The sequence below is a fragment of the Mauremys reevesii genome, linkage group 13 (genome assembly GCF_016161935.1).
Source record: "Mauremys reevesii isolate NIE-2019 linkage group 13, ASM1616193v1, whole genome shotgun sequence".
NCBI classification, from domain to species: domain Eukaryota; kingdom Metazoa; phylum Chordata; order Testudines; family Geoemydidae; genus Mauremys; species Mauremys reevesii.
Genome location: NC_052635.1, coordinates 5,338,033 through 5,408,307, shown reverse-complemented (window position 1 = coordinate 5,408,307; position 70,275 = coordinate 5,338,033). Strand labels below are relative to the sequence as shown.

Genomic DNA, 70,275 nt, shown 5'->3' with positions numbered 1-70,275 from the left:
CCAGGCACACAAGGGAATAGTGGAACCAGTGTACCCTGTCTGATCCCATTCCCCACCCCCCTAAGCCAGCCAGTCCCTCTGTGGTGGGAATGGAGCCAGCGCCCCCTAGAGTGAAAGGCCTCCTGCCCCCCTGAGCCAATCAGCCACTGTCTCCACCCTGGGGCTGAACTGGAACTTGAAGTCTGCCCGATGGGACCCACCTGGATGGACAGCTGGGGCATGTGTGTGGGTTGGGTCCCTCCTTACCTGCAGGTGACACCAGCCGCGGAAGGATCTGGAGAGAAGCTGAAGGAGAGAAGAAGAGAGATGGGCAGTGAGAGCTCCAGGGACGGCACAGGAGGGAAGGTGGCTGGGGAACAGGGAATGTAATTTAGGGAGATGTGAGCCCAGGTGGATGAGGCTCAACATCTATTTCCCCAGGGGAGAGCAACAGGCAGTAGGTGGAAGGAAACGACCATCAGCGAAAGACCAGGAGCTCGATACTCGAGTAAAGCCCTAGGAAAGCAGCCACCTGGTGACTGTGAGTCTATTTGCAGAAGCCCGAGGCTCAGGGTTCATGCTCCCTGCACAGAAAGGCCCCATGAACAAACCCTGCGTGGCTGGGAAATGCCAGACGCCCCCTAGACTGTCACTGAATGGAGGCTGGAGATGGAGTCTGGGGGATGAGAGGGCCCGAGGAGCTGGAGGTGGAAGGAGATGGTGAGACACATGCAGGGAAGGGGGGAAGGAGACACAGGCTGAAGAAGGAGTTCAGGGTCACTCACCCAGGAGATGCAGGAGCTCCATGCTGGGGGTAACAGGATGCTGCTGCCAGGTGAATCTGCTCTTTCAATGGCAATGGGCTACCTTAATAGCAAGTAAGCTCTTATGAATATCTGTGGCCGTCTCATCGAACCTGTGGTGAAAGCCACTTCCCCAAAGTCTGCGCGTCTGAGAGAGGAACCAGTTCCTGGGATGGGCCAGCCGGTGTCTGAAAGGAGCAGGGATGGGGGGTAAAGATGCAGCCTCAAAACCTGCTGACCGCTGGGGAACTCTGGCGTCTGGGATGGAGAAACCTGAAAGATTAACGTGGCCGAGAGAATGAAGGGAAAGGGGGACTGAGACAGAGGCAAATGGAAGAATGAAGAGACAGGCTGCTTCGCAAATAGAAGAAGTAAAAGAATGGGAGTGAACAGATGAGTGACACGGAGCACGAGTGAGAAAAGGAAAGGGTGAATGAGACACTGACCAAAGGATAAGTGAAGAGGGAGACTAAAAGTGCCTGAAGAAGACGAGAGATGCAGATGTAGAGGGTAAAAGAGAAAGACAGAGCAGGAGGAGTGCAGAAGGAGGATGCTAACCAAGGAGGATAGAAACAGAAAGAAGGGTTGAACTAGAGACAGCCAGAAGGCAGAGTGGAGAAGCCGATCATGAGAGAAGGAGGCACAGAGAGAGGGGAATGAAAGTCAGTGAGGAAGAGACAGAAGTAGGAGTGGGGAGGATGAAGAGGAGGGAGGCAGGGAAAGGGGGAGACTGAGGGAAGGCGTGAATGAGGCAGACATGGAAGGAGGGGTGCAGAGGGAGTTGTTCACCTGGTGCAAGCAGGCAGATGTTTAAGCTCCGTGGTTGGGGGGCCAGGCTGAGTCCGGAAGGTGCATCCCCAGCCCCTGTCTCCTTCGAGCAGCCTGCTCCTCTCTGATCACAGCCAGAGGAAGTGCTGTCTAAGCGATACAGACTCCTCCCCACCTCACTGCAGAGGCACCATGTCCTGTGGGTTGACCATGGCCAGGACTGGGGGTTCCCAGCATGCCTTGCAGCTCCCAGCTGCTCTGCAGGGCCTGGGCTGACAATGGCAGAGGAGATCAGTGAAGGAGCCCTGGCGATACAGGGTAACCAGGTAACAGCTCCTCACTCCATCCATTACCTTGGCCAGGTACCAGGACACCAGCGCTGCACAAGGGGTGCTGCCCCAGTACTCAACCCGTGGTCCTTGCTCTGCAGGGGTATGGGGCCAGCACTGGGGCATGGTCATCAGCACTGACTGGGAGGGGAGAGCAACCCCTACTGAAGCCCCACCGTGATTCCTGCAGCACAGTGCCCCATAGCATTGCACTGGGACATGGGGGTCAGCAATGACCAGGAGGGGAGAACACCCCCTGCTGGGCCCCCAACACAGTCCCTGCAGCACAGCGTCCCCTGGCGTCACACCAAGGTCCCAGGGTCAGCCCCAACTCAGAACACGTAGCGGCAGAGAGACAGAATTAGACTTGGACTTCCCACCCCAGCCCTGTGGTCGCCGCTCTCAGTGTAGGCAGGGGTGGCGGACGTGTCTCAGCCGGCAACATCACACAGGAGCTGAGCTGTAGGGTCCATCATACTGGGGGCGTTTCATCCTCACACAGCCCAGTGGGGAAGTGGCTGTTACTTTTTCAAGGAATGGAGACAGTGGCTGAACCTCAAGGTCGCTTCACGGCTGTTTCTGGGGAACTCCTCCCTAGCACGGGGCCAGGCTGGAGAAAGCACAAAAGGCCTTCGCTGAAAATGTCACGTGGGCCATGCAGCTTGGCATCGTGGGCAGATGCGACTCACTGGGCTAGAGGCAGGGTCGGGGCCTGTAACGTTAAGGCAGCCGGGCAAGCAGGGAAACAGAAGAGAAACAGGGATGGAGAGAAAGTTAAGAGGGTTTAAATGGAGCTGGAAAATTTCCCTCCTGAGCCGTCCCTGAGCACATATGCCAGAGAGAAAGGACAGCCGTGGTGTCAAAGGTCTCACCCCCACTTGGAACTGTTGGGCTCCAATGTGGGGACCTGACTTGGCTTCCCTCTAAACTAAAATTTTAGTTTAGATCTAGTAAGCTGCCACCACTCAATCAGGAAATGTGGATTGAGACACAGTCCTTCCCCAAAATCCTAGGGGATTCCAAGAGCCCCAAATCCATGGAGTTCTTGCACCCAGGAGAAACAAACCATTCCCCCTGCTTCCTCCCCCCTTCCTTTTCCTAGGAGAGACACCGGGATCTAACTACAGAGGGATACCTCCCCCTCATCTTCCCCTGAGAATCCACCCAAGGAAAGACCAAACAAGTCCTTAATAGAAAAGAATTTATTAAAGACTAAAAAGGAAATACAGAATCTCTATGAGCCCAAGCTGGACACTCATAGGGAATAACCTTATCAATCTCTGGAGAGAATCCCCCCTCCCCCTTTCTCAGTAAAAAGCAATATCAGCAAACAGGAATAAAGCATTTCCTTTAGCAAACACACAATTGCAAATATAGAAATCAAATCATAAGACTAATTCGCCTTTCTAATTAATACTCACTATTAATTAGTAGAAACTACTCCAGAAGAACTTGGAGACATGACTGTCTCTGTTAGATTCAAAAAGAGAACTGACAAAGAACACAGACAAAGGCTTCCCTCCACAGAGATTTGAAATTATCTCGTCTCTGATTGGTCCTTTGGTCAGGTGGTCACCAGGTACTGCATGTTAACCCTTTACAGGTAAAACAGACTTTAACCCTTAACTATCTGTTTATGACACGTGGAAAGGCCCCAATTTCCCTGGGTGAGCTCTGATGCTGCTGCCGAGAAGTTAATAGAGTTTTCTTCCATTACAGAGCCACAAGTTGGGTGAGGAAATATCTTGTAGTGAAGCAACTTCTGTTGGTGAAAGACGCTGGGCCAATACAAGCTATCACTGCACCTACCTTGAGAGGGGCAGGGGCAGAGACAGAGGAGTTCTATGGGGTGTTTCTCCCCCCCTTTTCATCCCCCTCTTGAAAAGTGTTTCCAGCTGAGAACCAGGAGCCAAAGAGTCTCTGTGGAAGGATGTTCCCTGATGGTTTTTTCACCTGTTTGAACTTCCATTTTCCTCCCTTCCTGCCTCATGACTGTTTACAGCTTAAATCAAACTAAGCAAACACATGCTCCTTGTTCAAGACAAACCTGTTATTGGACTTCTGTCTCAGCAGGGTGTGGGGTTTCGAACATGTGGAACCTCATACGGGGAAATGTTATAACTTTCCACACAATGTTGCCAGATATTTTATGCAGACAATATTGACCAGCAAATTATGAGAAAACTGGCAGCTATACTGTAAAATGGGCAGTGGGGAAGAGGGCTATACTGTATAATGGGCACTAGGGGGCAGCAGAGGGTGGGGGTGGGGAAGGGCGGCTATACTGTATAATGGGCACTAGGGGCAGCAGAGGGTGGGGTGGGGAAGGGAGGATGTACTGTATAATGGGCACTAGGGGTAGCAGAGGGTGGGGTGGGGAAGGGGCGGCTGTACTGTATAATGGGCACTAGGGGTAGCAGAGGGTGGGGTGGGGAAGGGGCAGCTGTACTGTATAATGGGCATTAGGGGGCAGCAGAGGGCGGGGATGGGGGAGGGGCGGCTGTACTGTATAATGGGCACTAGGGGTAGCAGAGGGTGGGGGTGGGGAAGGGCAGCTGTACTGTATAATGGGCATTAGGGGCAGCAGAGGGCGGGGATGGGGAGGGCGGCTGTACTGTATAATGGGCAGTTGGGGGCAGCAGTGGGTGGTGGTGGGGACGGGGCTGCTTTACTGTATAATGGGCACTAGGGGGCAGCAGAGGGTGGGGATGGGGGAGGGGCGGCTGTACTGTATAATGGGCACTAGGGGGCAGCAGAGGGTAGGGGTGAGGAAGGGGCCGCTGGACGGTATAATGGGCCCTAGGGGGCAGCAGAGGGTGGGGGTGGGGAAGGGGCGGCTGTACTGTATAATGGGCACTGGGGTAGCAGAGGGTGGGGGTGGTGAAGTGGCAGCTGTACTGTATAATGGGCACTAGGGGGCAGCAGAGGGTGGGGGTGGGGAAGGGGCGGCTGTACTGTATAATGGGCATTAGGGGGCAGCAGAGGGTAGGGGTGAGGAAGGGGCAGCTGTACTGTATAATGGGCACTAGGGGGCAGCAGAGGGTAGGGGTGGGGAAGAGGCGGCTGTACTGTATAATGGGCACTAGGGGGCAGCAAAGGGTGGGGGTGGGGAAGGGGTGACGATGAAATGAAGAGGCAGCAGGTTTAGTACAAACAAGAAGTACTTGTTTGTATTAAATGGGGCATGGGGATCAATGCTGACTCGTAGGGGACAGCGCCTCCTACTGAGCCTCCTAACCACTCTCTGCAGCACAGCGCCCCCTAGCACTGAATGAGGACATGGGGGCCAGGACTGGGTGTGAGGGGAGAGCGCCCCCTACAGAGCTACACTCTGCCCTCTGCAACCCAATACCCTCTAGTGTTGCAGTGGGACATTGGAGCCACATTGAGACCCCTCCCCCAGTTTAAGCTAAGATCGTCACTCCAGTCTTGTGGCTTCAGGTCTCAGCCGTATGTCGCATTTGCAGGGCATGCTATTTCGTGCCCTGCTGTGTCTCAGCGGGGAGCTGTAACCAGGAGTAGGTGTCTGCGGTCCCTGGGGCTGGGATCATTTCAACCCCACGTGGCTCGAGGGGGAAGCAGCTGTTGTTTTCTATGAGAGCAGAGACCGGACAGGCGGCTGAGCGGAAAAAACAAGCTCAAACCACAGGTTATTCAAGGCACCGTGGTGACTGAACGTGTTCTCATTGTTCTGGGTCAGTGGCTGACTCTCTGTTTATCCCCCTGCCTCTCTCTCTCTTTCCTGTCCCTGGAGTTCTCATCTCTTCTCACTTCTGGCCTCTCTCCACTGTCACCCCGCGCAAGAAGGATCCTGATTTATTTGACTCCTTCGAGTTCAGTGAGATCCACAGCCACTAACTAGGGTTCTCCTAGAATTGAGGAGCAAAAGTCCAAACCTGAGATGTGCTATGAAGTAAGTGATTTTTAGTGACACCCCTTTGTTGTCATTTCTGAATTTGGCAATTCCCCCCGAGGGGTGGATCTATATGGATTTTAAATCCCCAGTCCCCCTCCAAAATATTTTTATTGATCTTTCCAAACTCTTGCACTTCCCTACTCCTTGCCTCCATTTCCCCCTGCTAGGAATTGAACCCACCTCTAGAGCCAGTGGGAAAGGGTTGTCTTGGCCTGGGAAATGTTTTGAAATTTCAAATATTTTTCTTTGCCGCATGCAGATGAAACAATTGGGGCACAGTTTTGAATTCCCCCACCCCCACCCCCCGCATGTGTGTAACAGGGGAGAGAGTGAGGCCCAAGTGAACATGATGTACAAGGCCCTCAAATTTCTCTTCACAGACCTGCTCTGGGATGTGGAGAACCCAGTTTCAGGTCTCTGGTCTGTGTCGAGCAGTTGACTCTTGGTCTTCTCCATCCTAGATGAGTTCCATAGCCATGGGGCTGATCATAATGGCCCCTTCTGGCTTCATAATCGGTGACCATCCCGTCTGAGCCCCTGCGTAACACCTCCCTAAAACAATCCCTAGAGCAGAACTACTAGGAAACCCCCCAACTCCTGTTTTAAAACTTGCCAGTGACGGAGAATCCACCACGACTGTTGGTGATGCCCTCAGTCAGGGCCTGCTAAGGACACTTCTGCTGCCCTTTGCTGTACAGTTAAATACACAACGTTTCATTACCCCGGTGTTCAATCCTAAAGGGAGTTTCATCCTGGAACGGCCCCAACTGATCACTGGCAAAGCAGCCCTGGCTACTGAACACCCAGGTAGAGTAGCTGTATTGATGCAAATAGACGCACTGCCCCCGAAGACTGCCCCCCCTCCCCAGTTCATCGCTAGGTGGCAAGGGGGAGCTCATTCAGACACTGGCTTCCACTAGGCACAAGACCCCCCCCCCATGACTCTGGGGGTTCTTTAGCCAGTCTGGGGTCCGGGAAGAGGCCATGACAAGGTAATCAGCCAGCCAGTGGCTTGTGGCACATGCGTCCCTCCCCGTGGGTGTAATATTGAGAAACTGGCCAGACGCAGATATCACAGCCCTGCTGGGACACCAAAGGGCTTGTTTGAAAATTTGAAAGAACTTTAAGAGGCTTTGATTGGAGCTGGGGAATTTGGGGCACGTCAGGGTCTCCAGGGGTGCCAGGGCTAATGAGCCCAGAGGGGGTGTTTAGGGGAGCAGTTTGTCAGCAGGATCTCAGCAGCAGCATCAGAGCTAACCCCAGGAAGCCAGAGCCTTTCCTTGGCTGTTCTGTCTCTCTGGCACAGGTTCTCGGGGCCGCTCAGGAGGGAAATTTCCCAGTCCCAATGAAACCCTCTTAGTTTTCTCCCTGGTTTCTGTTTTCCTTCAGTTTTCTCTTCGTTACTGGCCCCAACCCTGCCTCTAGCCCAGCGAGTTGCATCTGCCCGCGATGACAACCCGCATGGCACACATGTGAAATTTTCAGACAAGTCTCTAGACGTTACTGACATAACCTGTGACAGTATAGATCACTGATACAGCCACTGTTATATATTTGCATGAAATATTGTACAAAGGTTGTCGTGTAAGGTGTCTATGGAAAGGTTATGATTTGCTCATTATAATTATGCTATCTGTATCTGTGTATCGTTTGTGTAGTTGACGTTAGGAATATTGGCTCTGTACTTGTATCGCAATGCATTTAATTCTAAATAGCATTAGTGAAGCATTTGGTCAGCTTCTTGAGAAAGGAATTTGTAAATTAAATGCCCAGTCAAGAAACACTTAACTGACAATGGACCTTGGAAGACTCCAATCCACATATGAAGTCTTCCTGGGAACTTTCAAGATAGCACTTGAGTAATGGTTGCTGCCTTTAAAGAAGTGACTCATGCATAGACATGTGACTTGCTCATGTGACTCCAGACTTCATCTTGCTACTGTGATTTTCCACAGTAAGAACAAAGAGGTGTCCTCTGTGACAGAGTGTGGGGGAGTCCGACTCTGCACCCCTCTTCCTGGGACTCAGAGTGACTCTCAGCCAGCCAGTAAAACAGAAGGTTTATTGGACAACAGGAATGAAGGATACCACAGAGCTTGGAAATACAGCCAGGACCCCTTAAACCGGTCTGTCTGGGGGTGCAGGGAGCTTAGTTCCCAGCTTGGGATTCCCTGCACTGCACCCCCCAGCCCCAAACCGAAACTGACCCAACTCCCTACAGCCGGCTCTCTGCCTTTGTCTAGCTTTCCAGGCAAAGGTGTTGACCTCCTCTTCCCTCTGCCTAGCTTAGGTTACAGGCTCAGGTATTGTCCATCACCTAAAGTCCTCCCCGGCTCTCCCATCCCCCACACAGACAGCCCCTACTCCATCACATCTCTTCCCCCTTCGAGACTGAACTGAGCGGGGTCACTTTGCCCAGTGACCTGGGGAAGTTCAGGGCCCCCTCTCCGGGACAACGCGTCCGCTATCTGGTTGGCGCTTCCCTTCACGTGGACCACGTCTGTGTCATAGTCCTGCAGGAGCAGGCTCCACCTCAGGAGCTTGGCGTTGGCTCCTTTCATCTGGTGCAGCCAGGTCAGGGGAGAGTGGTCGGTGTACACGGTGAAGTGGCGCCCAAAGAGATACGGCTTTAGTTTTTTAAGGGCCCACACCATGGCCAGGCATTCCTTCTCGATGGCCACGTAGTTCTGCTCCCGGAGTAGCAAATTCTTGCTCAGGTACACGATGAGGTGTACCTGACAACCCAATACCTGTCTCTTCAGCTTGATCGTAAGTTACGTAACGGGCCTGAATAATCTCAGCTTATCAGGCCCGAATGGGGGAACTGTGAAAGCTATTTGGGGTAGCCCCCACCCCCTTATTAATAGTTTTTGCAAATGGTCAGTAGGTGGAGGCAAAAGCCTCCAAAAGGCCTCACGTACACAGTACCTTGAACTTTGTAACTAATCTTTTTTGCTTGCCAGAGGCAGAAAAAGATCCTGCTTTAAGCCAGTTTTTCCTTACCAGATAACGGTGTTACGGGGTTTAGTAACCACCAATGAAGTGTTAACACGGCATGGTCTTTGTCTGAAAGTGTATAAAAAGCTTGTGAAACTTGTGTGCAGTAGAGTTTTCTGTATCTACTACAGAGCTCTCCTTTCTTCTGCAAAATAAAGCATTTTTTCCTTATCCCTGTCAGGCTGTTATTGGCTCTCAGCTAGGCAGACCCAATATTTCGGTAACATTTCCCCCTTTTCATTCTCCTGCATTAACACCGCCCCCAGTTCCATGTCTGAGGCATCGGTGAACACCATAAAGGGCTTGTTAAAATTTGGGTTTGCCAGAACTGGGCCACTAACCAGAGCCTCCTTCAGCACCCAAAGAGCCTGCTGGCACTGCTCGGTCCAGACCACCTTGTCTGGCTTCCCCTTCTTGCACAGCTTAGTGATGGGAGTGGCTATGGCGCTAAAGTGGGGCACAAACCTTCGATAGTGCCCCGCCATCCCAATAAAGGCTTGGACCTGCTTTTTGGTTTGGGGAGCGGGCCAGTCTCTGATCACCTCCACCTTGGCTGGTTCCGGCTTTAGGCAGCTGCTCCCCACCCGATGGCCAGGTAAGATACTTCAGCCATCCCCACCTTGCACTTCTCAGCCTTTACGGTTAACGCAGCCTCTCGGAGTCGGTCCAGCACTCGTCTAACCTGGGACACATGGTTCTCCCAGGTCTGGCTGAAGACGCAGATGTCGTCAATATACACCACGGCAAAACTCTCCATCCCCCTCAGTAGCTGATCCACCAGGCGCTGGAAGGTGGCCGGTGCTCCCTTGAGGCCGAAGGGCAGGGTCAGAAACTCATAGAGCCCCAGAGGGGTGATGAAGGCCGATTTCAGCCTGGCATCCATGTCCAGCGGCATTTGCCAGTAGCCCTTTGTAAGATCCATGGTAGTGAGGTACCAAGCGCCTCCCAGCCTGTCTAGGAGATTGTCAGGCCTGAGCATGGGGTAGGCACCAGATACGGTGATGTCATTGAGCTTTCGATAGTCCACACAGAACCGGATCGACCCGTCCTTCTTGGGGACCAGCGCCACCGGCGAGGCCCAAGGGCTGGAAGACGGCTGGATCACCCCCAAGGCCAGCATGTCCCTGACCTCTCTTTCTAGGTCCTGGGCAGGTTTACTGGTTACCCGAAAAGGGGAGCATCTTATAGGGGGGTATGACCCGGTCTCCACCCGGTGGACAGTTAAATTAGTGCGCCCAGGCTGGTTGGAAAACAGCTGTCAGTACAGATGCAGCACCGCTCTGATCTCAGCGTGCTGGGCCGGGGTCAGCTGATCAGAGAGGGGAATTGCCTCCAGGGGGAACCAGCTTTTGTCCCCAGGAATAGATCCACTAAAGGGTCCTCTCCCTGCTCCTCCCAGTGTCCACACACGGCCAGCTCCACATTCCCCCTGTCATAGTATGGCTTCATCATATTCACATGGTACACCCGGCGGTGGTGTGCCCAGTTTGACAGCTCCACCACATAGTTTACCTCATTTAGTTGCTTGATAACCTTGAAGGGCCCTTCCCAGGCGGCCTGGAGTTTGTTCTTTCTCACGGGGATGAGAACCATCACCTGATCCCCGGTGGCAAAGGCGCAGGCCCGCGCCGTGCAGTCATACCAGACATTCTGCTTCCTCTGGGCTCGGGCCAGATTCTCCCTGGCCAGGCCCATGAGCTCGGCAAGTCTTTCCCGGAAGGTCAGGACATACTCCACCACTGACTCTCCATCGGGAGCGGCCTTCCCCTCCCATTCGTCTCTCATCAGGTCCAGGGGCCCCCTTACCTGCCTTCCATATAATAGTTCAAAAGGCGAAAACCCAGTAGACTCCTGGGACACTTCCCTGTACGCGAACAGCAGGTGAGGTAAGTACTTGTCCCAGTCCTGCAGGTGCTGGTTCATAAATGTTTTTAGCATCATCTTTAGTGTCCCACTGAACCTTTCCACCAGCCCATTGGACTGGGGGTGATAGGCTGAGGCCCAGTTGTGCCGGACCCCACATTTTTCCCACAAGCACCGGAGCAGGGTCGACATGAAGTTGGACCCCTGGTCCGTTAAGACTTCCCCATCCAGCTGAAAATGGTCAGCAGCGCATCTGCCATGGTGTCTGCTTTAATAGAGGACAAGGCCACCGCCTCGGGGTAGCGAGTGGTGAAATCTGCCACCACCAGAATGTATTTCTTCCCTGACCGAGTTGTCTTGCTGAGAGGTCCCACTATGTCCATGGCCACCTTCTGGAAAGGTTCTTCTATGATGGGTAAAGGCCTCAAAGCTGCTTTCCCCTTGTCCCGGGCCTTCCCCACCCTCTGGCAGGGGTCACAGGATCAGCAGTACTGTCGGACATGGGTAAAGACCCCAGGCCAGTAAAAGTTCTGTAGCAGCCTCTGCCTGGTGCGCCAGATTCCCTGGTGCCCTGCGAGGGGGATGTCATGGGCCAGGTACAGTAGCTTGTGATGAAACTTCTGGGGAACCACCAGCTGCCTCCTGATCCCCCATGACTCCACTTCCCCGGGGGGAGCCCATTCTCAGTACAAGAACCCCTTCTCCCACAGGAACCTCTCCTTGCAACCTCTCCTCATGGTCTGTACCGCACTGAGGTCGGCCAGGTCCCTTGGCCTCCGCAAGGAGGGATCTTTCTGCAACTCGGCCTGGAACTTAGCAGCTGGGACAGAGATGGGGACCTGCTCTCTCTCACCGACTGGGTCTGAGGCCGCAGCCTTTCTAAGCCATGTCTCTGGGTGTTCCCTTCCCATCAGGTTAGGGTCCTGTGCCTTGGGCAAAGTACCTTCCTTGTTGTCAGGGCGCAGTGCCCTGCGCCGACTCTGACTACGGGTCACAACCAGGGCATCCCGGGCGTTGCTTGGCCAGTCCTCGAGGTCCCCCCCCATTAACACCTCCATGGGCAAATGTGGGTGTACCCCCACGTTCTTGGGGCCTTCCTTGGCCCCCTACTTCAGGTGCACCCTCACCACAGGCACCTTGAATGGGGTCCCACTCACACCCATCCGGGTCAGGTAGGTGTCGGGCACCATCTGATCTGAGGCCACCACCCTGGGCCGGGCCAGCGTCACCTCTGCGCCCATGTCCCAGTACCCAGTGACCTTCCTCCCATCTACCTCCAGGGGAACAAGGCACTGTCTCCAGAGGGGCAGCCCCGTGCCCACCCTGTAAACCAAAAACCCAGAGTCTGGAGCATCCAGCCCCCCAGAGGAGCTGACCTGGGGCCCTCCTCCCTCCTTCCCAGGTAGTATGCTGCCAGCCCCCTTTTCCTGGGAATGTTGCCCCTCATCCGACTGGGTCTTTACCCAGTCAACCCTCTGCGGGTTGGGTCTTCTTGGTCTGTCTCTGAGCTTGGGGCACTGGGCCCGTATGTGGCCTCGTTGGCCACATTGATAGCAGCCCATGTCTAGTGGGTCCCCTCGAGTGGGTCGGATGGACCTGACACTGGATGTTCCCCTTTGGTGGGGGTTCTCCATAGGCCCCCGCTAGGAGGTCCCATGGTGACTTTCTCTCTGCGTTGAGGCAGGCCTGCTCCTTTGAGACTTCTCCCTGTTATCCCCTGCCCGACTGTCCACAAATTGGTCAGCCAGCCGGCCTGCGTGCTGCAGGTTCTCCGGCTTCTGGTCCATCAACCAGAGCCTCAGGTTGGGTGGGCACTGCGCATACAGGTGCTCCAGTATGAATAGGTCAAGCAGGTCCTCTTTAGTTTGGGCCCCAGCTGTCCATTTGCAGGCATACCCCTTCGCCCAGTTGACTAGTTGTAGGTATGTGACATCACGGGTTTTATGCTGACTCCAGAACCTCTTCCGGTACAGACAGTCCCTACTCCATCACATCCTCCCACAGGCAGAGAATATAAAAAGGCCCTGAAAACTCCTCCATCTTGTCTTCAGTCCTGCTTCTGACCTCTGGAGGGACTTTGCTACAAACTGAAGCTCTCAACAAAGGACTGAATGACCCATCCCAGCTGGGGATGTTGCAGAGACTTGATTTGAACCTGCAGTTTATTCCATCACTGCTACAAGCCTGAACAAAGAACTTTGTCATTACTGTATGGAATTGATTTCATTTAAGCAATTCTAGCTCTCATCTCTATCTTTTCCCCTTTATGAATAAACCTTTAGATTTTAGATTCTAAAGGATAGGCAACAGCATGATTTGTGGGTAAGATCTGATGTGTATATTGACCTGGGGCTGAGGCTTGATTCTTTGGGATCAAGAGAACCTTTTTCTTTTATTGGTGTGTTGGTTTTCATAACCATTCGTTCCCAGGATGAGTGGCACTGGTGGTGATGCTGGGAAACTGGAGTGTCTAAGGGAATTGCTTGTGTGACTTGTGGTTAGCCAGTGGGGTAAAACTGAAGTCTTCTCTATTTGGCTGGTTTGGTTTGCCTTGGTCTGCGAAGGAACCCCAGCCTTGGGCTGTAACTGCCCTGCTCTAAGCAATTTGTCCTGAGTTGGTACTCTCAGTTGGGTCCCACCAAACCCAGCATCGTTACAGTCCCTTTGTGCTTTCTCCAATCTGCCCCCATGCTTGGGAAGAGCTCCCCAGAAACAGCTGCAAAGCCACTTCAGCCTTCACCGTCACACCCCAAATTAGCCATAATACCACTGGAAACAGGAGAACAGTTGGAAAGTGGGATGGGGACCCAGGAGGGTGACGGGAGGAAGTGGGAGGGCATATGGGGCAGAGGACTCAGGAGGAGAGAGACCTCGTCTGTTGTACTACAAAGGAAGGAAGAGGCTGAGGGACAGGACACAGAGAGACAGAGGGATAAAAAAAGAGGCACCAAACTTAGGCCAAACTCCACCTCCGCATCAGCTTGAACAGTCTCTGGCGTGTGGTTGTTCCTGCAGCTCAGCCACCAGCCCCGTCTCCGTTCCTGTAAAAAGTTACATGACTCAGCTGCTGGGGGACGCTGACGGCTGAGACACGTCCGTGACCCCTGCCCACGCGGCGTTCGCCTGAGAGCGGCGACCGGAGAGCTGGGCGAGAAGTGCAGGTCTAATTCAGTTCTGTCCAGTTACATGTTCTGAGTCAGTGCTGACCCCGTGTCCCAGGGCAGTGCTAGGAGGCGCCGTGCTGCAGGGATCACGGAGGGGCTCACTAGGGGGCGCTCTCCCCTCCCAGTTAGTGCTGACCCCGTGTCCCAGGGCAGTGCTAGGAGGTGCTGTGCTGCAGGGATCATGGTGGGGCTCACTAGGGGGCGCTCTCCCCTCCTAGTCAGTGCTGACCCCCGTGTCCCAGGGCAGTGCTAGGAGGCGCCGTGCTGCAGGGATCACGGAGGGGCTCACTAGGGGGCGGTCTCCCCCCCAGTCAGTGCTGACCCCCATGTCCCAGTGCTGGCCCCATGGCCCTTCGCAGCCAGGAGTGCGGGTTTGGTGCTGGGCCAGTGCCCCCTGCTGTACCTGGCCAGGGTAATGGATGGAGTGAGGAGCCGTTACCTGGTTACCCTGTAGCTGACCCCTCTGCTATTGTCAGACCAGGCCCTGCAGCGTGGCTGGGAGCTGGGAGCCCCCCGACCTGGCTGTGGTCAGCCCACAGCGTGTGGTGCCTCGATGGTGGGGCAGGGAGGTGGCTGCGTCCCTTAGGCAGCACTTCCTCCAGCTGTGATCAGAGGGGAGCAGGCGGCTCGCAGGAGATGGAGGTTGGGGGTGCAGCTTACAGGCTCAGACTGGTCCCCCCAGAATGGAGCTAAACATGTCTCCCTGTGCCAGGTGAATGACTCACCCTGCACCCCTCCTTACGTGCCTGCCTCATTCACGCCTTCCCTCCGTCTCCCCCTTTCTCTGCCTCACTCTGCCACCCTCTCCTTCATCCTCCCCACTCCTCCATCTCTCTCCCTCATTCACAGATTCACTCCGTGTGTCTGACTTTCATTCCCCCTCTCCCTCCCCTCCTTCTCTCACAGTCGCCCTCTCCACTCCTCCTTCTCGCTGTCTCTCATTCAATCTTTCTGTTTCTGACTGTCCGCCTTGTTCTCAGTCAGAGACCTCCTTCTGCACTTCTCCTGCTGTCTCTTTCTCTTTCACTCTCTCCATCTGCATCACTCCTCTTCTTCAGACACTGTCTCTTCTTCTCCCTCTTCACTCATCCTTTTGTCAGTGTCTCATTCACCCTTTCCTTTTCTCACTCTTGCTCCATGTCACTGATCAGTTCACTCCTGCTCTCTTTCACTTCCTCTATTTGCAAAGCAGCCTGTCTCTTCATCTCTTTGCCTCTGTCTAGTTCCCCATTTTGCTCTCTCACTCTTTCATTCCATCTCCCCCATTAATCTGTCAGGTTTCTCCATCCCGGACACCAGTGTTCTCCAGTGATCAGCAGGTCTTGAGGCTGCATCATCACCACACTTCCGGGCTCCTTTCAGACACCGGCTGGCCCATCCCAGGAGCTGGTTCCTCTCTCGGATGTGCAGACATTGGGGAAGTGTCTCGCCCCATGGGACGGACGGTCACAGATATTTCTAAGAGCTCAGTTGCTATTTAGGTAGCCCATCGCAGGAGCAGATTCACCCAGCAGCAGCATCCTGTTACACCCAGCATGGAGCTCCTCCATCTCCTGGGTGAGCGACCCTGCACTCCTCCTTCAGCCTGTGTCTCCTTCCCCCCCTTCTCTGCATGCGTCTCACCTTCTCCTTCCTCCTCCAGCACCTCGGGGCCTCTTGTCCCCCAGCCTCCATTCAGCGGCAGTTGAGGGGGCGTCCGGCATTTCCCTGCTGTGTGGGGTCGGCTAACGGGGCCTTTCTATGCAGGGACCATGAACCCTGAGCCTCGGGCTTCTGCAAATAGAATCTCAGTCACCAGGTGGCTTCTTTCCTAGGGCTTTACTCGAGTATCGAGCTCCTGGTCTTTCCCCGACAGTCATTTCCTTCCACCTACTGCCTGTCGCTCTGCCCTAGGGAAATAGATGTTGAGCCTCGTCCACCTGGGCTCACGTCTCCCTAAATTACTTTACCTGTTCCCCAGACCTGTTCCTGCTTGTGCCGTTTCCACAGCTCTCAGTCCCCATCTCATCTCTTCTCTCCTTCAGCTTCTCTCCAGATCTTTCCCCGGCTGGTGTCACCTGCAGGTAAGGAGGAACTCAATCCACACACATGTCCCAGCTGTCTGTCCAGGTGGGTCCCCTCCATGTTAGGGGGTCACCCCATGGGGCAGACTTCAAGTTCCAGTCTGGCCCCATGGCAAGGGGTCTGGCTGGTTGGGTCAGAGAATGGGACATGGGGCCTTTCACCTCTAGGGGCTGCCAGCTCTGATCCTGCCCCAGAGGAACTGGCTGGTCAATGGGATGGGGAATGGGACCAGACAGGGGACACTGATTCCAGTATTCGCTTCTCTGCCTGGCTTCTCAGTGTGAGGTTGCAGGCACTGTGTGTAGATACCACCCCCTTCCAGGCATTGTGTGCAGAGACTTTCCCACTCCACCTCTGAATGTGTCTCACTCTCTTTATGCTCCACTCAGCTCCCAGATTCAGGACCTGCCAAGGGCCCCAGGCAAGACTTCCCAAAGTGACTGGAGATTTCTGGGGGGCTCAATTTTCTGAGGTCCCCTGGAGGCCTTATAGGGTCTAGATTCTCTGATGGGGGAGCCACCCCCCTGCTTAGAACCAGACCCCTGTAAGCTGCTTGAAATGGAGCACCCCAGAAACAGACTCTAACCGTGGCCTCAGGGCCAGACGCAGAGTGAAATCTCAGCAGCGCTGGCTGCAAGCCAGGAGGTGGGTTGGGATTTGATCCGGGGGGCTTCTGTGGCGGGACGTCTCTCTCCCTAGCTGCCATCTCCTCTCATCTTCCCACCCCCACTCCCACTTCCCTCGTCCATCCGGTCTCAGCACCCCCACAGTTCTGACTGAGCTGCTCCATGCCCTGCAGAGCCCGTGACGTATGGCGTGGCCAGGTGGGAACCAGAACCCCCCAGAGGTGACGGGGGCTCCTTCCCCTTCCCATGGAGCACATGGGCAGGGGTGAAGCCACGAGAGATGCAGCCAGAGCTTGGGGGCCTGTGGGGTGCAGACACCAGGTGTCTTGTTGTGTGGGAGGAACGGAGAGCTGCGAGGGGCTGCCAGCTACCGCCAAGGGGGACAGAAATAGGGAGGCAGCACTTGGCTGAGGGAGTATAACATCTCCTGAATCTCTCTGCCCTTCCTCAGCCCCCCTGCAAGCCCCCACCATCATCGTGGACCCCCATCACCCTGTGTATTTCCCGGGGGAGCGTCTCACCCTCAGATGCTCAGCCTCTAGCGGGCAGGCGGTGACCAGCTACCAGTTCTACAATCACCGCGGGGATCGGGTCTTCACAGAAACCACCGGCCTGCCTGGGGGGCCCTGGCTGGTCCTGACGGCTGAGACGGGGAAGTCCGGGGCGTACAGCTGTGAGTACTGGGCAGTGAGAGACGGCCGGCCCATCTACTCTGCACGCAGCCAGCTCGTCCCGGTACCAGTGATGGGTGAGTCCCCTTTCTCCTGCTGTCTAATAGGGGATTCCTGTCCCCATCTCCATCACACGTGAGACCCCAACCCCTCATATGTGGGGAGGGTCACCAGCCTGCTCACTTCAACCCCCAGGGTCTCCTACCCTTGATGGATGGTCCCGTTGTCTTCACTCCACCTACCCCAAAAAAAAATGAACCCCCACAAACAAACCAGAACCATTTCACAGATTCTCAAACCAGAAAGGGCCCCTGTGATCCCCTAGTCCCATCTCCATCGGACATCCCCAGAGTAATTCCTGTTTGAACTAGAACAGATCTTCTAGGGAAACACCCACCCTTGTTTTAAAAATGGCCAGTGATGGAGAATCCAGGGAGACTGCGTTCGATTTTAATCGGTAAACACCAATTTCACTGCCCACACACAACACATCAGAGAAATATTTCCAACCTTCATAACTGAAATTTACCACTAGGCAAAGTAAGAACAATGATGACGAGATCAATTTCAGGCTATTTACTTTGATGTTTTGTCCGTGTGGTCTCACTACAAGCACTGCGCCGGCCACGTTGCGTGAGCACAGCCTCTGGAGTGCAAGCCAGGGGCTTCTTCCTTTTCACCTCATCAGGCCCTAAAGGAGCCCGGTTTGAATGAGCATCTCCTAGGACGCTTTCTCACAGCCCCTGGGGGTGCAGGGAGCAGCCAGCCCTCACGCTCTCTCTAGCCCCTAAGCATTCTCTCTATCTCCCCGGGGAGCGTGTTACTCTCCGGTGCTCGGCTCCCAGGAGGGAAATATCACTTCAGCGATAAAATCAGGGTGCAGGGTGCACTCCTTGCCCAGAACAGGGGTGCTCAGCTGGGACTCACAGCTGTGATGGGGATCCCAAAAGCACACACCTGCCTGTCCTGGGGAGCAAAGTCTGGGTGGGAGACCATCTCAGAGCGCAGACATCCCTGCTTGGCCCTAGGGACTGGTGCGTCTGTTTCCTAGGGCTGGCTGAGCTGGGGTCGATGGCATTTCTTCCCCCCCCCGACCCCCCAGGGGCTCAGACACAACCAGCAATCTAGCTGCTGTCAAGGGAATCAGCTCAGTTTCACTACCTGGTTCTCCTTCTACTTGTGTCAGGTTTTCAAGAACTGAAATTCACTCCCCTCTCAGAGCTGAGGATAGAACCCAGGAATCCTAGCTCCCAGCCCATGCCTTGATTTGATCTTTACACCCCACTTCCTCATCACCAATTGCTCTGCTGTTTCCACACTCTCGGTACATTAACACCCCCTCTTCTCTCTGATTGTTGCTCTTCACAGATTTCCCTGTTGCTCCATCCATCTCTGTGATATCTGATCCCCCGGGGAAAAGCCCTGTTACCATCCTATGCTCGGCCCCTTTGGGACACGTGGCTACAAGGTACCAGTTCCTGAGGCAGGGGAATGTCATTGTCTCACAGCCGGGTGCCCGTCTCCAGCTCCATCAGTCTGATTTGGACGCTACCAGCACTTACACCTGCAGCTATGAGATCAGTGTCTCAGGGAGAATGATCCAGTCACTGCCGAGTGCCCCCCTCTCAATCCATCTGACTGGTGAGTCATGTTTCCATCTACACCTCTTGGGTCAGGCGATGGCTGTTCAGACATCTGGCCTGCAGAACGGAGAGGCTGTGGGCTACCAACCGGTACGTCTGTGATGGACTGAGCAATCTGTCTGTAGAGCTGATGAATCCTGTCTGATATTGGGGGGTTGGTATCTGGGCCAGACTGCAGACTCCACTTTGGATGGGGGATTCTTTACCTTCACAGTGGTCAGTTGGTCTCCATCTTCAGCTGAACCTCCGAAGGAAGGTGGGAACAGAATCACACAAGAGAGTGGTTAAAATGCTCAGCCATTGTAATGTGATTGCTCTGGGCAATCAGAGAGCTCCTGTCCAGGAGAGCTGTTTTGTCAAGGGAGGTCGTGTTAGCAACTAAGTCCCTGTGATGCTCTCCTCAGCAAGGGAGAGCTGTGGTGCTGCTGAAATCCCACCTCTTGGCCTTGCCGGCAAATTTCTTGCGATCTGCCAGTCCAAACCTGGCCTTGCAGGTCCAAATCGGTGTCCGTAGAGGCATCTCCCTGCAGTTCCCAGTCCTGCTGCTGGGAGACTCACAGGAATTACTAAATTCATTGTCTCCACAGAGACCGAGCACCGGATGGCCTGTTGGGTTAGCTCTAGGCTCACACCTGCCTGATTCCAGGAGCATCACCTGATGGTCTTTAAAGACCAATCAACCTTCCCTGAAATGGGCAAGAAAATGGAAAAAAATCAGTAAATGAAAAGTGGGTGAACCCAGAACTGATGCTCCTCAAAGAAAACATCACTGGGTGGGGAAGGAACGTTAGTGACCAGGGAGGGAAATATGGTGTGGTAGCAAATGAACTTGAGTGTCATCTACCTTTGGACACATCAGCCATCTCAGGGGGCTGAACAGTCAGGCTTTGGGGAATCTTTCTCCACATGACTCATCCTTACATTTCTGGCCAGGTTTGGCGCTGAGTAATGCTCTGATTTGCTCTTCGCTGTTGGGGCGCAGAGTGTGGCTACCAGGGAATGGGAGGTATGAAGGGATTCTCTGTCAAAGGGTGGAAGTGGGGGTGTAGCTTCTCCAAGGGGTATGTGACAGCTCCCCATTTTATTTACACAATCAGCCAGGGCTCTTCATTCAGAGCCCTTCCATTTCTCTCCTTGTTTTCTGTGCTCTTCATTCTCTCCAGGTGTCCCACTCCCCCCACCAGCCCCCCAAATCATTCTGGACCCCCCAAAACACATCTATTTTCAGGGGGAACATGTCAAGCTCACCTGCTTAGTTCCTGGCAGCGAGCAGGTGAGGGGATACAGATTCTACCATCAAAGAAGGGAGCAGATCTCCGAGCTGGATGAGGGGCCTTGGCTGGAGCGTATAGCTATGACTGGGAATGCTGGGGCGTACTCCTGTGCCTATTGGATAACCCGATCTGGGCAAGCGATCCTGTCAGGGAAGAGTGATTCTGTCTTCATCACCGTGAGTGGTGAGTCCGGCCCTGTCTGCAGTACCCCTTTGGCCTTGGTGTGTGTTCTGGAGAGGCCCTACTCCTTCCATGGGCTCCAGAGTCTTCATGGTCACCTGTTGAATCCCACTGACCACTGTGAGGTGGGAAACTGAGACAGGATCCCACCCAATATTGGCTTAATCTATTTTTTTTTATGTTTATTTATACATTTTCTGATTGAATCATTGACACTTGTCCATTCTGATCATACATGTGTGAAAAACTATAAGACCGATCAGACTGAACAGGTAGGGGCCCAAGTTTCCAAATTTGTCTCAGTCTCTGGACCAGTGTTCTCCACTTTGGGCCCTCGGTCACTTCCTTTTTAGACATTAATTTGTTCTTCTATGTCTGTCATCCTGTGTCTCCAGTTATACATTTACCCAAATGTTCATAAGTTGTTCTCATTCTTCTCTGTTACAAATCATTGGCATTACATCAGCATAACTCCATGATTCTTTTACCAGTCAGCATACATCGTCATGAGCTATGAAGATTAAACTAATAAAACAGCCCTTATTTTTCCCATTCCACATATTGCAGTGGTAGGTGTTCAGCAGGATTTGCAGATTGAGACAGTCTGACATGGGCCGTGATGTGCAGGTGTTTGCCATCCCAGACACCCAATACATGGCCAGTGGTGGCTTCCTAGGTGTAATGGAATTGCTTAAAAAAAGCCATGGCCACACAACTCGAAACATGGCACACATGACTTGAAATACTCACCAAGGTTGTCAAAATGTAGAGCGATTTGCTGAATGCCTCCCCAGAGGAGTGAAGATTTGTCGACCTGGAGATCTTTAAATCATCTCCGAACAAAAGTTGGCAACTCCAAAGTGAATCTGTGGAAGTGGGGCTAGTCCACTGACCCAGACACATGTGACTGCAGCAAACACAAACTAGGGAACATCTCTTGGTCTGCTGGCTCCTGGGGGAAGATCTGCAGACTGGGCCATAGCATGTGCCCAGCACTGGGGAAACCTATGATTGTCGTGGAGGACACACGATGAAATAGACCATTCAACATCCATCATCATGAACGATTAGTATTAAACTACCAAACCACAGCCGTGATTTATACCATTCAACACATTTCTCACTCTTTAGCGCCACAGGTTATTACCTGTGTCTCGTCCTCAGTTATCCAGGAGTGTCACCATTATTTTTCTTGAGAAGGAAAATTTATGGAGACCACCAGGTCCTTCTGGTGTCATATCCTCGTCTTTGCCAACTGTGGGTTGGTCCAGGCTCATTTGCTCCAAGTTGAGCAGCTCAAAGTTCAGCACTTCTGATTCTAAATCACTCGAAAGTCTCGCCAGGAATTTCCCCTGTTGTATTTTGAGGTGCTTATTCGGTTAGGTGCTGTAGCCGTTCCCCCACAGCTCTGCCAGTTCCAAGATGCCACTCTGCTCAAACTGGGGACTGGCATCTGCCCTGTGGGGTTTTTGCTGTGGGGTATTTCACAGGCTGGGGGATCACTGGACTCCCCGTATCGACTTCTCTTGACTCTGGGGGTAGCCCCTCTGTACTGACCCCTTTCTCTCTATTGCAGCACCTCCTCTGGTCCCCAAACTCTCTCTGCACCCCAAGCTCCCTGTGTACCTGCCCGTGGAGAAGGTCACCCTCAACTGCTCAGCACCCCATGGCGAGGAGGTGGTGGGGTTCAGGTTCCACCAGCACAGAGGGGATCAGACCCCTGAAGAGCTGCCAACTGCCAGCGGGGGGCCCTGGATGGACCTCACAGCGCAGATGGGGAATGACGGCTCCTACACCTGTCAGTACTGGAGATGGGAGGCCGGGCAGGAGATTGTATCCGAGAACAGTAACAGCATCACTGTACCAGTGTCAGGTGAGGCGACGACCCCTGGGATGCTCCGGCCGGGGTCTCTCCCCACATTTCAGGTGGTGCTAGAGAGCCAGAGGAGCAGTGGGGCTGGGGGGGAGAGCGATGCCCCCCATCAAAGCTCTTCTTCCTCTGCCCTTCCCCACCCCCACCCTGTGCTGCCCCCAAGTGCCCATTATACAGAACAGCCGCCCCTTCTCCCCCCACCCTCTGCTGCCCCTAGTGCCCATTATACAGAACAGCCGCCCCTTCCCCACCCCACCCTCTGCTGCCCCCTGGTGCCCATTATACAGTATAGCGGCCCCTTCCCCCCCCCCACCCTCTGCTGCCCCCTAGTGCCCATTATACAGTACAGCCGCCCCTCCCCCACCCCCACCCTCTGCTGCCCCCTATTGCCCATTATACAGTACAGCCGCCACTTCCCCACCCCCTCTGCTGCCCCGAGTGCCCATTATACAGTACAGGCGCCCCTACCCCACCCCACCCTCTGCTGCCCCCTAGTGCCCATTATACAGTATAGCCACCCCTTCCCCACCCCTCACACTCTGCTGCAGCTAGTGCCTATTATATAGTACAGCCGCCCCTTCCTGACACTAAGCATTCAGGAAGGTCCTTTCTCTGCTGACCCCTCCCCTATTCTGCCCCTCTCAGATCACCCTTCCCAGCCAGTGCTGAGCGTGGATCCCCCGTCCGGAGCGGTGAGCGAAGGGCTCCCCCTGCTCATCACCTGCATGGCTCCTGAGGACGCCAGCAAGCGGAGGTTTCACTTCTACAAGGATGGAGCCGATCTCATCCCTGGGGACGTGGGGTCAGAGATCAGCACCATGGAGCCCGACACCGGCTCTATAAATGTCTCTGTGCTCAGCATCCCATGGGCCGGTCCCGAGAGCACTGGGGAATTCACCTGTGGGTACGAGAAGAATATTAGAGGGAGGTGGATCCCTTCCCCCAGGAGCTGGGCTGTGAATGTCACCGTGACAGCAAAGGCTTCCCCAGGCTCCATTCAGGGTATGTCTACTCTTCACACCATGCCCGGCTCTCACTCATCCACACATAAATCAGTCTGACTTGGGTCAGCAAGCACTCAGGAGCTGGGTCCTGGGACCCTGCTGTGGGGGTGGGTCAGAGCCCAAGTCCTGCTGTGATGCGGATTCAAGCCCATCCATTGCTAGTGTGGACACAGCTCAAGCCCCAGACCTGGCTCAGAAGGTCTGTGTGGTGCAATGTGGATGCGTTAGCATGTCGCAGAAACCTGGGTGCAGCCATTGCAATCCCAGCATGGACTGAGAAAAACCAGCTCCACCAGTCTGGATCCCGCACATCCATGTTCACAACTCAGTGGGGACATACCCTCAAAGCACTGGGCAAGCTGCTTGCTGGGGGAGAAATCAGAGCCAGGCATCACCCCTGGGAGATAGAGCATAAAGGATGGAGGGGGCAGGGACAGAGCCTGTCTCATGAAAGACTCTCTGGCAGAATTTATGACCCATGGGGTGCGGCTCCTGTGTCTGAGCCACGGAGGGCAGCACTGCAGCCAAGGGCAGCTCCTCTCTTCTAGCAGTGGGTGCAAAATACCCCTCATTTGCTGGCGGCTCACCCGTCCCCTTCTCATTCCCAGTCTGGCCTCTGTGGATCTACCTGGTGGCCGGAGGCATCGGGGCCGCAGCTCTGCTCCCCCTGCTGCTTCTCCTCATCTGCCTCTGCCGGAGGAGGAAAGGTACTGGGGAGGGCAGACCGGGAGGAGGGGTGGAAGCTGGGTCTCTCACTTAGGAGCCTTGAATTGCTGCCAGCACCTGCATTTTGGGGTGGGATTTGGGGGGGATCCAACAGGCCTTTATTAGTTATAATCCCTGGATGTTACCTAGTTCAGAAGCATGTGACAGAGGAAAACAGTATCAGATTCCCCCTTCTGCACTCTTGGGAGGGGGGCACTTTTCAGAGTCAATCAGCAGAAGGGAGCCCTGTGGGCACCCACCAGGGGATATGCTCCCTGTCCACCAGATCTGAGCCCTGCTCCTCTGAAAGCAGACTGGCCCCCAATTCGGTCACACACGCCTGCTCGGTCCCTCAGCTTCCAGGCAGCTCAGGTTTATCTGGTTCACTGGCTTCACCTTAGAGCACCGTTCTCCTCCACATGAGGTGCTTGGTTGTGTCTCCAGGGACACTGAACTGAAGGTTATTTCATGGGGCTAGAGGTAAAGATGCAGAGAGAATCAGGAATCGGGATTTGGAAACAGAAGGTGACAAGTGAAAAGACCCCATGAGATGCAATCGAGAGCCAGTACTTGGGAACGCGGTACTTCTCTGTTCTCTTCGGTATGTCTCATCCCAACAGCCAGCCTTGCAGCCTTGTCTGATCTGTAGAGCAGGGATATCCCCGTCTCAGGTGGTGGGTTTCTCCCCCCACAGGCTCAGTGCACAATATCCTACATCGCTCTAAAGTGGTTCCCTGTTCAAACACCTCCCACTGAGCATGGCAATCCTGAGACCTTTGCTTTCGGCCAAGGCCCCACAATACCATGCAGGCTCCTGTTTAATGGCTCTGTTTCCCCTTCTCTTCACAGGTGGTATCACGGCAGAGACACAGTAAGTTGCCTCAATTCCAGAGGCCGATACACCCCCACCCCTCAGGGACTGGCTCTGTCCATCCCTCACGGGGCTTGTCCGGGTTCCCTCCCCACTCTGAAATCTGGGGTACAGATGTGGGGACCCGCATGAAGGACCCCCTAAGCTTATTTTTACCAGCTTAGGTTAAAAAATTCCCCAAGGCACAAATTCCTTCCTTTGTCCTTGGACAGTATTGCTGCCACCACCAAGTGATTTAGACAAAGATTCAGGAAAAGGACCACTTAGAGTCCCTGTTTCCCCAAAATATCCGCCCAAGCCCCTTCATCCCCTTTCCTGGGGAGGTTTGAGAATAATATACCAACCAATTGCCTTTAATAAAAGTACAGACCAGACCCTTTATGTCTAGGACACTAAAATCAATCAGGTTCTTAAAAGAAGAACTTTATAATAAAGAAAAAAGTAAAGGAAGCACCTCTGTAAAATCAAAATAAAAGGTAATTTTACAGGATAATAAAGAAAATTAAAACAAAGAGGTTTCCCCTCTAGTCTCAACTTCAAAGTTACAAAAACAGAAATAAACCTCCATCTTATCATAGGAAAAATTCACAAGCTAAAACAAAAGATAATCTAATGCATTTCCTTGCCCTTACTTGCAATTATGTCATTTTAGATGTATCGTTTCAAGGTATCTTTTCAAAAGATGGCTTCCCTGCTTGGTCTCTCTCTCTCTATCCAGAGGGAACAAAGAGATCACAAACAAAACCTCCCCCCTCCCCATATTTGAAAGTAGCATCTTTCCTTATTGGTCCTTTTCATCAGGTGCCAACCAGGTTATTTCAGCTTCTTAAAAATAATTCTGTACCTCTGACTGTACTTCTGGCCAGGAGAGATTTTATGTTACTGCATCCATAAAGGTTGTTACCCTTCCATTTATATTTATCACAGGCTATTCATGCCCACCCACCCCAACAGACTGTCCCATCCCATAAGAAATTCATTGTAAGCAATGGGCAAGGGGAACGGCCACCCCAGCCCGGCATCTAATCTGGTAAATTTCCTAGGGCCCCAACTTCTAATCTATGTCATGTAATATTTGCTGCAACACTGCCATGTACTAGGATGGGGCATCTTCTCCCCTAGGCCAAGCTCGTAGGACCTGTGTTGAGAATGACTAGGCTTGGCAGAATTCATTTTTTGTTTTGCTGTAATTTAAATGAATAATATCAATGGTTATTTTAAGCGCCCCCCCCCCCAATTTTTCCTCTTCAAATTGTCAAAGTCGCAGGAAATTCTGAGGAAGACACTCTAATTCTTTAAGGACAGGAGACATCCACTAAAACAAACTGCCGATCTCCCATGTCAAAATAGGCAAAGTAAATATCCTTAAAGCAAACTAAATAGGCAGCATTGTTCTTACTTTGCCTATTTGTAAATTTTGATCATCATCAATGGAAATACTTTTTAAATCCGTTTGTGTGTGTACGGCAAAGTTGACCTATGCCGATGTTGACCAAGGAAGATCTAATGCTCCCAAACCTACAAATGAAAGAGAGAACATGGAATGAATGAATGAGTTTGAGAGGAGATGAATGAGAGAGAGGATGAATGGGAGACAGAACGAAAGAACGAGACTAAAGGAGAGTGCATGAATCAATGAAGGAAGGAAGTAGAAGAGATGATTGGGAGACAGAAGGAAGGGGTGTGTGACAGAGGGAACTAAAGAGAGCAGAAAAGTGATTATGCGAAAGAATGAATGAAAGAAAAAGAGGAAATAATTGAGAGAGACAGACAGAATAAAGGAAAGAAAGAAGGAGAAAATGACCGAGTTTGCAAAGAGATGAATGAGAAACAAAGATGAATCAATGGGAATGGATGATTGAAAAAAACAGAAACTACAGTAACCTTGACCCAACCACCGCAGCCACCTCCTCTCTCCCCAGTGCCATTACCCCAGTAACCTTAAATCTTCCTGCCCTGGGATCAGAACCCCAACCCAGCTCAGCAGACCCTGCTCTACCACTGATGTTTGGTTCTCCTTCTTTCAGCCCACTTTATGTCAACAGACCCTCCAGCACTGGCACAGGTGAGTAACACTTCCAGGTGCCACCATAGGTGACAGAGATGCATACCCCACTGGTGGAAGACATGGGGTCTGGAACCCTGGGGTGGGGTCTCTGGGGCACTTCCCCTTTAAGAGGGGAATTTCTGACTACCACACTCTGACTTCCTTATGGGTAACTCTAATGTGAGGTTGCCACCTACTGATTAAAGATGGGAACCACAGAAAAGAGAAGATATTCACCCCCTGGGATCTCCTGGGAGACCAGGCCACAGGGAATGATTTCTTGTGTGGTTAGTTCTGCAGCAACGGATCCATGATGGGCAGGTACAGCCAGTGACCCATAACCACCCAGCGCCGCCCAATGACCCTGGAGGGAAGCCCAGAGTGGGTCGAAACCCACAGGAAAGAGGCAAGAGAGAAGAGGATGCAGATGCCAGGGTAGAGTGCAACTCCTTGGTAAGATCAGGAGAGCGCGCACCACCTTCGGAGCCCCACATCCCGCTCCCTGCATCACAGAAACCCCCAGTGCCATCCTGGGGCATTGGGGTCAGCAACGACTGCATGGGGAGAGCGCCCTCTATTGTGTCTCCACCCTGATCCTTGCAACACAGCTCCCTCTGTCATTGCATAGGGGTCAGCAGAGACTCCAAGGGGAGAGCCCCCCCTTCTGAGCCTCCCATCCTGCCCCCCACAGCACAGTGCCCCCTACTGCCACACTGAGGCATTGGGGTCAGCACAAACTGCACAGGGAGACATCCCCTACTACAACTCCCCATCCAACGGCCTGCAGCAGAGCACCCCCTAGTGTCCCACTGGGGGATTGTAGTCTGCTCTGAGCAGAGAGTGCCCCCTCCTGAGCCTCCCAGCGTGCTCCCTGCAGCACAGCCCCCCTAGCTGACACGAGCCCCTGTCTTTTCTGTCCTAGGTGAGCAATCCTGTCTATTCCATGCTGACTCCCTCTAGCGCCGGGGCCCAGCAGAGAGGAGGAAAGTACATCTCGGAGGCTGTGGTGTACAGCGAAATCCCGTACTGATCACGGCCTCTGCCACCACCCCTCCCCATCCTACCCCATGCTGAGAACACCTCACATAACACCCCATCCCCCCAACCTTTCCTTCCCTGCAAACCCTGCTAACGGCCACAAACTTCTTCCTGGTGTACTTTGAATGCGGGGGGCGGGAGGGCTGGCAGCCAGGACTCCTGGGTTCTATCCCAGCTCAGGAATGGGAGTGGGGTTAGTGGGTTCGAGCAGGGGATGGGACTGGGATCCAGGATCTGTGAAGGGAGTAGATTAGAGTGGGGAAGAGTCATAATTCCTAACACTTGGGTTATTTTCAGCATACGGGTTAGAGGAGGGCGTTTGGGTTTTAATCTGTCAAAGAGAAGCGGTTGCAGAACTATGTGAAATAGTCCAGAGCGGCCCCTACCCCATGTCTGTTCCAATGCACATTGCACCCTTTTGTTGTGGGAACCTTCTCTTACAATGGGACCCCCCTGGATATTATTACTTTTGTTCCTTTGCCTTGGAGTTCTGGGTCGGTGTTTTCAAAAATCCTTTAAACAAAATGAAATCAAATTGATTTTTATTAAGGGGTTAGATAGGGGAGTGGCCTCGACACACACACACATCTCATCCCCTCCAGTAGGGGGCAGAAGGGAGGGACACACACACGGATGGAGGACAGCGTGTGAGCAAGACATCTATGCAACATCCCCAGCATCAAAAGAGCATCCAATACTGGGAAACATTAAGAAACCACTGAAATGCAGCCACTGGGGGTGAGTGAGGTGAGCACTGACCACTCTTAAACACAGTTAGTGCTACCCCTCCAAAGGGATCTTCACCCAGGGCTGAAATGCAGCCACTTCTGGGGGATGGTTTGACAGCAGTTTAGCAGCATCAGGGCAAGTACTGCGGAAGGGGATCTCGCCCCCAGTACCAAAATGCAGCCACTTCTAGGGTGGAACATGGCAGCTCTTGAAGAGGTGCCTGGAAGAGCTGTTCGAGAGATGGGGATGTGACATTCCCCTGGTGTTATCTAGACCAGTGATCTGCTTGGTCACTCCAGTCCTTGACTCTGGGAGCCAGCCTTACCCTGCTCTGCTGTGAGAACCCCCACTCCTGGGCTGTTCACGCACAGCCTCTGGCATGTCAGCTGCTCCTTGGCTTGTGCAACTGAATGACACTAGCCAATATCTCCGGTCCCAGACACAACCATAGGAACCTCCAATCTACAGTTTCCAGTTATGCCCTATGGACGCTGCAAGCTTATATGCGTTCGTCAATTTAAGAAAGAAATTGATATATACCGGGCTTGTTATCCCAAGGGGAGTCTCTGACACGCTTCAAACCAAACGCACTGCTTCAGGTAGAATAAACAAACAGATTTATTAACTACAAAGATAGATTTTAAGTGATTATTAGTCAAAACATAAGAAGTCGGATTTGGTCAAATGAAATAAAAGCAAAACGCATTCTAAGCTGGTCTTAACACTTTCAGTGCCCTTACAAACTTAGATGCGTCTCACCACAGGCTGGCTGGCTGCCCTTCAGCCAGGCTCTCCCCTTTGATCAGCGCTTCAGTCGCTTGGCGGTGATGTCTGTAGATGGAGGTGGAAGGGAGAGGAAGAGCAGGGCAAACGTCTCTCCCTTTTATCATGTCCTTTCTTCCCTCTTGGCTTTGCCCCCCGCCCCCTCCTGCCACTTCAGGGTCAGGTGAGCGTTACCTGATTATAGTCCCAAAGGGCCCAAAGGAAGGGGGTTGTTCAGCCTCAAAACTATATACATGAAATTACAACCTATAACATCACTATAACAACAATACCCAGAGCATCATGAGCCTTCCGAAGACACCTGACATGACAAACTTTTCATTGGATACCACAGAATCATTTTACATGGATGAACATGGGGGTGCAGGGTGTTCCCCTGAGGTACAGAGCATCACAGGGGGCTGGAGAAACCTGGGTTCAATTGAGGCTGCAATTTGAGGGAGGCAAAACGAGTTGTGAAAATGCCAAGGGATCTGTGATGACCACGAGCGGTGAACGAAGGAGTGTTTCATTTTAAACCAGACAGCACAGCGCCCCCTAGTGCCATGCTGGGGAATTGGGGTCACCGCTGACTGCAGAGTGAGAACACCCCCTCCTGAGCCCCTGGCCTGCTCCCTACAGCACAGCGCCTCCTAGAGCCACACTCAGGGATTGAGGTCAGTACTGACTCTGAAGGGACAGCGCCCCCTACAGGCTCCCCTGCCCTGCTCCCAGCGGTGCTGTAGAGATCCTCCTCCGAGCACTGATGTCACCCATGTGTCTCTCCCATACAAGGTGGGATTGGACAATGGCACAAGAGGCTATGCCAGTCTGCGTTGCTCCTGGCCTGCATGGGGTTCACAGGAGGGTCATAGGCCGAGCAGGGGAGTCCGGACTCAGAGATCTGATGCATTCCCCAAATTGCCAGCTCAAACACTCTTCGTGAGTTTGCTCGATTGCTCACAACACAGAGCTCATCCGCTTTCCTATGACTGAATCTTGCCTATGACTTGTGTTGCCTAGAGGTAGCTTATCCAGTGGTCAAACAAGGAAGAACCTGGGATGCGGGACTCCTGGGTTCAATTTTCCCCCCTCCACTGAGTTGTGTGCCTCAGTTTCCCATTTATAAATTGGGGATCACGCTTCTGTCTCATGGGGATTGACACAGGTGCAGACTGCAGTGAGATGCTCAGATCAAAGATGTGGCAGGGGCACCAAAGGATTAAATCTCACCACCCGTAGCCCTGTTCACACTGTGGAGGCAGTATTTCCCTTCAGCTCCTCGAGGCAGGGCTGCAAGGTGGTGATGGCGCAGTGCGGGGGCGGGTGGGCCTATTACTCATCTCTGCAACCGCAACAGCGCCAGCTGTTTCTCTGCGGCTGTGAGGCTCCCTGCGTCGGCTGGCTCCCCCGGGCTGCTGCGCCCTGCGGTTTCCAAGGGCAGGGCAGTGGCTGGGTTGCTATTGGCCCCCGCCCCAATGCACTGGGTCTGTGTGTCCTGCCCTCCATGTGATTATGGGGTTGACACACACCCAACGCTGGGTCTCCTTCCTGCTCAGAGACACACACAGCAATGGCTACTGCATTGGTGTCACCCCCACAAACACACCTGCATAGCCGGTATGGAGCGGCAGGTCTGTGTGATCCTGGACGCTGACCATCCCGAGCCAGAGCCAGAAGCAGGCAAAGCAGGGTCCTCTGGACATACTGAGATCTTCCTACAGTTTTCAAATGGGCTGACAGGCCATTTGCTCCAAGCTACACCTCCCTAAAGTCTCTTCCTCACAGCGCCACACCTGCCCCTTCTCCCCAGCGCTCTCACTCCCTTTAGCTGATCTCCACCTTGCTAAACCCACCATCACCCCCAAAATAGCCATGCCGTCAGTTGCCATCCCATTGATCTCTCCCCTCAGGGTGTCCTACCCCTTTCCCTGGCCTGTGGCCACCTGCTCTATTTCAATCCATGGCCAGTCATTAGGCCCGGCTGAAACAGACATAGTGGGGCAGGTGATATCGGTTATTGGACCAACTTCTGTTGGTGAGACACAGGCTTTCAAGCCACAGGGAGCTCATCAGGTCACTAAAGAAATCTTCATCTGGGTTAGTGTAATGGAGTCAGCACCCACCTCTCGCGAGCGCCCCCACTGGTTGGGTGGGTCCATGGTCTTTAAATCAGTCCCAGCCCTGCCTTTGGGCCGTACCCCCCCACGGCTTCCTCCCTCCAGGCTTCCTTCCCTCCCTCTCTTCCTCTAAGGCGTGGGAGGGGGAGGGGAATCGACCTAAGATACGCAACTTCAGCTATGAGAATGTCTTTGGTCAACTTACCTCACATCCTCACAGCACAAGGTCGACCGCCGCCGCTCCCCTATCGACTCCACTTTCGCCTCTCTCCGCGGTGGAGTACAGGAGTCAACGGCAGAATCCGGCGGGTAGTGTAGACATACCCTTAGTCTGTTTTGGTCCCAGTTTTCAGCTGGGTCTCCTGACAGTTCAGTCCCCTTCTGGATGTTTCCTGATGTCCAGTTGTAGGCCCTTCCCCAGTGGCCTTCAGGAGGGCTTGGGCACACCCACTGCGCCAGGCCCCAGCCTTCACCGCTGCCTTATCCTTAGCTCAGGGCTCAGCTAAGCTGAGGCCCAGCAGCAGCCAGGAGCTCTTCCTTGCTCCCCCAGTCCCTACGAGCACTTGACTGTCCGTCGTCCTGCAGTTCCCTCACCCAGCCACACCATCCATGCACCTCCAGCTCTAGCAAGGAGCTGCACTGTCTCTGTAGCTCCTTTTTATACGGCCCTGCTGGACATTGATTGGCTGCTTCCCCTGCAGCCACTCTACCCTGCTTGGAGGACCTCTCCCCTGCTCCTGACCGGTGGCGAGTGTGGCAGGACCCTGAGGGCTCCAGCAGGGGGCCTCTGGGCTAGTCCAGCCCATCACAGTTAGTTAGAAGCATCAGGGCATTTCCCGGGTCTGCCAGTTGCTCAGAGCAGCTGTTAGACTGTAATGACGGCCAGACTGGGTCAGGCCAATGGTCCATCTAACCCGCTATCCTATCTCTGACAGTCACGGATGCTTCAGAAGGAAGGAACAGAACAGGGCAATTTATCCTGCGATTCATCCCCTGTCATCCAGTCCCAGCTCCCGGCAGACAGAGGTTTAGGACACCCCAAGCACAGGGTTGAGTCCCAGACCATCTTGAACCCAATTTTACTTTGGCCTTCACAGCATCCCCGAGCAGTGAGTTCCACTGGTTGTCAGTGCGTTGGGTGAAGAAGTATTTCCTTCTGTTTGTTTCAAACCTCTTGCCTGTCCATTTCATTGGGTAATCCCTCACCCTTTTAAATAACCCTTCCAAGTTCACCTTCTCCACACCCTTCATGACTTTATAGACCTCAATCATATCCCCTCCCGCCTCAGTCATTTCTCTTCTAAGCTGAACAGTTGCCGTCTTTTTGGCCTGCCCCCTGTTCTGTCTGGATTTATATCTGTCTCCAGCTGTGACAAAGGGAAGAATTGTTTGCAATATTTTCACGATGCTGGCATGTGCCTCAGTTTCCCCTCTCTACTTGACAGTGCTACCCAGTGGGAGGGGAAAAGGGGAAAGGCTGCTATAAGGCATTTGACTGCCAAGTGTCCCTGCAAATCCCAACTCAGGTGCATTGCTCCTCCAAGGGTGGACAAGCCTCTACCAGGCATCTCCCTCATCTGCCCTCACTGGGCAGAGCTTAGGGGGTGAAGATGGAGGGCTGGGGAGCAGAGGCTCAATCCAGGAGACAGGGAGGTTGTGTGGCCAACCCTGAAGGACGTGTGGTCCCCCTCAGGGGTCTGGCACATGGAAGAGGTTCCTCCAAAGGACAGTGGAGAAGATGGGGTATCCCCTGAGCCTGGGTGTCCGTGGCAGAAGCCCAGGGAGGCCCTTGGCATCCTTTCAGCTTGGCCTATGGTGCCTAGCGGATCCATGGTGCACTGCTCTGGACATGCGATCCATGCTCAGCAGTGGGAGAGGAGGGGGAGCTAAGGGGAGCGGTGGAGGGGAGAGGTCAGCGGGGGAACCAAAGTGCTGAGTATAAGGAAGGGGTGGCTATACTGCATAATGGGCAGCAGAGGATGGGGGTGGGAAGGAGCAGCTGTGTGGATGTTGAAGTGCTCTGTTGCCAGAGCAGGGAGTAGAAGACCCCAGGAGACAAAGGGCTAATGAGAGGGGTGAGAGTTTTGCCCCCCAAAATCTGTAATATCTATGTAATGAAGAGAAAATGGGAGGTGTTGTGGGGATATACTGGGACTCCAAGTTGTCTTGACAGGCCAGGATCCTGATTTCCAGCTCCTGAAGTGCTGTCACCACTGGACCCGACTCCCTTCCTGAAGCCATGACCCCTTGGACTGGATGTGGGGCCTAGATCAGAGGTGGGAAGATTACAGCCCATAGCCCACATCTGGAAAAATTGTGTTGTTTGGGGAACACCCCCCCACACACACACATAAATGTTGAGAAAACTTAAAATATCTGCGGTAGTTACTTGCTTACCGAAACTAAACTTGCTTTACTCCTTAAAGAATGGGACATGCATTATGTAAAGTGGTGGTTTTCAATCTGTGGTCTGCAGATCCCTCAGGGTCCATAAACTAACATTTCCAAAGGCGTCCGCACCTCCATTTGAAATTCTTTAGGGGTCTGCATTCATGTAACCCTCCCCATCAGTACCTGGGCCAAACTTGGTGATGAATTCTGCTCACCTGCTACATGAGGCCCCACACTACAAGAAGGATGTGGAAAAATTGGAAAGAGTCCAGCGGAGGGCAACAAAAATGATTAGGGGGCTGAAGCACATGATTTATGAGGAGAGGCCGAGGGAACTGGGATTGTTTAGTCTGCAGAAGAGAAGAATGAGGGGGGATTTGATAGCTGCTTTCAACTACCTGAAAGGGGGTTCCAAGGAGGATGGATCTAGACTGTTCTCAGTGGTACCAGATGACAGAACAAGAAGCAATGGTCTCAAGTTGCAGTGGGGGAGGTCTAGGTTGGATATTAGGAAAAACTTTTTCCCTAGGAGGGTGGTGAAGCACTGGAATGGGTTCGCTAGGGAGGTGGTAGAATCTCCTTCCTTAGAGGTTTTTAAGGTCAGGCTTGACAAAGCCCTGGCTGGGATGATTTAGTTGGGTTTGGTCCTGCTTTGAGCAGAGGGTTGGACTAGATGACCTCCTGAGGTCCCTTCCAACCCTGATATTCCATGATTCTATGAGGCACGTTGCACATATGCTAAGAAAGGTCCGCAAATGCAGGGAGTGGGGAGGTTGAAAACCACTGATGCAGAGTTGAGTTAGCGCCTTAAACAGTGTGGTTTGGTAAGGTTCTGAAATAAGTTTAAATTCTTTTAGTTTTGCTTCAGATAATGACAAATACACCTCGTCTTAGGGCTGGAGCAGCAGATTCACAGTAAGGTTCTTAGGAGTATTTTTATTTTTGCCCCTTGGCAAATAGGGGAAAAAATATAAAATGTTGTGACTAGCAAGCGTCAACAGTGTAAACAACACAGGTTCTAGCCTCTAGGATGAAATAGGATGTAAAGAGACCGGATCTGACACTATCGTGCAGTTGCAGAAGAAATGAAAGTTTCTAAAGGCAAAGCTCAGAAAAGGAAATAATTGGGCCTCTAACGTAGTTAATAGAGCACAGTATTAAGAGGGACGCTCCCCAGAGCTCTCTGCAGCTAGAAAGCTTGCCTCTTTCACCCACACAAGTTGGTCCGGTAAAAGATATCACCTTGTCTCTCTCCTAATGCCTGCACCCATGGGGGTATGAAAAGATGGCAAACCACAGTGTTAAAGGCCAACAGTGCATTCGGGTATATAGCTAGACTTTATAGTAACACCACCAGACTCTTTAATAGCACATTATCCTCATGCTACTACCTGGGGCCGGGCTCTGTAGCTCAGGGGGTTAGAGCTGTGGTCATGGAATGAAGGGGTTGCAAATCCAAAATTCACTAGGGCCTGGGTAGCCGTCTGTGCTGTCCTAGGAACAGTCACTAACATCTCCTTGGAAATGCTGGTGGAACTCAATTTTTCTCTTCTTCCACTGTTGGTTCTGAGAGAGAAAATAGTCCATGTAACGGCTTCTTTTCAATTCCGTGGCCCATCCCCGCCACTAGGGGGCAGCAGGCACACACACATATACACACACAGAGAGAAGTTCCCATATCCTCCAACAGGGGGCAGCAGGGACACACACACACACACACACACACACACACATATCCTCCAACAGGGGGCAGCAGGGACACACACACACACACATATCCTCCAACAGGGGGCAGCAGGGACACACACACACACACACACACACACACACACATCCTACCATTCTTAACCTTTATCACTGTCTCTTGCTTTCACTGCATTTGCTAAACTCAGTTTCAATTAGAAAGACATGACTCTTTCTGTCCCAAACTGCGCAGTTCTGTTGCTGGGAGGAGGAAGGAAACATTGAGCCCCAGGGAGAAGCGGCTCATGAAGAACATCCTTCCCACCTAGGGGAGTCGGTGGGAGCTGCCCATGGGCGATGGGTGATCACATCAAGGGGAGAATGAATAGAAGATTCTACCAGGCCAGGCAGCTGCTGTGGGGTCTGTGGCAGGGACACCCCCTGTGGCGAGACACTGTGTGTATTCACAAGGGGGCCCTCTGAACAATGGGGGGGGGCTGATCTTAGCTGGGGTGTGAGCAGTGTCCGGCAAGACTTGGGGGGCCTTGATCTGAGTCTGTGCAGCACCTGGCACAACGGGGGGCTTGATCTCAGGCGGGGTCTGGGCTGCATTAGACAATACGCTGAGGCTCTGTGCTGCAGCTCCCTGCACAGCAGCAGACACTGTGCTGCAGGGCAATGGGGAAACTGAGGCACAGCCTCATCCAGCAGAGAATAACCAGCTGCAGAGCTAGAGCTCAAAGGAGATACCGAGCCCCCATGAGCTCTGGGAAGGGGCCGCTGCCTTTGGGGACCAGGGAAAAGCCCCAAGGAGGGAGACCCAGGCAGGTGTGAGGGGTGCCATGCAGAGTCTGCCTGTGTGAAAGTGGACCTGCTGGAAACAGACTCTGGTCCTGTTAATCTCTCTGGAACCCAGGAGTCCGAGGTGCGGAAGGCTGATGGAGGGAGAGAGAGAACGAGACAGGCTGAAGGAGAAGAGCAGGAGGTGACTAGGAGAGAAAGAACAGACACAGAGGGGATGACACGGGAAAGAGGAGGAGCGCAGATGTTGCATGTTATTTATTGTTTGATGGACACAATCTGGTCAAGCTGAGCCACAGCGTCTTATCAGCCACGCTCAAGGCACGAAGACCTGCAGGAAGCTGAGTCATTTTGGAGCCCTCACCAACATGTGTCAGGGTTTGGGGGACAGAAAGAGAGTGGAAGGAAGAGAGAGACAAAAGAGTGAACGGGCCGGGCTGTGGGGAGGAGTGTGAGTGGGAGCAAGAGATGGAGAGAAAGAATGAAAGTGGGCGACAGAGGAAAAAGACAGAAAGCAAACGGAAGAGTGAGACCAACAGCAGAGAGTGAATGAGGCAGGGGCTGAAGGAGGGGAGCAGAGGGAAAGAGGGAAAGAGGCAGGTGCCAAGGGAGAACAGCGGAGGGGAAGAGGGGAACCAACGCAGGGACTGAAGCTGGTTGGGTGTGTCACTCACCCAGCACAGGGAGGAGGCCAGTTAGCTCCATACTGGGTTGAACTGGCCGAGGCTGGGAGCTGCATCCCCCGCGCCCGGCCCTGCCTCTCTGCTGACAGCAGCCGGGGCCCCGGGGCCACTCTCGGTGCAGCGGGAGGAAGTGCTGTCTGAGAGACACAGCCACTGCCCCGCCCCAGCACGGAGGTGTCAACCACTGTGGGCTCAGAGCCAGGCCAACCACAGCTGGGAAACAGGGCTCCCACAATGCCTTGCTGCTCCCAAGCACTTGCTCCAGGTGTGAGCAGTGAGGGCTTTGTGGGGGTGGGGCTCCGGGGGGGAAAGGTTGGATCCTCTTACATCCTGTATTCGGGGTGGGGGGGAAAAGGGGCACACAGAGTGTTAGGGGGCACCTTACATAGTCCAAGGCCGACTGCCCCGCCTCTCCGTGGGGTTCTGCTGCAGCCTTCACCACGAGCCGCTCCACTCCACCAGCCATCCTGTGAGCTGCTCCCGCTGTCCCACAAACTGCTCCACTCTGCTCTGCTCGCCATCCTGCGGGCCACTCCAAGCAGCCCACAAACTGCTCCGCTCAGCTCGGCTCCGCTCCACTCCACTCGCCGTCCCACAAACTGCTCTGCTCTGCCAGCTGCTTAGCTCCACGTCCCATAGGCATCTGCTCCACTCGATTCACCATCCCACAGGCCTCTCCAACTGGCCCGCAAACTGCTCAGCTCCACTTGCCGTCCCACAAACTGCTCTGCTTGGCCAGCTGCTTAGCAATATATCTTCAAGCTCCCCCACTAGTCAACACAGCACTCAGTGATCTGAGCAGCTGGCAATCTTAGCACTTTAGTGATTTCAGCTTGGAGTAAGGGAGCCCCAGCGCTGGTGCACCATTGGCCCAAAGTGAATTCAGCATAGCAGTCTGTAACTAGATCCTTTATGAAATCAAAATTAACTCTGGTATTTCACAGTGGAGGAAAAAGAAAAGAGGGAACTGGTATTTCATGCCCTCAAAATAGACCCATACTATCAAGTACAAATACCTGTCCTCAGTTTCTCTTAATTCACTGGGTTTTGGAACACATGTCCCTTGTCTAGCGAGTGCTACTTAGTTGATGGTGAGACCCTCTGTCATAAAACAGTTTCACTGGCCTTGATTCACATAATCAGGATAACAACACTTTATTCTTCCTGCCCCAATAAGAGAGAAACTGGGGATCCCACAACAGCCAAAGTGGCCATTTGGGCACCTGAGGGCTCATGCTAGGTGGGGTGGGTGTGCCTATGAAAACAAGACCAGACCCTGAAGTTCTTTTCCTCGCTCGCCACCATTCACCACCAGATGTTAGGGTAGAGTTCATCCTGACTCTGCTTACGCTGGTAATGCAGCCAGCTCTTGGGTGGGGCAGCTGGGGAACAGCCACAGAGGAAGCACCAGGCAGGGTCTCTTTCCAGCCCCTCTCCCCACTTCCTACAGCATTTCCAGGAGCTGCTATTTGAGGCCCAGGGGCCAGGCTGTGGCTGGTGCAGCCCCGTCTCTGGGTGCTTGGTGCTAAACTTTCCCCTTTAGGGGGTGCTGGCTCCACCCCTCAATAACAGGCCACGCCCCATGTATCTCTGAGCCCCGCCAATATCAGGTCCCACCCTAGAGCTGGGGCATCAGGATCAGCCCTGACTGGGAGGGTGCAGCCACATGCCCCTGCCCCCAACACACACAGCCCCCTGCCCCTCTGAGCCAGCTAGTTCCTGCCCTGAGGCTGGATCAGAGCCAGCACCCTCTAGAGGGGACAGTACAGGGGTGACTAGCAGCAGGTCTCCTCCCCAGCACCAGGCGCCCAGAGCCTGCAGCCGGCTCAGATGAACCCTGTGGCTTGAGGTCGGCTCTCAGCCACATTCCCTCAGCCTGGCCTCAGCGTGTGCCCAGGACAGGGACTGCACTAGCCATGGCCCGGCCCCTGCAGGAAGTGGAGAGAGGGGCTGGACTGAGACCCTGCCCTGTGCTTCGGGGGAGGGGCTGGAGGGGTCAGTAGGTGGGGCCGTGCTGCGGGGAGTGGGGCAGGGGGCTCAGTAGTCTGTACTTACAGCGCTGCCTGTTACGCCAGAATGAGGGGGCCCTAGGCAGTGTCTCTCTGTGGCTGTTCCCCAGCTGCCTCACCCCAGGGTACATGATGCAACAGGATCCTCCCCCGACCACCCCCAAAGCCCTCTCTGCTCACACTGGGTGAGGGGAAAGCAGTGGACGTGTTATTCCTTGACTTTAGCAAAGCTTTTGATACGGTCTCCCATAGTATTCTTGCCGGCAAGTTAAAGAAGTATGGGCTGGATGAATGGACTATAAGGTGGATAGAAAACTGGCTAGATGGTCGGGCTCAAAAGGTAGTGATCAACACCTCCATGTCTAGTTGGCAGCCGGTATCAAGCGGAGTGCCCCAAGGGTCGGTCCTGGGACCGGTTTTGTTCAATAACTTCATTAACAATCTGGAGGATGGTGTGGACTGCACCCTCAGCAAGTTTGCAGATGATACTAAACTGGGAGGAGTGGTTGATACACTGGAGGTAGGGATAGGATACAGAGGGACCTAGACAAATTAGAGGATTGGCCCAAAAGAAACCTGATAAGGTTCAACAAGGACAAGTGCAGAGTCCTGCACTTAAGATGGGAGAATCCTATGCACTGCTACAGACTAGGAACCGAATGGCTGGGCAGCAGTTCTGCAGAAAAGGACCTAGGGGTTACAGTGGATGAGAAGCTGGATACGAGTCGACAATGTGCCCTTGTTGCCGAGAAGGCTGACAGCATTTTGGGCTGTATAAGTAGGGGCATTGCCAGCAGATTGAGGGACGTGATCATTCCCCTCTATTCAACATTGATGAGGCCTCATCTGGAGTCCTGTGTCCAGTTTTGGACCCCACACTACAAGAAGGATGTGGAAAAATTGGAAAGAGTCCAGTGGAGGCCAGCAAAAATGATTAGGGGGCTGAAGCACATGATTTATGAGGAGAGGCTGAGGGAACTGGGATTGTTTAGTCTGCAAAAGAGAAGAATGAGGGGGGATTTGGTAGCTGCTTTCAACTACCTGAAGGGGGGTTCCAAAGAGGATGGATCTAGACTGTTCTCAGTGGTACCAGATGACAGAGCAAGGAGTAAAGGTCTCAAGTTGCAGCAAGGGAGGTCTAGGTTGGATATTAGGAAAAACTTTTTCACTAGGAGGGTGGTGAAGCACTGGAATGGGTTACCTGGGGAGGTGGTAGAATCTCCTTCCTTAGAGGTTTTTAAGGTCAGGCTTGACAAAGTCCTGGCTGGGATGATTTAGTTGGGTTTGGTCCTGCTTGGAGCAGGGGGTTGGACTAGATGACCTCCTGAGGTCCCTTCTAACCCTGATATCCTATGGAGCTGTCAGCACAGGCGGTGCACAGCGGCTGGTAGCTGCAAGGCATGCTGGGAGCCCTGAGGCTGGGCCGTAGTCAGCCTCGCTTTGAGCCCACAGCACTTGATGCCTTGGTGCCGGGATGGGGTGGTGGCTGCGTCCCTCGGACAGCACTTTGTCACAGACTCACAGATCGTGCGGTCCATGGGGGGTGCCCCTTTCAGTGCGACAGCCCTTCTCGGGGGTCCACTCTCTCTCGGGGTCAGGGCCCTCCACCTCCTGGAGCCGCACTCTCTGAGCCTTGGCACGTCTGTTTCTCGCCCTGGGCCTGTCCCGGAGTGTGGGGGAGACCAGACCCTGCACCCCCGGCTTCCTGCGATTCACCGTGACTCTCAGCCAGCCAGTAAAACAGAAGGTTTATTTAGACAACAGGAACACAGTCCAAAACAGGTCTTGCCGGTACAGGCAACAGGACCCCCTTTAGTTAGGTCCATCTGGGGGGTCCCAGGGAAGCCACAGCCCCGTTGGGAAGCCCAAGCCCCGTTGGGGTGCCCCTCTCCATTTCCCAGCCAGCTCCAAACTGAAACTTCCTCCAGCCTCTCACTCAGCCAGGGCCGGCTCCAGGCACCAGCATCCCAAGCAGGTGCTTGGGGCGGCAATCTGCAAGGGGCGGCAGTCTGTGTGTTTTTGCGAGTGGATTCCCTGAGGAAGGTTACAGGGGATCCTGCATTGGGGAAGGGAGCATATCTGAGCATGTAACATGAGAACCCAGGAGGGGGGTTGGAGGCCAGGTAACACCTCTGCCCGGAGTGTTGATATCATAGAGTCATAGAAGATTAGGATTGAAAGAGACCTCAGAAGTCATCTAGTCCAACCCCCTGCTCAAAGCAGGACCAACCCCAACTAAATCATCCCAGCCAGGGCTTTGTCAAGCCAGGCCTTAAAAACCTCAAATTTGGCGGCAGCTTCTATGTTCATCTGTCCGCGACGCTGCAGCTTCTGTCTTCCGGCTGAAGACAGAAGCTGTTGCTGAATTGCCACTGTGGCGGAAACGCGCATGCTGCCCTAACAGCACCCGGACTGCCCCCGCCGTGCGCGGCAGCAATTCGGCGCGCTGCTTGGGGCGGAAAAAACAGTAGAGCTGGCCCTGCACTCAGCCTCCCCCCGGCTCCTCCCCCAGCCTTTGTGTCCTTTGTCCAGTTTCCCGGGCAGAGGTGTCACCTGGCCTCCAACCCCCCTCCTGGGTTCTCATGTTACATGCTCAGGTGTCCTCCCTTCCGCAATGCAGGCTCCCCTGTAACCTTCTCAGGTCAATACGCCCCACTCAGCATTCAAATAACACATCAAGAATATGCCCACTTCGTCACAGGGCCCCTCAGGGAGTCCACTCGCTCTGGACCCCCAGGGCCTCCGCCCCCCCAAAGGGGTTGATACCCCCTGTTCTCTAGCCCGGAGTGACTCTCAGCCAGCGTAAAACAGGAGGGTTTATTGAGCATGGAACACAGCACAGGAAACTCTCTGACCCTCAGGCCTGGCCTCCCTCAGCCCAGCACATTCCCCGTCTTCCCTGGATCCAGGTCGGCCCTGCCTGCCTCCTCTCTCCAGCCCCGAGACCCCTGCTCCCCAGCTGGGCATCTGATATCACCAGCCCCAGGCACCACCTCTGTCCATTGTCTTCTCTCCAGGTAAACAAGGTCGTCTGGGCCTCCTCTCCTCTCCGCCCTCCTCTGCTGGAACCGGCTGGTCAGGTCACTGGCCAGAACCGGCTGCCACTCCTGAGCTGGGCCAGGTCACCAGTCGCTGGGGTCTCCATCCTCCAGGCCTCGGCTGGGGTCCCAAGTTCCCTCTCCGGTCCTGTGTAACAACAAACTCCCTCTTCCCTCCCTCGTTAAACCAGTAACACCCAGAGACACTGAGTCCCACTCCCTCTGCATGCAACCCATTGGAAAACCACAAAAAAAAATAAAAAAATCCCCCACTTCGTCACACACTTCCTCCCGCTGCACCAAGAGTGGCCCCGTGTAGCCCCAGCTGCTGTCAGCAGAGAGGCAGGCCCGGGCTCGGGGGATGCAGCTCCCAGCCTCGGCCAGTTCAACCCAGTATGGAGCTAACTGGCCTCCTCCCTGTGTTGGGTGAGTGACCCCCCCAACCCGGCTTCAGCTCCTGCCTCGTTCCCCCTTCCCCTCTGCCCCCCTACCCTGGCCCCTGCCTCGTTCCCCCCTTCTCCTCTGCCCTCCTCCTTCTGCCCCGCTTCCTTCCCCCTTCCCCTCTGCCCTCCTCCTTCTGCCCCTGCCTCGTTCCCCCTTCCCCTTTCCCAGCTGTCCTCCTTCTGCCCCTGCCTCCTTGCCCCTTCCCATCTGCCCTCCTCCTTCAGCCCCTGCCTTGTTCATTCCCTGCTCTTTGTCTCACTCTACAATTTGCTTTTTGTCCTTTTCCTCTGTCACCCACTTTCATTCTCTCTCCATCTCTTGCTCCCACTCCCACTCCTCCCCCCCTCCCCCCACCCCGGCCCGTTCACTCTTGTCTCCCTCTTCCTTCCGCTCTGTTTCCGTCCCCCCAACCAGGACACACGTCGGGTTAGGGCTGTAAAATGACTCTGTTTCCTGCAGGTCTTCGCGCTTTGAGCGTGGCTGATAAGATGCTGTGGCTTGGCTGGACCGGACTGTGTCTGAGAAACAATAAACAAACCCCACGCGACCGCCGCACGCCTCCTCTTTCCTGTGTCGTCCCCTCTGTGTCTGTTCTTTCTCTGCTAGTCACCCTCTGCCCCGCTCCTTTGGCCCCGGCTCATTTCCCCCTTCGGCCCCAGTATCACGCAGGGAGCTGCAGCATGGAGCCTAAGCGTGTTGTTTGGTGGGGAATTTCCTAGAGCAACAGGCTCCCTCAGGCCATGCACTGCCCAGACCCCGGCCGAGATCAGGGCCCCCTAGTGGCAGGTGCTGCAAGGACACAGATCAGGGCCCCCCTTGTGAATACAGAGAGTGAAACTGACAAGAATCGTGTCAGTTTCACCCAGCAGCTGCCAGGGTCTGGGGGCCCTGTCATGTGCCAGTCTCTGCCCCCAGAGCTCCCAGGCTCCGGGGCCGCCCAGCTCCCAGGCAGGCAGCAGGGAGGCCTTGCCTGGCAGGGCTGCCCCGATCTGCGGGCCTGGGAGCCCAGGATCCCCTGCAGCCTTCCAGGAGCCCGGCCTGCGACCCACTTACCAGTTCTAGTGGGATCAGAGCCCAGGTGTCCTGTCAGCCACCCCCGGCCCCATCCCCCGACCCTCCTCCGTGTCCTGCCCCGGCCCCATACCCCGACCCTCCTCCCTGTCCAGCCCCAGCTCCATCCCCCGACCCTCCTCCGTGTCCAGCCCCGGCCCCATCACCCAACCCTCCTCCGTGTCCAGCTCCGGACCCATCCCCCGACCCTCCTCCCTGTCCATCCCCGGCCCCATCCCCCGACCCTCCTCCGTGTCCAGCTCTGGCCCCATCCCCCGACCCTCCTCCGTGTCCTGCTCCAGCCCCATCCCCGACCCTCCTCCGTGTCCAGCCCTGGCTCCATCCCCCGACCCTCCTCCGTGTCCAGCCCCGGCCCCATCCCCCAACCCTCCTCTGTGTCCAGCTCCGGCCCCATCCCCGACCCTCCTCCATGTCCATCCCCGGCCCCATCCCCCGACCCTCCTCCGTGTCCAGCTCTGGCCCCATCCCCCGACCCTCCTCCGTGTCCTGCCCCAGCCCCAGCCCCCAACCCTCTCCCTGTCCAGCCCTGGCCTCATCCGCTGACCCTCCTCCGTGTCCAGCCCCGGCTCCATCCCTCAACCCTCCTCCCTGTCCAGCCCTGGCCCCATCCACCGACTCTCCCCTGTGTCCAGTCCCGGCCCCATCCCCCGACCCTCCTCCCTGTCCAGCCCTGGCCTCATCCACCAACCCTTTTTCTTTCCTTCTTTCCCCTTGTTCCCTGTAACAGACCGGGATGGTCTGTAATCCAATATCCAGAGTCATTTGCCCCACACCCCTCGATCCTGCCCCCCATCACCCATCCCACCCCAGAGCCCTCACCCCCCTCTTGTCTCCTCTCTTACAGCCTGGCTGCAGATCCTCCCCCATCTGGTGTCATCCGAGGGGACTGAGGGATCCGGTTCATCCCCTGGTCTGTGCAGGGGGGTCTATGGGGTGGTGTTGTTGGAAGAGGGGGCTGGCTGGCTAAAGGGGGGTGGAGAATGGGGCACAGGGCCTTTTCCCTCTAGGGGGCACCGGCTCCCATCTGGTTTCCCCATGGCGGGGGGGTTGAGGGGGGGGCTGTTATCATCTCTTGTCCTCTCCCCCCACTTCCTGTGTCTCCTGACCACAGACCCTGAGTCGGCTTCTCCCAGGCTGGGGCGGGCGGCGGGGGGCTGGGGCCCTCCCAGCAGAGCCAGGCCTGGGCCGAGCAGAGTCATCTGGGGCTGCTGGGCACAGACAGACCCTGTGGGTGTCTCCATCCCCTGGCCTGCACTTCCCAGCCTCGCCAAATGGGGGCCCCCTGAGTCCCCTCCTCTGCAGCCAAGGGCAGGGCAGGCGGAGCTCGGGGGTGGGGGGGAGATGGAGGGAGGGCTTTTGAGGCCTTGGGTCTCCAGAGGTGCCAGTCATCCCTGGGTCCCTGTGGAGACAAGCAACATGCAGACCATACTGCTTGTCTGGGGGTCACCAGGGCTGATTGAGAGGGAGGGGAAATGGGGGGAAAGAGAGGGATGGGGTTCCAGCAGGGTTGGGCAGCAGGAGTGGGGTGTAGGGTGGAGTCCCAGGAAGGTTAGGGGCCAGGATTGGGTTATTGAGTGGGGTCCCAGGACGGTTAGGGGGTGGGGGAAGGGGAGTCTGTGTTACAGACACTCAGAATTTGGGGCTCTGACCCCATCGCTCCCCACCCTGGGGTGACTGACCCCCCCCTTGCACCCCAGCTGTTGCCCTCCTCTTTCTCCACCCTGCTGACGGTCCCTCCTTTCCCAGATTCCCAGCTGCCCACCCCGGTCCCGGCTCCCCCAGCCCCCGGCCTGTCTCTGAGCCCCCCGCGTCCAGTGAGGGGGCAGCAGGTCCAGCTGACGTGCTCTGCTCCGAGGGGCTCCGGGGCCCTGGGGTTCGTTTTCTATGAGCAGAGGAGTGGGAGCTGGGAGAGGCTGCGGTCCCAAAGCAATGGGACCTGGAGGATCAGCACGGAGAACAGTGAACTCAGACGTACTTTCACCTGCTCCTATCGGGTCCAGAGCAGCCCCCCAAGACAGCCTCACTCCCAGTCTCTGCAGAGTAATGCAGTGACCTTGCTCCTGACAGGTAATGGGAACCGGGGTCGAGATCTCGGCTTTCCTCTTGCTGCAAAAGGAGGGATTAGGAGCCAGGACTCCTGGGTTCTGTCCCCAGCTCTCAGAGGGGAGTGGGGTCTAAGATGGGTTGGAGCATGAAAAGGGGTTGGAAGACAGGACTCCTGGGTTCTAGTCCTGATCGTTCCACTGAGTTGGTTGTCACGCTGTGTGCTTCAGTTTCCCCTTTTGTTAAGTGGGGATGTAACCATCGTGACACACACCCCCCATAGGGTTCCTGAGGCTTGAATTACATCCCTGCCCTTTGAGCTCCCAGGCGGCGCTTTCCCCTGGGTTGTCAGCGAGAGAGACGGGGGGGGGGGGTGAAGGAAATATCTGGCGGTGGGAGAAACGGAACCGGAAGGAAGTGGGTTGTACGTCCCAGGGGAGCGGGTGACCCTCAGGGGCTCGGCTCCCAGGGGCGAGGGGGTGGCCGGGTACAGGTTCTACAGGCAACCAGGGGGACTGAAAGCTGACGAGGTCCCTGAGCCATCTGGCGGCGCCTATTCCCCGCCCCTAACCTGTGCTGCCCCCTAGTGCCCATTATACAGTACAGCCGCCCCTTCCCCACCCCCACCCTCTGCTGCCCCTAGTGCCCATTATACAGTACAGCCGCCCCTCCCCACCCCCACCCTCTGCTGCCCCTAGTGCCCATTATACAGTACAGCTGCCCCTTCCCACCACACCCTCTGCTGCCCCTAGTGCCCATTAGACAGTACAGCCGCCCCTTCCCCACCCCCACCCTCTGCTGCCCCTAGTGCCCATTATACAGTATAGCCGCCTTCCCCACCCCCACCCTCTGCTGCCCCTAGTGCCCATTATACAGTACAGCCGCCTTCCCACCCCCACCCTCTGCTGCCCCTAGTGCCCATTATACAGCACAGCTGCCCCTCCCCACCCCCACCCTCTGCTGCCCCTAGTGCCCATTATACAGCACAGCTGCCCTCCCCACCCCGCCCTCTGCTGCCCCCAGTGCCCATTATACAGAACAGCCACCCCTTCCCCACCCCCACCCTCTGCTGCCCCTAGTGCCCATTATACAGTACAGCCGCCCCTCCCCACTTCCTCCGCTGCTTCACTGCCCATTATACAGTACAGCTGCCCCTCCCCACCCCCGCCCTCTGCTGCCCCCTAGTGCCCATTATACAGAACAGCCACCCCTTCCCCACCCCACCCTCTGCTGCCCCCTAGTGCCCATTATACAGTACAGCCGCCCCTTCCCCACACTCAGCATATGGTTTCTCTGTTGACCTCTGCCCTGTCCTGCTCCCCTCAGATCCCCCTCCCCAGCCAGTGCTGAGGGTGGATCCCCTGTCCGGAGCGGTGAGTGAAGGGCTCCCTCTGCTCATCGCCTGCACGGCTCCCGGGGACGCCAGCGAGAGGAGGTTTCACTTCTACAAGGATGGAGCTGAGATCGTCCCTGGGGACAGAGGGTCTGAGATCAGAACCACAGAGCCCAGCACCGGCTCTATGAACTTCTCTGTTCTCAGCATCCTGCGAGCCGGTCCCAGCAACACCGGGGAATTCAGCTGCGGGTACGAGGTGAACATGAGCGGCAGGTGGATCCTATCCCCCAGGAGCCAGGCCTTGAATGTCACCGTGACAGGTGAGGCCTGTAATCGCACCCCGCAATAACCCCAGCACCCTACAACTTCTACCCTGGGGGAGACCCTGGAACTAAGACACAGCATGTGTTAGAGGGGGCAACAGAACCACATGTGGATCCAAGGGTGCAGTACCTGAGTCTGACACCAGGTGGCAGCAGTTCCTCATGGACAGGCAAAAAATCCCACCTTAAAGGGGAGGGCCCAGATTGTTCCCTGTCCCAGCTGGGGTCTGGAGCAGTTAGTGGGTCTCCAGACGCTGCCTCCTCCCTTGTTCCTGGCTGTTAACTCATCCCCTCCTTTTACCAGAGTGGTCTCTGCCCATCCCCCTGGTGGCTGGGTGCAGTGGGGCTGCCACGGCTCTGGCTCTGCTGCTACTGCTGCTCATCTGCCTCTGCAGGAAGAAGAAGGCAGGTGCGTGAGGCATAGGATGGGGAATGGGACCCAGGCGTCTGGGATGGCAGCACAGGGCATTCACCCCTAGGGGGCACCGCAGTTCTCAGTGCTTGTGGGGGATGGGACCCAGGCATGAGAGACAGGAGTGTTCTCACCTTGGGGCGCCTTCAGCGCTCTCAGCCACCACAAGGAGTGACGTGGGATAACAAGAGCCAGTTGCAAAGGACTATGGGTAACTGGCTACAGCAGGACAGCCATGCAAGGGATCATGGGTAGTTGGGTACCACAGGACTCTGCTGCAAAGGACTGTGGGCAACTTGGCACAGCAGACTCCTATACAAAGGATTGTGAGTGATTTGCCTCTGGGGGGAGGGAATACCAGGAATGGGCTGAGATCCAGCCAACTTCAGGTAGGGGACAGGATGGGGGATGGGACCCAGGCATCCAAGAAGCAGCACAGTCACCCTCACCCCTGGGGGAGCCATTCAGGTCCCAGACCCAGGGCCAGACAAACTGGGAGGGTGGATGGGTCCCAGGCGTCCAGGATGGCAGGGTGCTCCCACTTAGGGGGCACCGCAGCGGGGAAGAGACGGGTACGAGAGACTCTGTGGAATCTCACTTTAATTCAGTCTCTTTCCCTTTCTTCCCCAGCTACCCGCCGGCTCTCCACGTAAGTTCCTCCGGGTCCTCTGGGTCCTCAGGGCCCTCCGTGGGGCCAGGAGCCATTTGTCCCTGGGAGGGCAAATCTGTTCTAACAGGTCCCTCAATCCCCAGGGGATAGAACCCAGGAGTCCTGGCTCTCGACCGCCCCTCCCATCTCCCCCCCCCCCCGTCCCCGCAGTAGGTCAAAATTCTGCTTCCCACCAATTCTCTTTTCCTGCACCTCACAACCCCCTGGTGGTCAAATTGGGAATTGCAGTGACCACCCTCTGGACCCAGCTAATCCCAGCAGTCCCCCCTTGCCACGCTGAGCCCCATATTGACACACACACACACACTACACCCCCAATTCCCTTCCAGGTCCTACTGGAAGAGAGGGGCGCTGTGCCAGTCATGGATAGCGAGACAGTATGTAAGGGGACGGGGTCTGGTCCTCCTGGCCCCACCCCCCCAGGGGACTGGCTCTAGGGTCACCCCTCCCAGCCTGGCTCACTCATACCCTCTAGTGGTGACACCAACACATAGCGGGTCGCACAGCTTGGATGAGGGCTGGGCATTGAGCTCAAGTGATAGGGGCTCCAGTCCATGGATCCAGGTGGCCAGGGGAGTCAGTCTATAGGGGGATCATGGCCCATAGAAAATAAAGGGGGGGATTTCTGTAGCTGTGATGCCATGAATGATATAGAGGGGCTGGGGCCCATGTGGGGCACTGGATGGCTACATGCACCCAGGGGCTGGTCTCAGTGGGGAACAGCATGGGAGCAGGGATCATTTGGAGGTTGGGGGAGACCAGGATGGATCTCAGGGGAAGATGTGGGGCAGGGAGACCAGGCTGGGGCAGAAGGGGGGTCAAATAGTGCACAGGACAGAAGGGAGGTTGGGGGGGAATCAAGGGGGAGGGTAAGGAAAAGAGAACGAAGGAGAGAACTGGAGTGTGACCGAAGGGAACGAGCGAAGGGAATGGGGCGAAGACAGGAGAAATCGATGGAGGAAAGGGAATAAAGAGAGAAAGGAGGAGAGGAGGAAAATGGGAGGGAGGAAGGAGAGAGAATGAAGGAGATGGAGGAGGACAAAGAGAATGAACGGCTAGGAAAGGAGGAGAGAAAAGAAAGTGGTGACCCAGAATCCTTTGCAACAGCATGGGGCATTGGGGGTCATATGGGCTGAGGACAGGGGCCCCCAGCAGCCTCCCACCCCACCACTGAACCTCTGCTTCTGCCTTCACAGGTCGGCCGAGATCTCCGGGCTAAATATGTGTAAGTAATGACTGCTCTGCTCCCACTAGGGTCAGCCCTCCCACCTCCAGGACACCGCTGGCCTCCCCTTTAAGAGGGCGATTTCTAACTGCCATACTCTGGCTTCAGTGGGTTACGATGTTGCCTTTCAATTCGTGGGTTTCTCCCCGCACAGGCTCAGCGCACAATATCCTACATTGCTCTAAAATGGATCCCCGTTCAAAGGCCTTGCACTGAGCACAGCGATCCTGAGACCTTCGCTTTTGGCCGAGGCCCCAAGGTCCACAGGACCAAGCGCCCTCCTGTTTAATGGCTGCTTCCCCTTCTCTTCACAGGTGGTGTCGCAGCAGAAACACAGTAAGTTGCCTCAATTCCAGAGGCCGATTCACCCCCACCCCTCAGGGACTGGCTCTGTCTGTCCCCGTTGGGGCTGTCCATGCCCGCCCACCCCAACAGACTGGCCCATCCCATAAGAACCTTGTTATTGGCGAGGGGCAAGGGGAACGGCCACCCCAGCCTGGCATCTGATCCGGGTAAATTTCCTAGGTCCCCAACTTCTAACCTATGGTCACGTAACCTGCGGTGCAACACTGCCACCTAGTGTTATGGGGCATCTCCCCAGGCCAAGCTGGTAGGAACTGCGTTGAGAGTGACTAGGCTTGGCAGAATTCGGTTTTCATTTTTCTGTAATTTAAATGGATAATATCAGTGGTTATTTTTAAGCATTTTCCCCTCAATTTTTCCTCTTCAACTTGTCACAGCTGCAGGGAATTCTGATCGGGGCTTAGACTCTAATTATTTAAGGACAGGAGACCAGGGCGGCTCTAGACATTTCGCCGCCCCAAGCACGGCGGCATGCCACGGGGGGCGCTCTGCCGGTCGCCGGTCCCGCGGCTCCGGTGGACCTCCCACAGGCGTGCCTGCGGAGGGTCCGCTGGTCCCGCGGCTTTGGTGGAAGGCTGCCGGCAGAGCGCCCTCTGCAGCATGCTGCCCCAAGCACGTGCTTGGCGTGCTGGGGCCTGGAGCCACCCCGGCAGGAGACACTGAGACTCAAAAAGATCAGTGTCACTAAAACAAATTGCCAATGTCCCATGTCAAAGTAGGGAAAGTAAATATCCTTAAAGCAAACTAATCAATTCTCAGGCAGCATTGTTCTTACTTTGCCGATTTGTAAATTTTGATCATCAATGGAAATACTTTTTAAATCCGTTTGTGTGTGTACGGCAAAGTTGACCTTTTCTGATGTTGACCAAGGAAGATCTAATGCTCCCAAACCTACAAATGAAAGAGAACATGGAATGAATGAATGAATGAATGAATGAATGAGTTTGAGAGGAGATGAATGAGAGAGAGGATGAATGGGAGACAGAACGAAAGAACGAGACTAAATGAGCACATGAATCAATGAAGAAAGGAAGCAGAAGAGATGATTGGGAGACAGAAGGAAAGAGGGAACCAAAGAGAACAGAAAAGTGATTAAGAGAAAGAAAGAATGAATGAAAGAAAGAAAAAAGATGATTGAGAGGGAGGGAGAGAGAGAGAGAGAGAGACTGATGGAAGGAAGGAAGGAGAAAATGACTGAGTTTGCAAAGAGATGGATAAGAAAGAAAGATGAATGAATCAATGGGAATGGATGACTGCAAAAAACAAAAACTATAATTACCTTGACCCAAAAACCGCACCCACCTCTCTCCCCAGTGCCATTCCCCCGATGACCCTGCATCTTCCTGCTCTGGGATCAGAACCCTGAGCCCTGCTCAGCAGACCCTGCACCACCACTGATGTTTGGTTCTCTCTCTTTCAGACCCATGTATGTCAACATACCCTTCAGGGCCGGCACAGGTGAGTAACACTCCCAGGTGCCCCCACAGTTGACACATACCCCACTGGTGGGGGACATGAGGTCTGGAACTCTGGGGCAGGGTCCATAGGCACCGACTCCAGTGCCTGGAGCACCCACGGGGAAAAATTGGTGGATGCTTAGCACCCACCGGTAGTTCCCCACCCCACCCCACCCCTGACCCCAGCTCACCTCCGCCTCCACTCTGCCTCCGCCTCGTCCCCTGAGCATGCTGCGTGCCCGCTTTTTCCCCCTAGCTCCCAGTGCTTCTGCCATGAAACAGCAGTTTCGCACAGCTGGGAGGGGGAGGACAGGGAATGTGGTGCGCTCGGGGAAGAGGCAGGGCTGGGACAGGGATTTGGGACAGGCGTCCAATGAGGGCAGGGAGGGAGTGGAGTTGGGGCAGACACTTTGGGGAAGGGGTTGGAATGGGGGCGGAGTGGGGGTGGGGCCAGAGGCAAGGGGGCGTGAGCACACAGCGGCTCCGGGGAAAGTTGGTGCCTATGGTGGGGTCTCTGGGGCACTTACCCTTTAAGATGGGAATTTCTGACTGCCACACTCTGGCTCCCTTGTGGGTAACTCTAATCTGAGGTTGCCACCTAGCAGTTAAAGATAGGAACCACAGCACAGATAAGCTCCTCTGGGAGACCAGGCTGCAGGGCAGGGGGGATGATCTGTTGTGTGATTAGCTCTGCAGCAATGGAGCCGTGATGGACAGGTCCAGCCGGTGACCCACAACCAGCCAGCGCAGCCCAACAACCCTGGAGGGAAGCCCAGAGTGGGTCAAAACCCTCAGGAAAGGGTCAAGAGAGAAGAGGATGCAGATGCCACAGAAGGGCACAACTCCTCGGTAAGATCCGGAGAGTGCACACACCCCCCCCGAGCCCCACATCCTGATCCCTGCAGCACAGCAACCCCCAGCGCTGTCCTGGGGCATTGGGGTCAGCAATGACTGCATAGGGAGAGTGCCCCCTATTGCACCTCCACCCTGCTCCTTGCAACACAGCTCCACCTGGCACTGCATAGGGGTCAGCAGAGACTACATGGGGAGAGCCCCCCCTTCTGAGCCTCCCATCCTACTCCCCACAGCACAGTGCCCCCTACTGCCACACTGAGGCATTGGGGTCAGCACAGACTGCAGGGGGCGAGATCACCTACTACAATCCCCCATCCCACGGCCTGCAGCAGAGCACCCCCTAGTGTCCCACTGGGGGATTGTAGTCTGCACTGAGCAGAGAGTGCCCCCTCCTGATCCTCCCACCCTGTTCCCTGCAGCACAGCCCCCCTCCCCCCCCCAGCTGACACGAGCCCCTGTCTTTTCTGTCCTAGGTGAGCAATCCCATCTATTCCATGGTGACTCCCTCTAGCGCCGTGGCCCAGCAGAGAGGAGGAAAGTACATCTCAGAGGCTGTGGTGTACAGCGAAATCCCGTACTGATCACGGCCTCTGCCACCACCCCCTCCCCATCCTACCCCATGCTGAGAACACCTCACATAACGCCCCATCCCCCCAACCTTCCCTTCCCTGCAAACCCTGCTAATGGCCACAAACTTCTTTCTGCTGTTTGAATGTAAGAGAGTGGGGGGCTGGCAGCCAGGAATCCTGGGTCCTATCCCAGCTCTGGGAGGGGAGTGGGGTTAGTGGGTTCGAGCAGGGGATGGGGCTGGGAGCCAGGCTCTGTGAAGGGAGTAGGTTAGAGCAGGGAGAGCAGTAATTCCTAACACTTGGGTTAGTTTCAGCACACGGGTTAGAGGAGGGAGTTTGGGTTTTAATCTGTCAAAGAGAAGTGGTTGCAGAACTATGGGAAATAGTCCAGAGGGGCCCCTACCCCTATGTCTGTTCCAATGCACATTGCACCCTCTTGTTGTGGGAAACCTTCTCTTACAATGGGACCCGCCTGGATATTATTACTCCTGTTCCTTCGCCATGGAGTTCTGGGTCAGTGTTTTCAAAAATCCTTTAAACAAAATGAAATCAAGTTGGTTTTCATTAAGGGGTTAGATAGGGGAGTAGCCTTGACACACACACACACAGATCTCATCCCCTCCAGTAGGGGGCAGAAGGGAGGGACACACACACACACACACACACGGCTGGTGTACAGCCTGCGAGCAAGAGATCTATGCAACATCCCCAGTATCAAAAGAGCATCCAATACTGTGAAACATTAATCAAACCACTGAAATGCAGCCAGCTCTGGGGTGAGGACTGACTGCTCTTTACACAGTTAGCACTAGCCCTCCAAAGGGATCTTCACCCAGGGCTGAAACGCAGCCAATTCCGGGGGATGGTTTAACAGCAGTTTAGCAGCATCAGGGCAAACGCTGCAGAAGTGGATCTTGCCCCCAGCACCAAAATGCAGCCACTTCTAGGGTGGAAGGTGGCAGCTCTTGAAGAGCTGCCTGGCAGAGCTGTTTGGGAGATGGGAGCCTGGAGAAACCTGGGTCCAACTGAGGCTTCAATTTGAGGGAGGCAAAACAAGTCGTGAAAATGCCAAGGGATCTGGGATGGCCACAAGCGGTGAACTAAGGAGTATTTCATTTTAAACCAGACAGCACAGCGCCCCCTAGTGCCATGCTGGGGAATTGGGGTCACCACTGACTGCAGGGTGAGAACACCCCCTCCTGAGCCCCTGCCCTGTTCCCTACAGCACAGCGCCTCCTAAAGCCACACTCGGGGATTGAGGTCAGTACTGACTCTGAAGGGACAGCGCCCTCTACAGGCTCCTCTGCCCTGCTCCCGGCAGCGCTATAGAGATCTCCCCTCTGAGCACTGACGTCACCCATGTGTCTCTCCCATACGAGTTGGGATTGGACCACAGCACAGGAGGCTACACCAGTCTGCATTGCTCCTGGCCTGCATGGGGTCCGCAGGAGGGTCATAGGCCAAGCTGGGGAGTCTGGGACTCAGAGATCTGACGCACTCCCCAGATCGCCAGCTCGAAGCCTCTCTGAGTTTCCTTGATTGCTCACAGCAGAGAACTCATCCACTTTCTTATAACTGAATCTCTCCTATTGTGTTGCCTGGAAGTGGCTTCTCCAGTGGCCAAAAGAGAAGGATGCTGTGACACAGGACTCCTGGGTTCGATTCCCCGCTTCCACTGAGTTGTGTGCCTCAGTTTCCCCATTTATAAATTGGGGATCATGCTTCTGTTGCATGGGGATTTTCACACTGCAAACTGCACTGAGATGCGCAGATCAAAGATGTGGCGGGGGCACCAAAGGATTAAATCTCAGCATCCATCACCCTGTTCACACTGTGGAGGCAGTATTTCCCTTCAGCTCCTCGAGGCACGGCTGCAAGGTGGTGATGGCGCAGCGCATGGGCGGGTGGGTCTATTACTCATCTCTGCAACCGCAATGGCGCCAACTGTTTCTCTGTGGCTGTGAGGCTCCCTGCGTCAGCTGGCTCCCCCGGGCTGCTGCGCCCTGCGGTTTCCAAGGGCAGGGCAGTGGCTGGGTTGCTATTGGCCCCCACCCCAATGCACTGGGTCTGTGTGTCCTGCCCTCCGTGTGATTACGGGGTCAACGCACACCCAACGCTCGGTCTCCTTCGTGCTCAGAGACACACACAGCGATGGCTACTGCATTGGTGTCACTCCCACAAACACACCTGTGTAGCCGGCATGGAGTGGCAGGTCTGTGTGATCCTGGACGCTGACCATCCCCAGGCAGAGCCAGAAGCAGGCAAAGCAGGGTCCTCTGGACACACCAAGATCTTCCTGCAGATTTCAAATGGGCTGATGGGCCATTTGCTCCAAGCCACATTTCCCTATAGTCTCTTCCCCACCACGCCACACCTGCCCCTTCTTCCCAGACCTCTCACTCCCGTTAGCTGATTCCCTCCTTGCTAAACCCACCATCACCCCCAAAATAGCCATGCCGTCAGCTGCCATCCCATTGATCTCTCCGCTCGGGGTGTCCTACTCCTTCCCCTGCCCTTTGGCCGCCTGCTCTATTTCAATCCAGGGCCAGTCGTTAGGCCCGGCTGAAACAAACATAGCGGGGCAGGTGATACCGGTTATTGGACCAACTGCTGTTGGTGAGACACAGGCTTTCGAGCCACAGGGAGGTCGTCAGGTCACTGAAGAAACCTTTGTCTCGGTTAGTGTAACGGGGTCAGCACCCACCTCTCGCGAGCACCCCCACTGGTTGGGTGGGTCCGTGGTCTTTAAACCAGTCCCAGCCCTGCCTTCGGGCTGTACCCCCCACAGATTCCTCCTTCCAGGCAATAGTTTTGCTCTCTTAGTCTGTTTTGGCCCCAGTCTTTGGGCCTCCTGATAGTTCAGTTCCCTTCTGGGGGGTTTCCTGATGTCCAGTTGTAGGACCTTCCCCAGTGGCCTTCAGGAGGGCTTGGGCACACCCACTGCTCCAGGCCCCAGCTTTCACCGCTGCCTTATCCTTAGCTCAGAGCTCGGCTAAGCTGAGGACCAGCAGCAGCCAGGAGCTCTTCTTTCTTCCCCTAGTCCCAACTAGCACCGGGCTGTCCGTCGTCCTGCAGTTCCCTGAACCGGCCACACCATCCATGCGCCTCCAGCTCTAGCAAGGAGCTGTATTGTCTCTGGTGCTCCTTTTTATACGGCCCTGCTGGGCATTGATTGGCTGCTTCCCCTGCAGCCACTCTACCCTGCTTGGAGGACCTCTCCACTGCTCCTGACCTGTGATGAGTGTGGCAGGACCCTGAGGACTCCAGCAGGGGGCCTCTGGGCTAGTCCAGCCCATCACAGTTAGTTAGTAGCATCAAGATGGTTTCTGGGTCTGCCAGTTGCTCAGACTGAGTCAGGCCAATGGTCCATCTAACCTGCTATCCTGTCTCTGACAGAAACAGATGCTTCAGAAGGAAGGAACAGAACAGGGCAATTTATCCTGCAATCCATCCCCTGTCATCCAGTCCCAGCTCCCGGCAGACAGAGGTGTTGCCGGCACAGAGGCCTGAGGACAGCAACAGTGGTTCGTTGCCCGGTGTGCTTCGCTCCAATAAACACACCAAGGTGGAGAAGCAGACAAAGTTTATTTGAGACCTCAAAGCGGTGCAGGGAGACACAGACACGTCTCAGATCAAGCACACACCTACAAGCAGTTTTTCCCTCTTTATACCTGATTTCAGCTAAGCATTCTCATTACCCCCCTCCCCCCACCTTTCATTCCCATGCAGCAAATACACTTTGCAGTAGCAATTACATTAAGCAGTTAAGTCATACTTGGCAAAAACCACTTTAGCTCGTTAGTAACTCTTCTGTGAACAGTTATCTTGTTTTATTTCTTTGATCTGTTATTTTGCCCCTTAGCCAGAGGCATACAGGCCTCATTATTATTTCCTAGTACCGGTGTGAGTGGGGTTGCACCTGATAACTAGCTGTTACACATTCCATTCTCTGTTGCTAGCTTGTTAGGTTGATTAAAGTTCAAACATGGGAGCGCTTTGATCAGACATGGAGTGACTTTAGTTCATTCAGGCCTACTACAGAAAGGCTTCATTGACACTGTGGTTTTCCACCCTCCTGAGTTACCTAGAATCATGCCTAATGACACCAACAGAGGTTTAGGACACGCAGCACACAGGGCTGAGTCCCGGACCATCTTGAACCCAGTTTTACTTTTGGCCTTCACAGCATCCCTGAGCAGTGAGTTCCACTGGCTGTCGGTGCGTTGGGTGAAGAACTATTTCCTTCTGTTTGTTTTAAACCTCCTGGCCGTTCATTTCATTGGGCAACCCCTCGCCCTTGTAAATAACCCTTCTCAATTCACCTTCTCCACACCCTTCATGACTTTACAGACCTCAATCATATCCCCTCCCACCTTAGTCATCTCTCTTCTAAGCTGAACGGTCCCAGTCTTTTTGGTCTGCCCCCTGTTCTTTCTGGATTTATATCCATCTCCAACTGTGACAAAGGGGGTAATTTTTGGCAATATTTTCATGATGCTGGCATGTGCCTCAGTTTCCCCTCTGGACTTGACAGTGCTACCCAGCAGGAGGGGAAAAGGGGGAAGGCTGCTATAAGGCAGTTGACTGCCAAGTGTCCCTGCAAATCCTGGCTCAGGTACATCGCTCCCCGAAGGGTGGACAAGCCTCTACCAGGCGTCTCTCTCATCTGCCGTTGCCGGGCAGAGCTTAGGAGGTGAAGAGGGAGGGCTGGGGTGCAGAGGCTCAATCCCTGTGGCAGGGAGATTGTGTGGCTGACCCTGAAGGACGTGTGGTCCCCTCAGGGGTCTGGCACGTGGAAGAGGTTCCTCCAAATGATTGTTGAGAAGCTGGGGGGTAGCCCTGAGCTTGGGTGTCTGTGGCGCAAGCCCAGGGAGCCCCCTGGCATCCTTTCAGCTTGGCCCAGGGTGCCCAACAGATCCATGGTGTGCAGGGGAAATCAATCCAGCCCCACGTCACCACCGGGGGTTATTTCCACAAGCCTTTGCAGAAGGGGCCCTGCCCCATGCAGGCTCACAGGGATGGCAGAGCCGCTCGGATGTGGCTGGTGCCCTGCACCATTTCCCGCCACACCGGAGGGGCTGAGAGGTGACCCGGGCTCAGGCCGCTGTTCCCTGCCTGCGTCTCTTCGGTGGCATTGGCAGAGGGTGGGGCCAGGGGCTGAGCCAAGAATCCAGCTTCTCATCCCAGCGGGACCGGCTCGGCATGGCGCCGGCTCTCCTCTTGGCACTTGTTAGCTGACCTCCCCCTGTGTTTAGCTGAAGCCGCCCCGGACAGCTAAACATAGAAGCTGCTGCCGAATTGCCACTGCCGCGGAAACGCACCTGCCGCCCTAAGGGCACACAGATTGCCCCCCACCCCGCCTGCGGCGGCAATTCGGTGCGCTACTTGGGGGCAAAACTACAGGGACTGCCGCCCCTTGCAGATTGCCACCCCAAGCACCAGCTTGGAATGCTGGTGCCTGGAGCCGGCCCTGACCGTAGCAGAAAGGTGCCCACCTTCTGGCAGTGACTCATGACCAGCCACCCAACAATCCCAGAGGATTGAACCTGTGCGAGGCTCCCCACCGGTCTAACCCCTTCCTCCCCAGGGCAGGGGCAAAGCCAAGAGGTTCACCCCCATCACCTCAGGATGGAAAATGAGCATCTCTGGTCTCCACCAGGAGCATTCTGCCCTGTCCCTGGCTGCAGGGGGGCAGACTCAGGGGGCCCCATATGGCGAGGCTGGAAGCGCAAGCCGGGAGATGGAGAGACCCACAGGGTCTGTCTGTGCCCAGCAGCCCCAGGCGAGACTCTGCTCAGCCGGAGCCTGGCCCTGCAGGGAGGGCTGTGGTGAGAGCAGCCAGCTCCAGTGAGAGACAGGAAGTGGGGGAGGGGACAAGAGGCAGCAACCGCTCATCCCCCCCCCCCTCCCCAGGCAGCCAGTTCCCCACCCAGGGGCCCTATGGGAGCCAGCCCCCCCTAGAGGGGAAATGCCCTGTGCCCATTTCCCACCCCCTGAGTCAGCCAAGCCCTCCCCTTCCAACAACACACACAGACCCCTGTGCACAGACCAGGGGATGAATCCGACCACACCAGCTGGGGAAGGATCTGCAGCCAGGCTGTAAGAGAGGAGACAAGAGGGGGGTGAGAGCTCTGGGGTGGGACGGGTGATGGGGGGCAGGATCGAGGGGTGTGGGGCAAATGACTCTGGATACTGGATTTACAGACCATCCAAGTCTGATACGGGGAGCAAGGAGAAAGAAAGAAAGAAAGAAAGAAAGAAAGAAAGAAAGAAAGAAAGAAAGATTGTCACAGAGTCACTGGGGCGATGCTCTGGAACTGCTCCCTACGAAGCTATTCAGGACTCTGGTGGAGCCTCCACTCTCTGACACTGTCTCCAGGGCAAGAAGCTTACACAGCTTTGTCCTTCCTGGGTCTGACCTCAGAGCATTCAGCAGCCCCTGCCCCACCATGCGCTTCCCACAGAGTTCAGCTGAGCTGGCTGCAGGCTCTGGGCGCCTGGTGCTGTACTTTCCCCTCTAGGGGGCGCTGGCTCCACCCCTCAACAACAAGCCCCACCCCTAAACTCACACCATGCCCCATGTATCTCTGAACCCCGCCAATATCAGGTCCCACCCTGGAGTTGGGGTATCAGGGTCACCCCTGACTGGGATGGGGCAGCCACACGCTCCTGCCCCCAATACAGAGAGCCCCCCATCCCGCCTGAGCCAGCCAGTCCCTGCCCTGGGGCCCCCCTTAGAGGGGACAGTACAGGGGGAACTAGCAGCAGGTCTCGTCCCCAGCACCAGGCGCCCAGAGCCTGCAGCCGGCTCAGCTGAACTCTGTGGCTTGAGGTCGTCTCTCAGCTCAGCCGCGGCCGGGTCTCTGCTCCAGTAACAGCCACATCCCCTCAGCCCGGCCTCAGCATGTCCCCAGGATGGAGACTGCACCGGCCACAACCTGGCCCCTGGGCCCCAGATAGCAGCTCCTGGAAACGCTGCAGGAAGTGAGGAGAGGGGCTGGACTGAGACCCTGCCCGGTGCTTCCGGGTGAGGGGCTGGGGAGGCTCAGCAGGGGGCGCTGTGCTGCGGGGAGTGGGGCAGGGGGCTCACCAGGGGGCAGTTTCCCCCTGGAGTCAGTGCTGCCCTCAGTGCCACAGTGCGGCACTAGGGGGTGCTGCCTGTTACCCTTGAATGAGGGGGCCCTAGGCAGTTTCGCTCTCCAGCTGTTCCCCAGCCGCCCCACCCCAAAACTGGCTGCATCTTAGCCCCAGGCAGGCCATCACGTGTGGCGTTATGTGTGGCTGTCCCCTAGCCGCCCCACCCAGAGCTGACTGCATTTCCAGGACACACGATGCAACAGGATTGTCCCCCTCCCCCGACCACCCACAAAGGCCTCGCTGCTCACACTGGCGCGGTCGGCGCAGGCAGTGCAGAGGGGCTGGTAGCTGCAAGGCATGCTGGGAGCCCCAAGGCTGGGCCGTGGTCGGCCTGGCTCTGAGCCCGCAATGCTTGACGCCTCGGTGCTGGGACGGGGCGGTGGCTGCATCCCTCTGCATTTCGCTACACTGGGGCCCTGGCTGCAGTCAGCAGAGAGGCAGCCTCATCCAGTTCAACCCAGTATGGAGCTAACTGGCCTCCTCCCTGTGCTGGGTGAGTGACCCCCCCAACCCGGCTTCAGCTCCTGCCTCGTTCCCCCTTCCCCTCTGCCCCTCTCCTTTGGCCCCTGCCTCGTTCCCCCCTTCCCCTCTGCCCTCCTCTTTCAGCCCCTGCCTCATTCGTTCTCTGCTCTTTGTCTCACTCTGCAAATTGTCCTTTTCCTCTGCCGCCCACTTTCATTCTCTCTCTCCATCTCTTCCTCGCACTCACACTCCTCCCTGCACCCCGGCCCATTCACTCTTTCTCTGTGTCCTCTTCCTTCTGCTCTCTTTCTGTCCCCCAAACTAGGACTCGGTGAGGGCTGCAAAATGACTCTCTTTCGTGGGATCCTCACGCTTTGAGTGTTGCTGATAAGACTCTAAGAAGCTTGACCGGATTGTGTCCACAAAACAATAACTAAATCCCACGCAACCTCCGCACGCCTCCTCTTTCCTGTCTCATCCCCTCTGGGTCTGTTCTTTCTCTCCCAGTCACCCTCTGCCCCCCTTCTTCACCCCTGTCTCCTTCCCTCTGTGTCTGTTCTTTCTCTCCTTTTGTCACAGAGTCACTGGGGCGATGCTCTGGAACTGCTCCCTACGAAGCCAGGCAGGACTCTGGGGGAGCCTCCTCTCTCGGAGCAGACTGTCTCCAGGGCAAGAAGCTTACACAGCTTTGACCTTCCTGGGTCTGACCTCGGAGCATCCAGCATCCCCGTCCCCCCATGCGCTTCCCGCAGCGAGTCCGCCCAGGCAGGGTCCTGGGGGAGCCAGAGGGACCCCCGACTCCACAGTCAGACGTGACTCTCAGCCGGTGTAAAACAGAAGGTTTATCAGTTGACAGGAACACAGCGTAGAACAGAGCTTGTTAGCACAGAAATCAGTGACTTTCAGCTGAGTCCATTTTTGGGGGGAAGGGAGCTCAGAACCAGGGCTCAGATCCTTCCCCTGTGCCCTAAGCCAGCCGAGACTGACCCGCTTCCCGCTGCCTGGCCCCTGCTGTGACGGGTTGGATCACAGAAACCCCCTTGGGAACTGCCACCTGATGTGCTGAGACCACATCTGATCCTGTTTTCCCTGGCAGCCTGGGACTTCAGTGCCCTGCCTGGTTGTGCCAGACCCGCTAACCTGCTGCAACACCGACCCAGCTCTGAACCACAGCCCTGAAAGCTGCAAGCTTAACTGAAAACAGCTTAAGAAGTGCTCCTGTCTCTAGCACCCAGATACCCAGGTCCCAATGAGATTCAAATCAGTGGTTTGAGCATTGACCTGCTAAATCCAGAGTTGTGAGTTCAATCCCTGAGGCGGTCACTTAGGGATCTGGGGCAAAGTCAGTACTTGGTCCTGCTAGTGAACACAGGGGGCTGGACTCAATGACCTTTCAAGGTCCCTTCCAGTTCTAGGAGATAGGATATCTCCATTAATTATTAAATCTGTTTTACTCTGTATAAAACTTATACAGGGTAAACTCATAAATTGTTCACCCTCCATAACACTAATAGAGACATATGCACAGCTGTTTGCTCCCCCAGGTATTAATACTTGCTCTGGGTTAATTAATAAGTAAAAAGTGATTTTATTAAACATAAAAAGTAGGATTTAAGTGGTTCCAAGTAATGACAGACAGAACAAAGTAAATTACAAAACAAAACAAAATAAAATAAAATAAAATACGCAAATCTAAGCCTAATAGAGTAAGAAAGTGATTATGGATTAAATCTCACCCTCAGAGATGTTCCAATAAGCTTCTTTTACAGACTGGACTTCCTCCTAGTCTGGGTCCAGCAGTCACTCACACCCCTGTAGTTACTCTTCTTTGTTTCGGTTTCTTTCAAGCATCTCTTTGGGGTGGATAAACTATCTCTGGAGCCAGCTGAAGACAAAATAGAGGGATCTCCCACGGCTTTATATAGTTTCTGTCTTGTGGGTGGAAACCCCTCCCTCCCCCTGTGTGGAATCCCCTCTACAAGATGGAGTTTTGGAGTCGCATGGGCAAGTCACATGTCCATGCATGAGTTAGTTTTCTACAGGAACGTTCCCAGGAAAGTTCAGATGTGGATTGGTTTCTATCAAGGTCCATTGTTCGCCAAGTACTTCCATTTACTTGAATATGATCACATTTGCCTTAGGTTCTTTCTACAGCAAACACTTTAAATACAAGCATAGAGTCAACGCTCATAACTTCAGATATAAAAATGGTACGTGCATACGAACAGGATGAATACATGCAGTAGATCATAACCTTTGCAAAGATATGTTACATGGCATATCTAGCATAAAACCTATTCCAGTTATGTCATATTTACACTCATACTCATATTTCTATAAAGCATTATGGGATGCAATGTCACACCTGCCCTGCCCTGCCCGTTGCACCTCCTCTGGCCTTTGTCTTCCTGGGCCAGAGTCACCTGGTCGCACCCCCCTCCTGGGTCTCAGATTACAAAGGGGCGGCTATAGCATCTGTGCAGGCAGCTGGAGCAGCCTCCAGAAGAGTCACACACCCCTATTCACACCATCTAGACATTGGTACAATACACAGGGAAACTGAGGCACACACAGCATTCATGCAAAACAGCAGGACACACACAACAGAACAAGGGAAAATCCCCACTTCATCACATCTCTCCCCCCTTCGAGACCGAACTGAGCAGGGTCACTTTAGCCAGTGACCTGGGGAAGTTCAGGCCTCCCTCTCCAGGACAAACATCAGCTATAACATTTGCACTCCCCTTCACATGGACCACCTCCATCTCATACTCCTGGGAGAACAGACTCCACCTCAGGGGCTTGGCATTGGCCCCTCTCCTCTGGTGCAGCCACGGCAGGGCGAGTGGTCCAGGTACACAGTGAAGCGCCGCCCAAATAGATCTGGCTGCAGCCATTTAGGAGCCCAGTCCAGGGCCAGGCATTCCTTCTCTATGGCCGCATAGCCCTGCTCCCGGGGCAGCAGCTTCCTGCTCAGGTACACAATGGGGTGTTTCTCCCCCTTTGCATTGGTCTGCCTCACCACCGCACCCAGCCCTGTGTCTTGTCACAGTCTGGGTTTCCCAGCTCCAGGCCCTTGACCAGATCCTCCCTCAGCGTGCAGAGAGCCCCCTGGCACTGCCCGGCCCAGACCAGCTTGTCTGGCTTCCCCTTCCTGCACAGCTCAGTGATGGGGGCTGACACAGAACTAAAGTGGGGCACAAACCTCTGGTTCTGCCCCACCTCCCAATAAAGGCCGGGGTCTGTTTCTTAGTCTGGGGAGCAGCCCAGGCTCTGATCGCCCCCACCTTGGCTGACTCCAGCTTTAGGCAGCTGCTCCCCACCTTGTGGCCCAGGTACGACACCTCTGCCATCCCCACCTTGCATGCCCCAGCTTTTACAGTCAGCCCTGCATCCTGGAGGCGACTCAGCCCCCTCTTGGGACACCTGGTCCTCCCAGGTCTGGCTAATGGCACAAATATTCGGAAAAGGCTCCTCTATGACAGGCAGGGGTCCCAAGGCTGCTTTGCCCTTGTCCCAGGCCATTTGCCCCTCTGGACAAGGCTGCCCTGGCTGGCAGCTGTCCCGCCCGGCTGCGGTTCCCCACACTCAGCTGGGGTCTCCGATCCCCCTGGGCTCAGCTCTGCCCCTGCTGTCCCAGCGAGGGCAGGCAGGGAGCCCGCCGCTCTGCTCACAGCATCAGAGCCAGTGTCAGCCACCTCCCCATGTGCAGGCGGGTGGGGAGCATCTCTCTGTCCCACCCAGCCCCAGGGCTCTGGCTACAGGCAGGCAGGTGTCCTGAGCCCAGCAGCTCCTCCCTCCAGGTCATTTGCATTTTCACTGACCATTTCCATCCCAGCCAAATGGTTCTCTGGGTTCAAATTCAAACCCTCGGCCGTTACAGGAGCAGGACCTGGATCCTGTCCCAAAGAGACACAGTCACCCCCTAACAGGGCCTCCCAGCCGATATCCTGGAGAACCCCAACAACCAGCCAGCCCGACCCCTCCTGCATCTGCACAGGGATCCGGGCCATAGGCAGGGCGAGGGGCTTCACCCCTTGGAGCTTCACCCAGGTCACCCAGCCCCTCAGCATCTTGTGAGGCTGCACCAGCCGGGGCCTGACAACAGTTCTCCCTGTCCCAGGGTCTCACCACCCCAGGCAGGTCTCACCATTGACCATCACCTTCTGCTCCCGCTGGGGGTCCGAGCGGCCTGAGCCCAGGAGACTCCATGCAGACATATATGCTGGGGCCAGGAGTGGGAGCCAGCCGGCCACTTCGCCCATCTGGCTAAACAGCTCCATGGCCTGGGACCCAGGAATGGGGCTAGACACCGGAGCCTTTCCACAGGGCCAGCCTGGTTCCAATTCCCAGCCTCCCAAAGGCCGCAAGATGGGCATCTATAGCCCCGCCCCCTCCTTAACCTGGGGAAGAAACTTAGCGTCATAAGACCATAAGAACGGCCGTACTGGGTGAGACCAAAGGGGAAATCCCCACTTCGTCACACCTCGTCACTCTCTGAATCCCTCCTTCCGCCCTGTCTCACCCCTTCTCTGTCCTTTCTCTCCTAGTCACCCTCTGCACCCCTCCTTCGGTCCCTGTCTCCTTCCCTCTGAGTCTGTTCTTTCTCCTCTCGTCACCCAACCAACCATTCTCTGTGTCCATCCCCCTCCCATCTCCCCACCCTTCTCTGAGTCCAGCCCCGGGCCCATCCTCCAACCCTCCGTGTCCAGCCCCCGCCCCATCCCCCGAACCTCCTCCATGTCCAGCCTAGGCCCCATCTGCCGACTCTCCTCCACATCTAGCCCCGAACCTCTCTGCCAATCCTCCTCCGTGTCCAGCCATGACCCATCTGCCGACCCTTCACCATCCAGCCCCGACCGCATCCACTGAATCTTTCTTTATTTCTTTCTTTCCCCTCCTCCCCATAACATAACAGGATAGATTATAAATCCAGTATCCAGAGTCCTTTGCTCCACACCCCTCACTCCTGCCCCTTATCACCCACCCCACCCCAGAGCTCTCACCCCCCTCTTGTCTCCTCTCTTACAGCCTGGCTGCAGATCCTCCCCCGGCTGGTGTCGTCCGACAGGAATGAGGGACCCGGTTCATCCCCTGGTCTGTGCAGGGGGGTCTATGGGTGTCGTTGTTGGAAGGGGACTGGCTGGCTCGGTGGGCTGGGGAACAGGGCATGGGGCCTTTCCCCTTTAGGGGACACCAGCTCCAATATGGCACCATGGGGGAAACAGGTTGACTGGGGGGTGCCATCTCTTGTCCCCTCCCCCCATTTCTCATGTCTCTCTCGAGCTGTCTGTTCTGACCACGGCCCCTGAATTGCCTCCTTCTCTGGGACTCCCAGGTCGTGGGGTGGGGTGGGATGGGGAATTGGGGAGGGGGGCTGGGGCCCTCCCAGCAGAGCCAGGCCTGGGATGAGCAGACTCTCTCCTGGGGATGCTGGGCACAGACAGACCCTGGGGGGGTCTCTCCATCCCCTAGCCAGCGAACGGCTGGGACCTTCATCCCGGGGGAGCCGTGCCAGGACTGTGGGCTGTGGCACTAACTGGGTGCTGGGCTGTCGCCACTGGACCTGGCACCACCCGCAGGCCCTGAGTTCAAAGCCCATCCGGGACGAAGGATCCCCTGGGAGCCAGGTGCGGGGCTGGGGTGGAGAGCTGGGACACTGAGTGGAGATCCAGGGTGACCCTGCCAGCTGGGATTGGGGTGTCTGCCTTGGATTTAACCTCCGCCCACGCCCCCTCTGTGCCCATAGATCTAACCACACATCCTGCCCACCCCCCCTCCAGACTCCTCTGTGCCTGAGGAAACCTTACGGCCAACTCTGCGGCTGCACCCGCCGGGTCCCCGGTACCTCGCTGGATCCTCCGTCACCCTGACGTGCTCGGCCCCCCTGCAGGCTGGGCGGCTGGGATTCTGGTTCTTCCATGGTATATCGTCCATGCGCGCTCTAGGGACCGCCCCCCAGGCCTCCCGCAGCTACCAGATCCCCTGGCTCGGCCTGAAGCACGCCGGCACCTACACCTGCAAGTACTGGGTAGAGCAGGACGGCCAGGAGAGCCCATCCCCCGAGAGCCACCCTGTCTCCATCACAGTGACCGGTGAGGCCCCCTTCTCCTGGCATGTGGGGCGAGGGGGCTGGGAGGTCTCTGCTGGGGTCTCTCATCCCCACAAGCACCACCTGGTGTCCTAGATAAATGGTGGGGGGGCTGCAGACAGTGACCCCCCAAAACCCACCCATCCCCTCCCTTCCGCTCCAGCCCCCAGTGGCAGCAGGCGGTACTGCAGCCCCCAGCCCCACCAGGATCCCCCAGTGACAGCCGGTGGTACTGCAGCCCCCATCCGCACCAGGATACCTCCCCCCGCCCTAGTGACAGCAGGCGGTACTGCATCCCCAGCCCCACCAGGATTTCCCAGGTGTCAGCAGAGGATACTGCAGGGCATAGCCCCTCCAGGGTCCCCCAGTGGCAGCAAGCGGTACTGCAGCCCTCAGCCATAGTGGTTGCTATGGTGAGGGATGATCTATTCCAGGGGTAAGCAACCTATGGCACGGGTGCCACAGGCGGCACGCAAGCTGATTTTCAGTGGCACTCACACTGCCCAGGTCCTGGCCACTGGTCCGGGGGGGGGGGGGGGCTCTGCATTTTAATTTAATTTTAAATGAAGCTTCATAAAGGTTTTTAAAACCTTATTTACTTTACATACAACAATAGTTTAGTTATATATTATAGACTTATAGAAAGAGACCTTTAAAAACATTAAAATGTATGGCTGGCACATGAGACCTTAAATTAGAGTGAATAAATGAAGACTCGGCACACCACTTCTGGAAGGTTGCCGACCCCTGATTTCTGTGAATTACCTGCCGTGTGCTGTTTCCCAGGCTGGGGGAGCGCAGCAGGCAGGGGAATGTAGCTGGTTTTATCACTGTTTTCAGGATCTCACCAGCCCCTTTTTCCTTTCCCCAAATGTCTCCCTCTGTTCCAGGCCCCCTGCCGTCCCCCACACTCTCTCTGGGCTCCCAGTACCCTGTGTATTACCAGGGGGAGAATGTTAACCTCAGCTGCTCAGCTCCCCGTGGCGAGGCAGTGACAGGATACAGATTCTACAGGGGAAGAGGGGACCAGACCCCGGAGCAGCTCCTATCTCCCAGCAGGGCAGCCTGGCTGGAGCTCAGGGCCGAGACGGGGAATCAGGGGCCCTACACCTGCCAGTACTGGAGAAATTGGGCTGGGCAGGAGATCCCCTCCGCCGAGAGTAACAAGGTCTATATAGCCATGCAGGGTGAGTGCCCTCCGGCCAGGTATAAAAAGGGCTGTTTGTTACCCTCGCCCAGGGGAGACAGGGCTGGGGGGCCGATCCAAGGGGAGGGAAGAGAGGGGGCCTGACCAGCTCAGCGAGGCTGATCTGGATCCTGGTGGGGCCCAGTGATTATTCTAGCAGGTGCCTCATACCAAATCCTAGACATGGGAACCAGGGTCTGGGCCCCACAGCCTGCCCCAATGATGCCCAGGTTCCGAGGTCTCCCCCACAATTCACTTCTGAGCAACGTTCAGCTCCCACCAGCTATTGCTCTCTGCTAGCCCCCCAGCACTGCATCCTGCTGCCCCCCAGCATGGCTGGTGCTCAGAGCCCAGTGGGATGCTGCCCCCCAAGTGCAGCGACTGAGTGCTGGTGTCGGGGGCACATGGGGGGCCGGGTGTGAAGGGAGTTACATGAGGGTCGGTTGGAGGCACAGAGGGTGGGGGCCAGACTCAACGTGGGAGGGGGCAGCTCCCCCTATGTGGGGGCCATTGGCTCTTGACCAGATATTTCTCATTCCGAACTCTCACTCATTTCCCCTCCCCCTGTGATCTCCTCTCTCCTCATCCCAGCCCCCCCGACAGCCCCCACACTCTCCCTGCACCCCCCACACCCGCTATATCTCCCAGGGGAGCGTGTGACCCTCAGGTGCTCAGCTCCAGGGGGTGCCAAGCTGCAGGGATACAGGTTCTATAGGGAACAGGAGAGGCTGATCCATGACAAGGTCCCTGCCCTGGCTGGGGGCGCTGGGCTGGAGATCGTGGCCGAGATGGGGAAAGCCAGGGTGTATACCTGTGCCTACTGGACCCTGCGATCCGGGCGAGATATCCTGTCAGAGAGAAGCCAGCCAGTGTCCCTATCAGTGCAAGGTGAGGCCTCTTTCCCTGGTGGGAATGAAATGGGGGGTATCATCTCCTATGGGGTCTCTCCCCACTACCCTGGATCCCCCATTCCCTGCAAACCTCACCCCCGTCCTGACACCCATCCAGCTGGCTCCCTCTGCCCCCCCCATATGCGTGGCAAGGCATCCCCCTTGCCCCAGGGCAGCAGGTGGTCCAGCCCGCTGCAGTGCTGAACCGAACCCCTCCCCACCTCACCCCCTCAGCAGGAGCCACTTTCTCTGCTGGAACCTCTTTGTGCTCCCCGTCCTGGTGGGAGTGCTGCCTAGTGATTAGCGCCCCAGGCTGGGGCGTGACAGACCTGGGATCTGCTCCACGCTCAGCTGCATCACATCCCCCCCCATAAAATGAGGATAACGCCCCGATCTCCTGGGTACAGCACTGAGAGCTCCTTGGCTGGACGCTGAGGGGGAAGGATTGTTCTTCTCCCTTTCAGCCCCCCGGCAGCCCCATCCCTCTCCCTGAGCCCCCCGCACCCTGTGTAGCACCCTGGGGAATCTGTCCCACTCACATGCTCCCCTACACAGGGGGCGCCGGTGGCTGCCGGATTGTGGTTCTCTGGGGATGGCGGATGGAGGATCTCATCTGGGAGCAGCGATGCCCATGCCCTGAACATAATGGGGCTGGAGGACTCAGGGTTGTACACCTGTGCATACTGGATACGCCACACTGGGTGGAGATCCAGTCCCCGACAGCCGTGGTGTCTCCATCACTGTCACAGCTGAGCTCCATGTGCCCCCTCCAACTCCAGGAACATGTATTATGGGGAGATCCCCTCTCCAGACCCCCGGCTGGGATATGGCTCTGGGGTGAAGCCAGGGATGAGGGGTTTGGGGTGCAGAAGAGGGCTGAGGGCTGGGGCATGGGTGTTGGAGCAGGTTTGGGGTCTGGTGTCCCGGTGATGCTTACTGCAGCTCCCCGGAACTGGCCACCAGGTCCCTGCAGCCCCAGAGCAGGCCAGGTCTGGGGGGAAGGTGACCCCACTGGGCTCCCAGCGGCTGGCAGAGCTCAGCTGGAAGCCTGACTCCGGTCCTGGGCACCCGTGTTGGGAAGAGGCCGGATCCCGGCTGGAGCTGGGACAGGGAAGGGCTCAGGGGGCACCAAGGGGTATGGAGAGCCAGGCCCACCAGAGGGGACTGGGGGAGCTGGGCTGGTTCGCCCCAATCACCGGCCGAGCGGGTCTGATGGTGCCGTAACCACGGAGGGGAGGGGGGCGGCTGTGCAATAGCAGCCAAAGGAGGCAAGAGAACAAAGGGGATGAGAGGAGCCGGGCTGGGCTCGCTGGAGGCTGGCCAGAGGGAGAAGGTTTCTGACCATCGGGGGTGGGATGCTCTGGACCAGCCTCCAGCAAGAGGTAGGAGGGTAAAGACCTGCTTTCCCCAGCTCCCCAATGCGCTGCTAGGAGACCTTCTGCGGCAGGAAGATTGAGACACGTTTTCCCCCCAGATTTCTCTAGGAAGCCCTCGGTGTCCTTGTCTCCGGACTATCTGGCCTACGTGGCTGGAGACAAAGTGAAAATTAACTGCTTAGCTCCCACCACTACCTCCCCGGTGCAGTACTGGTTTTACCAGAACAGGACACCCCTAGGATCCCCGCCGGGAAAGGACTCATCTTGGCAGACGGGTCTTGAAGCCAGCAACACCAGAAACCCCATCCCGTCCTTCTCCTGCGCCTACGTGGAG

At 55.6% G+C, this 70,275-nt stretch overlaps 1 protein-coding gene and 1 long non-coding RNA gene across 2 annotated transcripts; both read left to right on the top strand.

Moving 5' to 3' along the window:
* The first annotated feature begins 14,880 nt into the window (after positions 1 to 14,880).
* On the top strand, positions 14,881 to 17,035 carry LOC120380562. Its single transcript, XR_005587802.1, has 3 exons — positions 14,881 to 15,376; positions 15,844 to 15,882; positions 16,961 to 17,035. It is a non-coding gene; the product is annotated as an uncharacterized LOC120380562 (long non-coding RNA).
* A 109-nt stretch (positions 17,036 to 17,144) lies between these two features.
* Positions 17,145 to 29,149, top strand: LOC120380892 (basement membrane-specific heparan sulfate proteoglycan core protein-like). The gene is made up of 10 exons (XM_039498786.1): positions 17,145 to 17,257; positions 18,549 to 18,821; positions 19,987 to 20,280; positions 21,854 to 22,150; positions 22,796 to 23,152; positions 23,763 to 23,861; positions 24,709 to 24,730; positions 26,758 to 26,795; positions 27,070 to 27,230; positions 27,700 to 29,149. The coding sequence occupies exons 1-10, from the start codon at positions 17,254 to 17,256 to the stop codon at positions 27,805 to 27,807; spliced, it is 1,653 nt and encodes a 550-aa protein (XP_039354720.1). The 5' UTR covers positions 17,145 to 17,253; the 3' UTR covers positions 27,808 to 29,149.
* Positions 29,150 to 70,275: the final 41,126 nt, after the last annotated feature.

Coding starts and splice junctions, on each gene's coding strand:
- LOC120380892 (XM_039498786.1), top strand. Junction 22,151..22,795: donor CATCACTGTACCAGTGTCAG/GTGAGGCGACGA, acceptor TGCCCCTCTCAG/ATCACCCTTCCCAGCCAGTG. Junction 23,153..23,762: donor TTCCCCAGGCTCCATTCAGG/GTATGTCTACTC, acceptor TCTCATTCCCAG/TCTGGCCTCTGTGGATCTAC.